This window comes from Budorcas taxicolor, chromosome X, assembly GCF_023091745.1.
Source record: "Budorcas taxicolor isolate Tak-1 chromosome X, Takin1.1, whole genome shotgun sequence".
NCBI lineage: Eukaryota > Metazoa > Chordata > Mammalia > Artiodactyla > Bovidae > Budorcas > Budorcas taxicolor.
Genome location: NC_068935.1, coordinates 90,868,362 through 90,940,450, shown reverse-complemented (window position 1 = coordinate 90,940,450; position 72,089 = coordinate 90,868,362). Strand labels below are relative to the sequence as shown.

At 43.0% G+C, this 72,089-nt stretch overlaps 2 protein-coding genes across 2 annotated transcripts; both read right to left on the bottom strand.

The window, feature by feature from the left end:
- Positions 1 to 32,225: 32,225 nt before the first annotated feature.
- On the bottom strand, positions 32,226 to 39,176 carry TSPYL2 (TSPY like 2). The gene is made up of 7 exons (XM_052663182.1): positions 38,258 to 39,176; positions 36,954 to 37,031; positions 36,715 to 36,826; positions 36,488 to 36,633; positions 36,268 to 36,365; positions 35,208 to 35,932; positions 32,226 to 32,899 (listed from the first exon to the last, which is right to left on the bottom strand). Exons 1-7 carry the CDS (start codon positions 39,068 to 39,070, stop codon positions 32,757 to 32,759), a joined length of 2,115 nt encoding a protein of 704 aa, XP_052519142.1. The 5' UTR covers positions 39,071 to 39,176; the 3' UTR covers positions 32,226 to 32,756.
- A 4,358-nt stretch (positions 39,177 to 43,534) lies between these two features.
- Positions 43,535 to 44,653, bottom strand: GPR173 (G protein-coupled receptor 173). The gene has a single exon (XM_052663820.1). The coding sequence runs from the start codon at positions 44,651 to 44,653 to the stop codon at positions 43,535 to 43,537; it is 1,119 nt and encodes a 372-aa protein (XP_052519780.1).
- Between the last annotated feature and the right edge of the window lie 27,436 nt (positions 44,654 to 72,089).

Sequence of the window (72,089 nt, the reverse complement as noted above, 5' to 3'; positions counted from 1 at the left end):
CTAAAACAGTAGACAAACATGTAAATTGGGAGACATTAGTATTTGATAAAATCCTTGTATTGTTTGGGGTGGGGGATTATGATACTGTTTAGACTTTACACTGAATATTTATGGTAAATTTTCTAGACTAACCACTAGAAAATCTCTGGAGGGACTAATCAAGAAAGAGGGAAAAGGCACAAATAAATAATATGAACAACATAAAAGATAAAGCAGAAATTACACAACAAGAGGATACAATTAATTTGAGAACTTAGATGAACTGGACCAACCAATTTATATACTGGACGAGCCCTCTAATAACTTTGACCAGACAAATATGGTAGATGACCAAAGGTGCAAAAATCCTAAAGAATTTATCAGCAAGACAAATCTAGGATGCGTAAAAAAAGATTTAACATAAGATGAAAATGTCGGGTTCATTCCAGAAATCCAAGAGCCAATTAACATTAGGAAGCTCCTATAACAAGGTAGCCCTGCGGCTCTGAGGGGCCAGCTCAGTCCTCTTTGTTAGCCTTAGAGAGGGGGGACGCTAAAGGTAGGTCCCCTGGGGAGGGGAGGAGTCTCTTGAGAGGGCAGGCTGGGGAGGGGTCCAAGGCTTGTGAAGGCTCCCACCTCGCATATATACCCTGTTACAAGAACATACTCTGAGGTAGGTGCAGTAACTTCATTTTACTAAGGCTTTTAAAAAGGTTAGGAAGCTTGACCAAGGTCCCAGTGTTTGTAAGTAGTTGAGCTATAATCCAAATCCAGGTTGGTCTGGATCTTCAGCTCATGTTCTTAACCACTAGGCCATTCTCCCTTTAATACTGGTGTTCAGTAAATGGTGGTCAGGTGCCAAGTACTTCACATATGCTTTAACACCCACAACTATTCAAGGTGGGTATTCAACTCATTTTACTGATGAGGAAACTGACACTTAAAGAGGACAGGTGACATGGCTAAGGTCACACAACCAAGATATGGGGGCTCCATACTTTGAAACTGGGTTTGCCAGACTCTACAACGAACTTGTCCTAGATTATTAGAGGTATGAATTAATCCTAGAGGAGGTTAACCCTAATGTCCGAGAATAAGACAGGCAGGCAGGCCCTGTCTATTTCCTGAAAGATGAATAGTCTTTATGCCATGGTTGGTATCAAGGAGTCAGAAAAACTCCTCTCCACGAGATCTCTATACAAGTTGTTGAGGGAGACTCCATAACCTCCAGGACAGTGGGAATGACCGCAACCCCAGGGGAGGTACAAAGGAAGCAGGTAATATAAACACTATCATCTATTTAAGGAATACAGGAACGTTGGAAGCTGGTATGGACAAGTTTGAGGACAGTCGTGTCCAACCAACTTTTCATTACTTTTCTGGAGTTAACAGATTAGCATGTCAGAGGAGGTCACAAACTCCTCAGGTCAGAATTTTGGTCTCCTAGAATGATCTCATAGAAAAAAAGGTGAACAGTGAATGCAATTAGGTTGGTGTACAGCACACTGCTTCCCATCTTTGGGCCTTTGCCCATGCTGTACCTTTTGCCTGGACTGCCTTCCTCTCCTCTTGCTAGTCATCTAGAAGATTCCTACTCATCTTTTTTAGAGTCAGTTTACATACCACCTCTTCCAAAAACCTTCCTTGGTACCCTGAGCTGGGTTGTGTGTTCGATAGGGGCTCTCACAGTCTCTTGTATCGTCACTATTACTGCATTGACCACTGCCCTAAGTTGATGGTTCTGTATCTGAGAACACATCTGTTCATCTCTGTGTCCTCAGTGAGGGACAGGAGGCCTGATACATACTAGGTGTCCTGTCAACTTTGCTGCAGTGAACTTATAACTAGTTGGCTGGTTAAAACCGGTGTGACAATGATTAGTGAACTGATGTTGGCCCAGAGAGGGTGTCTCTAGGGGCATGCCACAGGGACCTGTGTGTATTGACAGCATTCTGATGAAATCAGTGGGTTACAAAAAGCCAGGGGAGTAGGCCACACATTAAACAGAATTAGTATCTAAACAGTCATGGGTAGACAGAAACACTGGAGCCATGCTGGCCCACAAGGGGGTTAGGGGAAAAGCCAGGATTAAAACCTCACAACCTGTTGTAGCCTTTACAATGGAAAAAAATTTTCTGAACTGAAACTTACCTCCCTGAAGTGTCCACCATTATGACAGCACTTACTATGTTCCAGGCTTTATACCATCTGCTGTACCACCCCCCCAACCTAAGTACTACAGAAAAAGTCTAATGGGGGTGATCTGCTTGGCCTGGGGATCAATAAACAGCTTCTCACAGGCTGGAGAAAGGAGGATCCTAGCTGGGACCAAAAGGCCTAATGAGAGCAGCGGCTTTGGTTTTCACCAAGTAAACAGGTAGGCATGACAACACAGCAGTTTGAGGACTGTTTGAGAAAGAGGCTGGTTTACCTTCAAGAGCCCAGGGTATAGAGCCAGTCATAAAGATGGAGTCTTGTTACTACCCTATCAACTCTGAACCTGCTTCTCAAAAGAATCCAGAAGCTATCCTCACTGCTTTTTTACAGCCCCTATCCTTCTGAACAATGACACTCAAGCTCCTTTGCATGGCACAAAAGGCCTTCATGCCTAGTTGAGTTCTCAATGCGTTTCTCCCTCTATCCTCCACATTAATTCATTCATTAATTCACTCAGTTTATTCTAAAAATATTTATTGAGTGTCTATTAAATATGACTACACTGTTCTTAGCACTAGAGAGACAACTATGGACAAAACAAGAGTCCTTGCTTTGTGAAGTTTACAGTCTATTGTGGAGAGACAAACACTGATCACAGTAAGTAAATATATCAGGTGGTTATCAGTGATTTGTAGAAAAACGTAACACAGAGAAGGATAAGAGTATAGAAAGTGCTGGTGAATGGGGCTATTTTAGATATGTCAGTCAGGGAATGCTTCTCTAGGGAGGTGACATTTGAGCATACTGGAAGTGACTGGGTAAGTCATCAGATTATCTGGGAAGAAGCATATTCTAGATGTGAGACTAGCAAGTATAAAGGCTCTGAAGTTGGGAGGGGCGGGGTACCTGACATACTTAAGGAACACAATGTGGTTGGAGAACAGTGAGTAATCGGGAGAGTGGAAGATCAGAGAGGTGATGGGGACCAGGTTGTGTAAAGACTTTTGGGCCATGGTGAGGGCTTTGGCTTTTATTCTAAGGGAGCTGGGAGCTATGGGAGAATTTGAGCAAAGGAGGGACATGATCTGATATGAACTTTAAAAAGAATTTCAGAGAAGAACTAGTAATGGTATTAGAACAGTAGGCAAAAGAAAAAAAAGTTACTAAGAAAACAGGCATACAACAGAGAATATGTAATCCAACTGTACTATGTAGTTGGATGTGAACAATATTTATAATGCTATACTTAGACAAACAATGATTATTGGTTGAATAATAATTGTATAAAATGTTTAAAGAAATAATAAACACAATCACAAAGATGAGCAAGCAACAAGAGACTATTAGGGATGACTGGGAAGATTAGAAAGTGAAATACATGAAGTTTATATAAGTGAAAAACATAATTCTTGAAATAAATCAGTGGACAGATTAAACAGCAGATCAGACACAGCTGAAGAGAGACTCAATAAGCTGAAAGACATAGCTGAAGAAATTGCCTAGAATGAAGTTCAGGAAGACAAGACAATAGAAAACATCAATGAGACATTATGAGATATGGAAGATAGAATGAGGAGGTCCAAAATATGACCAACTGAATTCTGAGAAAGAAAATATAGAAAGAATAGAAAATAGGCAATATTTGAAGAGACAATGGCTGAGAATTTCCCAGAAATTATGAAAAACATAAACCCAGAGGCATGAAGAACATCTCCAAAGTATAATAATAAAAAAGAAATACATATGTAAACACTGATAGAATGAAACTGCAGAATCCCCTGAATATCCACCCCCCAAGAAAAGAGAAAAAATAGCAATTAGACAGATAGTAGACTTCTAATATTACCTATAACAAACTATGTTTTAAGAATGAATAAATAAATTCACATGTAATAAAGACTAGGAGAATTAAACACCAACAGACATGTACTGTAAGAGCAGTTAAACACTGTAATCATAATGAAGGAAAATGATCCCAGAATGATGTCTGAGATGCAAGGATGTATGCATGTAAATCTGAACACATACGATCTATGTAAAATATACTAATGATGTTATATTAGTGAGGTTAGGGGAGAAAAAGGAACAAACAAACATACTCAAAAAAATAACACGTAGTTAAGATAGGAATAACTAGAGTTGAAGGCTTCAAAGGTTCCTGAATTCTTCAAGAGGGAGGTTAAAATACTGTTAACTTTAAACCTTGTAAGTTAAACATGTATGGTAAAATTTCAAGGATAACCACAGAAAGAATGGGGAAAAAAACTGGCAAATTCCAAAGAGTAGGAAGGAAAAATTAGTCAAAAAAGCAAACAAACAAATTTCAAAACTAAAAAAGCAGGCAAAAAAAAAAAAAAAAAAAAGAGAGAGGAAAAATGAAGCATCAAAAAGGTGGTAGTAGGAAATAGAGGTTAAAAAGTATGGTGGTAGAAACAAGTCAAAATATATCACAATAAATGTAAACAGACTAAAGTCATCATTAAAAAAGAGATCATTAGATTAGACTTTTTAAAAGGTCCAGCTATATGTTATTCCCAAGAGATATAATTACAGTATAAAGGCATGAAAATGTTGAAGAGTAAAAGGATGGAAAATTATATAACACACAAATCCTAACAAGAAGAAAAATTTGTGTTGCTATATTAATGTGAGATAAAACAGACAGGAAGAATGCATCATCAGGAATAGAGAGGGTCATTACATGCTTACCAGGAATATATAACAATTCTTAATTTGAATATTCCTAATAAAATACTCTCAAAAATAAAGAAAAAAAGAACTACAAGGAGAAATAAACAAATCACCATCATAACTGCATATTAATATACCTTACAATTATTGGTATATTATGACCAAAAATTCAGTTTATATATAGAAAATGTGAACAATACAATGAACAAATTTGATAACAGACTTATATAGAACTCTGTATTCAACAATTAGAGAACATACATTCTTATCAAGCACATAGGAAACATTCAAAAATATTGATCACTACTAAACCATAAAACAAGTCTCAATAAATATCAGTTTTTAATCACACAGATCACATCCTCTGACTATAATGCAATTAAGACAGACTTCAATAACACAGAGATAAATTTTTAAATCTCCAAATATTTAGAAACACACTTCTATATAACTCGCAAGTCAAAGAAGTAACCATGATGGAAATGCTGAAGTACTTGGAACCAAACAGTAACAAAATATGACATGTCTGGACTTGTAGAAAAGCAGTAGTTAGAGGAAAAGTTATATCCTTAAATGTGCAAATAAGAAAACAAGAAAGGCTGAAAATTAATGAGCTCAGTGTCAAATTTAAGAAATTAGAAAAATAACAACAAAATAAATCCAAAAAATGTGGAAGGAAGGAGATCAAAAAAGATAAGAGCAGAAATTAAAGAAATAGAAAACAAAGACAAAATAGAGAGAAGCAACAAAGCCAAAAGCTGGTTCTTCGAAAAGACTAATAAAATAGACAAACCTCTGGTGAGATTGATCAAGAAAAAAAGTGAGAAGGCACAAATTACCAATATTAGCAATGAAAAAGGAGACATAACTACAGATTGTATACAGCAGAAAATTAAAAAAAAAATAAGGAAACTTTATGCCAATATACTTGAGAAGGCAGACAAAATGGACCAGTTCCCAGAAAACTGTAACTTAGCAGAATTGATTCAAGACGAAAAAGAAATCCTGACTAGTCCTCTAACTATTTAAGGAAGCAATAGATAAAACTCTTCCTACTAAAAAACAAACACAAGAACAAAAAATAACAGGAGACAAAATTTCCCAGTTGATAAGTGGATGACAGGTAGGTGAAAAAATACTAATCCCCTTAGACCTGGAGTGTCCACATAGGACCTAAGGCAGTGGAGACCCTAGGCAGGCCACTTCTCTCTATGGTTAGCCTCCTGTTGAGATCCTTAGAGGGTGGCCCTTAGTGAAATGGGGTCTGACAAATCCCTCTGCAGTCCCTAAAGGTGGTGAGCATGAATGACTAACATCCAGCACTCAGTTACAGCACTGTGCTAAGCAGGGCCAATGAGGAGCTCTAAGACTTGGACAGCCTCTTCAGTAGCCAGCTTCTGTAGTCTTCTGCTCACTGAGGACAAGGGGCCCGTGGAGCTGCTGGAGAAGTCTGTGTTCCAGTTGTCAAGAAATACCACACACGACCCAAGTTGTGACTGGATGGGGTGGGGCTGGGTGCAGGGAGGCCAAGCAGAGGCTTCTGGAGAATGTAGCTCCAAGGAGAAGCCCTGAAACTGTCTTCACGATATCAGATACTTCTATCCGTTTGCAGTTGATGAGCCCTTTTAATGGTGTCCAAGCTAGCTGCAGGGTGATGGTTCTAACAATGATGCATGTTCTGCAAATAAGAGCTTCATCATTATTTTGAAACAGTTAATACAAAAGAGTTCAACTGGATCTGAAATCTAATCACATTATCACAAGAAATTTTAAAAAATATATTTGTCTGAAACAAAAGCTGTTAGATATCATTTCACTTGTTAAACATTTTTAAACAACTTAAAAGTTTATTTTAAATACTTTATCACCTAATTGTACAAAAAAAGATTTTTATTGATTGTGACTGTTAAGAATTTGAACAATACTTCATTAAAAAGTCTTGATCAGGATTTGTGTGTAGACATTTCAAGCATAAAACTTGATATAAAATAAACATGTTAAGGAAGCAAATTTCAAGTTTTTAATTTAAAAATTTGAAAATATTTAAAGTTTAATATTCACTTAATATTAAAAATGAAAACACCAGACCAAGGTGGTTTCACAGGAGAATTCTACCAAACAGATCATTCCAATAGCATCTTCCAGAATACTGTAAACGAGGGAACACTAACTCATTCTATGATGCAAGCAGAACTTGATGCCAGAAGCAAATAAAAACAGCCTGAGAAAGGAAAATCAAAGACTGGTTTAACTCATGAACACAGATATAGAAATCCTAAACAAGATATTAACAAACTGAACCTAGTATCATATAAAAAGGAAAAGATCATGACCAAGTTGTATTTACACCAGAAATGCAAATGTAGTGTAACATGCGGAAAATCTATAAATGTCATTTATCACATCATCAGATTATTGGAGGGACAAAAATATAATCATCCTAAGAAACAGAAAATGTATTAGATAAAGAATACAATACCCTTTCATGATTTAAAAACAATAACAAAAACTTCTTATCATAGATGAACAGTATAGAACTTGTTCAATCTGATAAAACCTGTAGGAATCTACAGCAAATATCATTCTTACTATGGAAAAGTTAGTGGTGTTTCCTCTAAAATATCCAACAAGTCAAGGAAGCCCACGGCCATCTCTTCCATTTGCCATTGTACTGGCGGTCCTGGGCATCTCAGTAACACACAAAAAATAAAAGCATGAAGATTGGGAAGGAAAAAACAAAACTGTCATTATTAATAGCTGATATGGCAGTCAACATAGAGAACACAAAAGAATATATAGACATCTCAAAAGGAAGCAGGGCTCTTTGAGAAATGGTCAATTCTGGGGTTGGGGCAGGAAGATAAAAGATAAGTAGAGAGTATTTTGTAGAGGTGGCAAATATGGAAGTACTTAAAAAAAAAAGGATGGGGGCCATGTCAAAGGGACACAGAAGCCAAACTAAGAGCCTTCAGTGGTTAAAGCTGGAACAATTTGAGCCACAGGACAAATAACAATATTGGATTTATAACTCAAATTATTAAACAAATATATATCAGTTCATACTGATATAAGCAAGCAACTGAATAAATAAGTAAGCAAACAAATAAAGGAGAAGAAATAAATCTTTTTTATAGAAGAATTCCAGATACTATATGTAATTACACCCCCTTCCAGAGGTGGAACTTAGTTTATTCCCTTCTCCTTGATGGTGAGCTAAATTCTTTCAAAGAAAAGAGAGTGAAAAGGGAAAAAAATAGCAGCTTTACAGTGGAGAAATCTGGCAAACACTACCTTAACTAAGTGGTGAAAGTCAATATCATCAGGGATGTCATAGGGATATCACATCCTCCTGATACAATGTGATGGAAATGACACTTCAACTCTGTGGTATTCTTTCCAAGACCAACCCCAGTCTAATTATGAGGAAACTTCAGACAAATCCAAATTGAGGGACATTCTAGAGTACATTTCAAAACTGTTAAGGTTATAAAAAACAAGGAGACTAAGAAACTATCATAGACCAGAAGACACAAAAGAGACATGACAACTTAAATGCACTGCGGTATTTGGAATTGGATCCTAGAACAGAAAAAGGACAATAGTGAGAAGACTCAGATGTCTATATAAAGTCTGAAGTTTAGTTAATAGTCATATACCAACGTTGTTTTCTTAGTTTTCATGGTGAAGAGTATACAGGAACTCTCCATACTGTCTCTTTATTTACTTTTCTATAAATAAAATTCTTCTAAAATTAAAACTTTGCTAAAGGTAATGAAGCAAGATGAATGGCTATAATAACAGTATAAAAATCAACTTCATTTCTATACACCTGCAAAAGAGATAAAACATATTAAATAACATGATCTCATTTATAGCAGCAGATTAGAAATGAAATTTAAAAACAGATCTCATCTATAAAAGTCATAAATAACAAGGAAAAAACTAATACAAAATATGCAAAACCCTATATAGAAAAGTATAAAGCTCTACAAAAAGACATTCAACAATTTATTTAAAATGAAAGGATATATCATGTGTAGAGCTAGGAAGAGTCACCATGATAAACACAGCAATTTTCTTCAAACTGATCTATAGATTTACTCCAATTCCAATGTTTTTGTAGAACATGACAAGCTTATTCTGAAATGTGTTTGAAATAACAAAGGGCCAAGAATATATACTACTACTAAAGAAAAATAGGATGGGAAAATTTTGCTCCATTAAATACCAAGACTCTTTATGAAGCTAAATAATTAAAGGTAGTGTAGTACTGATTCAGGGGCAAAAAGTCGGCCAATATCAGAGATCCAGAAACAGACCTACACAAATGTGAAACTTTGATGCATGACAGAAGTGGCACTTCAGATCATGACACTATCCATGGGGACAATAACACAACTGGCTTTCTGCCCTATGACTCATACCACACAAAAATCGATTCCAGTTAGATTGAGGACTTAAAAGTGAAAGGTAAACCTTTAACTTTTATTAGAAGAAAATAAAGAATATCTTTATGACCACAGGTTAGGGAAGACAATACACAAAAAGAACTGGCTACAGAGAAAAAATTGAATTATTTAACTCACTTAAAATTAGGAATTTCTGCTCATGCAAAGACACCATAAAGAAAAATAAAAGGCCACAAACTGAGAGAAGATATTCAAAACATGTAACTGACAAATGATGAGTAGTATCCATGGAATTCTCCAGGCCAGAATACTGCAGTGGGTAGCCTTTCCCTTCTCCAGGGGATCTTCCCAACCTAGGGATTGAACCCAGGTCTCCTGCATTGCAGGCAGATTCTTTACCACCTGAGCCACAAGGGAAGCCCAAGAATACTGGAGTGGATTGCCTATCCCTTCTCCAGCGGATCTTCCCAACCCATGAATCGAACCGAGATCTCCTGCATTGCAGGCGGATTCTTTACCAGCTGAGCTATGAGGGAAGCCAAATAACTAAAACTTTTCTGTAATTCAATAAAAATGATAAAAATATCCATTTTCAAAATGGGCAAAAGATATTAACAGTCGTTGCACAGAAAAAGAAACATGTATGACCAATAAACATGAAAAGGTGCTCTACCACATTGGTAATGTAAAAAATGCTAATTATGTCCACAAAGACTCACTATAATGACAAAAATTTAAAAGTGGGACAATATCAAGTATTGATAGAGTGTGTGTGAATCAATGGGACCTCTTATAAATTGCTGAAAGGTGTGTAAATTGGTAATAACAGTTTAAAATACATTTGGGCATAATCTTGTCAAGATGAATGTTTATATGTCTTATTAACCAGAAATTCCATACATAGGTATATAACTTGGAAAAGTGAGTGTGCAAGAGTACCAGGAGACATGTACAAGAATGTTCACACTAGCACTTTCTATAACAGAAAAAGCTAGAAATGATCCAAATGTCCCTCAACATGTAAATGGATGAATAGTTTGTTTTGGGGTCACCCAATGAAATATTATACAGCATTGAGAATGAACAAGTTACAGCTACATGCAAAACAGGTGAATCTTAGAAACGCAATAGTGAGGGAAAAAAGTAAGTCACAGAAGACCACATATAGTATGATACTAGCTTTTTATGGATCTCACAACCAAGCCAAATAAACAACATATTGGTTACACATCTCCAAAAATATGGATAAAAAATAAAAAAGAGGGAGATGGCAGGGAGGTTCAAAAGGAAGGGGATATATGTATACCTATGGCTGATTCATGCTGAGGTTTGACAGAAAACAACAAAATTCTGTAAAACAATTATCCTTCAATAAAAAAGTAAATAAGAAAAAGAGCAAGGAAATGTTAAATACAAGACTTAGGAGAATGGTAATTTCTGGCAGAGGGTGGGAAATGGGACAGAAAATGACACAGAGATAAATGCTATCATTAATGTTGTTCTTGGGTGGAGTTGGAGTTCCTGGGTTTTCATTATTATTATCTTTATAATTCATATATATAATGTATATATTCTTTTATTATATGTCTAAGATATTTTATAAGAACAAACATAGAATGGGAAAAGAGTAGGAAGAAATGAGTAGGAAGAATGATTTCTCTTTTGAAGAGTTTTGTTGTTAGAGAAATAGAAAAATAAATTCATATTTACAAGGGGATATGGGACAAAGAAAGTTTTAAATTTTTTAAAGATGGGAGCAATAGGAGATCGATGGACTGGCAGTGAGGACACTGATAAGCCAGCTATCCCTCTTAAACAATGAAAATATGGGCAAACCAATTTAAATCAATCAGTTCAAAACTCCGGCAATTAACAAGGGCATAAAATGGAGTGAAAATAATTGATCCAAGAGAAACAACTAAATCATGGCAAGATACCAGGTTCTGTGTAACATTTTTGTGTGTGTGACACTTTAACTTGTGACTATTCCTATACCCCCTCCCTCTCCAGCTAAGTGGTTCAGTACTCAAAGGTGAATAAATTTCAGAAAACATAGATGCCTTGGGCGGGAATTTAAAAGGAAATCATGGAGAATGAGACAACTATAGAGAACTTTGAAAAGCTCTGACATATTCCAGGGAATCTAAAGAACTGTCCACAAGAAAGAGCCAGGAAATAAGAGGGCCGAAGTCATGACTTCTGGCTGACAGTGAGGCTCTGTGTAAACAGAAAGTGAGAACTCAGGCTACCTTGCAATCTGGCTGAAATTTGAAGGCATGCCTTCTCACACAGATCTCCTTGGCAGAGGGTGGAAGATATATAGACAAGACATTTAAGGAAATCTGACCAATCACTGGTTGACCACCAAATTCTACTTACCAGGTATGACCCCTAGGAATCCAAGTTTAAAAATAAAAACAATAATAATAATAATAATAAAGCTAGCAGAGAACTCAGAGGCCACATAATAAGGGAATATACAATCCATAGAATTAGTCAAGAAAAGTTGCCAAATGAATGACAACAAGAAAAATAACAACCACACAACACATGTGCACACATACATACACACACACACAAACCAGAAAAATAAACCTTGAGGGTGGAAGAGTTTGATACTAGAATTTTTAGAGTAGAATATCTAAAATGTCCAATTTTTGACAAGAAATTAGGAGTCATACAAAGAAACAGTAAAGAATGTTACATATACAGGGAAAAATGCAGCCAAAAGAACATGTCCCTGAGGGGGCCAATGTTTGGGACTAAATAGACTTTAAATAAACTATTATAAATATTTTTTGAAGAACTAAAGGAAACCAAATCTAAAGAAGGAAAGTGTGAGAAGACTGTCTCACCAAATAGAGGATAGCAATAAAGAGATAGAAATCATTTAAAAAATCAAATAGAAAATCTGGAGTTGAGGAGCTTCCCTGGTGACTTCAGTGTAAAGAATCTTCCTGCCAATTCATGAGACACAGTTTGATCCCTGGTCCGGGAAGATGCCACATGCCACGTGGCAACTAGGCCCATTTGCCACAACTGCTGAGCCTGTGCTCTTGAGCCAGTACTCTGAAACAAGAAAAACCACTGCAATGAGAAGCCCGTGTACCGCAACTAGAGAAAGCAAAGAGTAGCCCCCCCTTGCTGCGAGAGAACACCCACACACAGCAATGAAGATCCAGCACAGCCAAAAAAAAAACAAACCATAAATAAACTTTTTTTTAAAGAAAAAAGAAAGTCTGGAGTTGAAAGGTATAGTAACTGAAATAAAAATTTCACTTAGAGGGGCTCAACAATACATTGAGCTGGCAGAAGAGGGAAAGGATAAATGACAGGTCAAATAGAGATTATCCATTTTTGAAAAGCAGAAAGAAAAAAGAATGGAAAAAAAGAAACAACCTCACACACCTGTGGGATACCATCAAGTGTACCAACATACACAAAATGGGAGTCTTGGAAGGAAAAGAGGATGAGAAAGGGGCTAAAACATCACAAATTTGAAAGATATCAATCTATATGTTCAAGAAGCTCAAGTAGAATAAACTTGAAGAGATCCACACTTAGACACATACAGAAACTGATGAAAGTCAAAGACAAGAGAATCTTGAATGTAGCAAGAGAAAAATGTATATAAGGGATCCTCAATAAGATTAATAGCTGATTTATCATTAGCAACCATGGAGGCCAGAAGACGTTGTAATGACATCTTCAAAATGTTGAAAGAAACAGATGGAGAATTCTTTATCTAGCTAAACTGTCCATCAAACATGAAAAAAGTTAAACAAAAACTGAAAGAATTTGTTATTAGTAGACTTATCCTACAAGAAATACTAATTTGAAGCTGAAATGAAAGGACACTAAATGTTAACTTGAAGGTAACTACACAGGTATTATGACAGAAAGTATTTTTGTTCATAACACTTTTATTTTCCTATCTGTTTTAAAAGACAACTAGAAAAGACAAAGACAACTACACAGACCAATAATAATAAAACTGTGTTGCAGGCTTATAGTGTATAAAGAGGTAATTTGTACGATAATGATACTATGAAGGAGGGAAGAGGAAACAGAGGTATACTGGAGCAAAGTTTCTACATACTATTGAAATTAAGTTAGAATTAACCCAAAGTAGACTGTTTCAAGTTAAGATGTAATCCTCAGGGCAACAACTAAGAACTTAACTCAAAAATAAATAGTTGACAAGGAAATTAAAAAATTTATAATAGAAAATATCTACTAGATACATAAGAAGAGAGGAACTGAAGAACAAGGGAATAGAAAAGCCATAAGACATACACACAGCAAGTATCGATCCTTCCCAAACTCTTCTAAATAACAGGAGGAAACACTTCCCAATTCATTCTATACAACCTGTATTATCCTGATACCAAAATCAAACAAAAACAAGAAAATTACAGACCAATATCCCTTATGAATACAGATGTAAAAATCCTCAACCAAACACTAGCAAACCAAGCTCAGTTACATATAAAAAGTGTTACATAAAATGACCAATTAGGATTTATTTCAGGAATGCAAAGTTTACTACCTTAAAATTAATCAATGTAATGTACCAATTAGTAGAACAAACATAAACTCCACAGGAACATCTCAGTAGATGCAGAAAAAGCATTTGACAAAATCCAACATCCATTTGGATCATTTACAGAATGATCTCTGTTCATTTCCAAGGCAAACCATTCAATATCACGGTAATCCAAGTCTATGCCCTGACCAGTAACACTGAAGAAGCTGAAGTTGAACGGTTGTATGAAGACCTACACACCTTTTAGAACTAACACCCAAAAAAGATGTCCTTTTCATTATAGGGGAATGGAATGCAAAAGTAGGAAGTCAGGAAACACCTGGAGTAACAGATAAATTTGGCCTTGGAATACGGAATGAAGCAGGGCAAAGGCTAATAGAGTTCTGCCAAGAGAACGCACTGGTCATAGCAAACACCCTCTTCCAACAACACAAGAGAAGACTCTACACATGGACATCACCAGATGGTCACACTGAAATCAGACTGATTATATTCTTTGCAGCCAAAGATGGAGAAAATCTATATAGTCAGCAAAAACAAGATCAGAAGCCGACTGTGGCTCAGATCATGAACTCCTCATTGCCAAATTCAGACTTAAATTGAAGAAAGTAGGGAAAACCACCAGACCATTCAGGTATGACCTAAATCAAATCCCTTATAATTATACAGTAGAAGTGACAAATAGGTTCAAGGGATTAGATCTGATAGACAGAGTACCTGAAGAACTATGGACAGAGGATCGTGACATTGTACAGGAGAGAATGATCAAGACCATCCCCAGGAAAAAGGAATTCAAAAAGGCAAAATGGCTATCTGAGGAGGCCTTACAAATAGCTGTGAAAACAGAAGCAAAAAGCAAAGGAGAAAAGGAAAGATATAAGCATCTGAATGCAGAGTTCCAAAGAATAGCAAGAAGAGATAAGAAAGCCTTCCTCAGTGATCAATGCAAAGAAATAGAGGAAAACAACAGAATGGGAAAGACTAGAGATCTCTTCAAGAAAATTAGAGATACCAAGGGAACATTTTATGCAAAGATGGGCTCAATAAACAACAGAAATGGTATGGACCTAACAGTAGCAGAAGATATTAAGAAGAGGTGGCAAGAATACACAGAACTGTACAAAAAAGATCTTCACGACCCAGATAATCACGATGGTGTGATCGCTCACCTAGAGCCAGACATCCTGGAATGTGAAGCCAAGTGGGCCTTAGGAAGCATCACTACGAACAAAGCTAGTGGAGGTGATGGAATTCCAGTTGAGCTATTTCAAATCCTGAAAGATGATGCTATGAAAGTGCTGCACTCAGTATGCCAGCAAATTTGGAAGACTCAGCAGTGGCCACAGGACTGGAAAAAGTCAGTTTTCATTCCAATCCCAAAGAAAGGCAATGCCAAAGAATGCTCAAACTACCACACAATTGCACTCATCTCACACGCTAGTGAAGTAATGCTCAAAATTCTCCAAGCCAGGCTTCAGCAATACATGAACCGTGAACTTCCAGATGTTCAAGCTGGTTTTAGAAAAGGCAGAGGAACCAGAGATCAACTTGGCAACATCCGATGGATCCTCGAAAAAGCAAGAGAGTTCCAGAAAAACATCTATTTCTGCTTTATTGACTATGCCAAAGCCTTTCACTGTGTGGATCACAATAAACTGTGGAAAATTCTGAAAGAGACGGGAATACCAGACCATCTTCTTGAGAAACCTATATGCAGGTCAGGAAGCAACAGTTAGAACTGGACATGGAACAACAGACTGGTTCCAAATAGGAAAAGGAGTACATCAAGGCTGTATATTGTCATCCTGCTTATTTAACTTAGATGCAGAGTACATCATGAGAAATGCTGGACTGGAGGAAGCACAAGCTGGAATCAAGACTGCCGGGAGAAATATCAATAACCTCAGATATGCAGATGATACCACCCTTATGGCAGCAAGTGAAGAATTAAAGAGCCTCTTGATGAAAGTGAAAAAGCTGGCTTAAAGCTCAACATTCAGAAAACTAAGATCATGGCATCTGGTCCTATCACTTCATGGCAAATAGATGGGGAAACAGTGGAAACAGTGTCAGACTTTATTTTGGGGGGCTCCAAAATCACTGAAGATGGTGATTTCAGCCATGAAATTAAAAGATGCTTACTGCTTGGAAGGAAAGTTATGACCAACCTAGACAGCATATTAAAAAGCAAAGACATTACTTTGTCAACAAAGGTCTGTCTAGTCAAGGCTATGGTTTTTCCAGTGGTCATGTATGGATGTGAGAGTTCGACTATAAAGAAAGCTGAGCGCCAAAGAATTGATGCTTTTGAACTGTGGTGTTGGAGAAGACTCTTGAGAGTCCCTTGGACTGCAAGGAGATCCAACCAGTCCATCCTAAAGGAGATCAGTCCTGGGTGTTCATTGGAATAACTGATGTTGAAGCTGAAACGCTAATACTTTGGTCACCTGATGCGAAGAGCTGACTCATTGGAAAAGACCCTGATGCTGGGAAAGATTGAGGGCAGGAGAAGAAGGGGATGACAGAGGATAAGATGGTTGGATGGCATCACCGACTCAATGGACATGAGTTCAGTTAGGCTCCAGGAGTTGGTGATGGACAGGGAGGCCTGGCGTGCTGCAGTTCACGGGGTCACAGTTGGACACGACTAAGCGACTGAACTGAACTGAGTATCCATTTGTGGCAAAAACACTCAGGGAACTAGGAGTAGAAGAGAATTTCCTCAACTGCTAACAACATGCTTATTGGAGAAATACTCAATACTTTCCCCCTAAGATCAGGAAGAAGATAAGGATGTCTGCTCTTGTTGTTTCTAGTCAATACTATAACTCTAGCCAGGGTAATTGGTCAAGAAAAAATAAATACAAGGCAACCAGATGGGAAAATAAAAGTAAAACAACCTGTATTTGTAGATGACATGATCTTATACACAGAAACTCCTAAGGAATCCAGTAAAAATAAAAAAAAAAACTATTTGAACTAATAAACAAGTTCAGAAATGTGACCAGATAGAAATCAATAAACAAATCAATTGTATTTTACACACTAGCACTAAACAATCAGCAAGTGAAAGTAAGAAAACAACCCCATTTATAATAGTAGCAAAAAGAATAAAACATCTAGGATAAGTAACAAAATAAGTGTAAGACTTGTACACTGAAAATACAAAACACTTTTGAAAGAAAGAAGGCATGGATTGGATGACTTAATATTGTTAAATGGCAATACTTCCCCAATTAATATACAGATTCAACACAATCTCTATAAAAATTTTAGCCGATTCTCTGCAGGAACTGACAAGATGATTCTTAAATTCATATGGAAATGCAAAGGACTTAGCCAAAACAATCTTGAAAAAGAAGACCAAAATTGGAGGACTCCCATTTCTTGATTTAAAAATTGACTACATAGCTAATTTAATTAAAACAGTGTGGTCTGGCATAGTAACAAACATGTAATTCAATGGAATAGAATTGAGAGTTCAAAAATTAACCTTTACATTTATGATTTATGGTCAACTGATTTTTCCCAAAGTCAAGACAATTCAATGAGGGAAATAATACTCTTTTCAACAACAGGTGCTGGGACAACTAGATATCCACAAGTAGAAGAATGAAATTTGGACTCCTACCTCACAGCAAGCACAAACATTAATTCAAAATGGATCACTGGCTTAAATTTAAGAGCTAAAACCATGCAATTCCTAGAAGAAAACAGAGGAATAAATCTTTGTGACCTTGGTTTATGGAATGATTTCTTGTATATGACACAAAAAACTCAAGTAAGTAAAGAAAAAACCAGATAAACTGAACTTCATCAAAACTAAAAGCTTTTGTGAATCAAAGGACACCCCCAAGAAAGTGAAAAAATAGCCCACAGAATGGGAGGAAAGATTTGCAATTCATATATCTGACAAGAGACATATTTAAAATATATAAAGAATTCTTACAATCCAACAATAAAAAGATAAATAATCTAATTTTAAAAGGGCTAATGATTTAAGTAGACATTTCTCCAAAAATGATGTACAAATAGCCAATAAACACACGAAAAGATGTTCAACAGCATTATTAGGGAAATGTAAATAAAAACCACAATGAGACACCACTTCACACTCATTAGGATGGCTATAATAAAAAAGACAGGCAATAAAATAAAAAGTGTTGAGGATATGAAGAAACTGAAACCTTAAACATTGATGACTGAATGTAAAATGTGCAGTCTCCTCCTTTTCCTATTTTTTTGCCATGCCTCAAGGCATGTGGGATCTTCGTTTCCTGACCAGGGACAGAACTCATGCCCCTTTCAGTGGAATAACAGTGTTTTGACCGAAGTCTAGTGCAGCCACTTTTGTGAACAGTTTTGACTGTTCTTCAAAAAGTTAAACACAGAATGCCATATGACCAAGCAGTCCCACTGCTAGGTATCTACCCAAGAGAAAAGAAAACATATTCTAAGTGAAAGAAGCCACTCACAAGGGCCAATATACTGTATGATCCCATTTATACGAGATGTCTAGATGAGACAAATCAATAGAAACAGAAAGTAGATTAGTGGCTGCCTAGGGTTGGGGGGAGGGGGAGTCGTGGGGAGTAACTGCTAATGAGTATGAAGCTTCTTTTTGGAGGGAATAAAAATGTTCTAAAATTGACTGTGGTGATGGCTGCACAATGCTGTGAATATACTAAAGACCACTGAATAGTACCCTTTAAAAGGGTGAGTTTTATGGTATGTGAAATATATCTCAACAAAGCTGTAACAAAGAGATGGAAGTAATAACAGGATGTCTGTGTGCTAGTGGGAATAATCTTGTAGAGAGGGGGAAATTGAGGCAGGAGAGAGGGAGAAAATTGCTGAAGCAATATCCTCATGTAGGGAAGAGGACAGGATCTAGTGCCAAACTGGAAGAACAGGATTTTGATGACAGTATGGACAATTTTTCCATAATAACAAAAAACAAGGCAGAGTATGTGAGTACAGATGCTGTTTGGTATTTGGCTGTAATAATGGGAATCTGTGGAGGTTTTCTTCTGATGGTTTAAAATTTTCAATCAAGTGGGCAGCCTGAGCCTAGGATGGAAGAGGTGTTGGAGATTTGAGGAGAGAGAAGGCATGAAATAGTCATCTAGAAGGGCAGGCCAGTGAATGGTCTAGGGAAGTACAGTGGAGCTGGCAGAGTTGGATTTAAGCAGGGCTGGTGTTTTGCCTGATAAGTATGCTATAGTGACAGAGGGCAAGGGAAGTGAGGATGTATGCAAGGGGATGATTATTTTGATGGACCACAGAATCTAAGCTGATTAAAGGAAGGACATGGGAACCTGGAGAAAGTAAAGGGTAGTGAAAACGTTCAATCCCAGTGGCATTGAAGGGCTGTTGGAATTGGGGTGCTGGAAGGAGTGAGCTAGAACAATAGATACTGGTTGGAGAGCAGGATGCCTGAAACAGATTATGGAGGTGATGCAGTCACAGGCAACTGATACAATGGGGAAGACTATCAGGGTGCACGCCTGAGGTGTGGCTGAAGGCAAGAATACCATAGAAAAACAGACGACAGAACTGACAAGAACATTGGAAGGGTCATCTATGAGGATATTAAAATCACCAAGAAGTAGGACTGGAGTAGTGTTACACAGAGTAACAGTGAGCTGGTAGCTAAATTTTTCTAGGAATGGGGCATGAGGCATGAGGCAGGTACGTGTGTATGTCTGTACCTGACTATAACAGACAGATAGGTGATGGTATAGTCTGATGACTTGAGATTTAAAACAAAGTGGTTGATACTCATATAATCTTAATGTAAATCTCCATAAATTACTCATTAATTACAAAGGAAAAAAAGAGTACAATGGAGAAACCTGCAGACATCAACTTAAACAAAGTCAATGTGAACAAAACCTGTATTGCTAAACTGACATCATGTGCCTCCTGATATAAAGCACTGAAGGCACATCTCTTCTGTGGCATCCTTGCTTAACTATAATCACAAGGAAATATCAGACAAACCCAACTTTTATAAAATCACTGCCTAGGACTCTTCAAAAGTATCAAAGGCATGAAAGACCAAGAAAGACTAAAGAACAGTACCAGATTAAAAATGTCTAAGGAGAGAGTACCATTCAAGATGGCGAAGTAGAAGGATGTGCACTCATTTTCTCCTGAGAGCACCAAAATCACAACTAGTTGTTGAACAAACATCAATAGGAGGATGCTTGCTGTTGTTTAGTCAGTCACTAAGTCATATCCTACTCTTTGTGACTCCATAGACTGTAGCCTGCCAGGCTCCTCTATCCATGGGATTTCCCACGCAAGAATACTAGAGTTGGTTGCTATTTACCTCTCCAGGGGATCTTCTTGACCCAGGGACTGAACTTGGGTCTCCGGCATTGCAGGTAGATTCTTTACCACTGAGCTACCAGGGAAACCCAAGAAGGATTCTGGAACACACCAAAAAAGTTACCCCATTTCCAAAGACAAAGGAGAAGGTGCAAAAAGACAGTAGGAGGTTTGCAACCATGATAAAATCAAAGCCCACATCTATTTCTCCCACAAACTAGAGAAAAATAATACCAAAGATGTTCTCCCACTGTTGTGAAGGTTTTGAGCCCCAGGTCAGACTTCCCAGCCTGGGGAGCCAGCATAGGAACTAGGAATCTCCAGGGAATCTGACTTTGAAGGCCAGCAGGATTTGATTATAGGACTTCCACAGGACTGGGAGAAACAGAGACTCCACTCTTGGAGGGCACAAACAAAATCTTGCATGTACCAGGATCCACAGGAAAAAAAGCAGTGACCCCACAGGAAACTGAACCAGACCTACCTGCTCATATGGGAGGGGCTCCTGCAGAAGCATGGGTCAGCAGTGGCTCATCACAGAGATGCGGGCACTGGCAGTAGTCCTGTGCCTTGGCCTAGGCCCATGGAGCCTGTAGACTCCAGGGCTGGGTTACCTCAAGCCAAACAACTAACAGGGAGGAAGCGCAGCCCCACCCATCAGTAGACCACTGGATTAAAGTTTTACTGAGCATGGCCCTGCCCACTAGAGCAAGATTCAGGTTTTCCCACTGCCAGTCCCTCCCATCAGGAAGCTGATACAAGCCTCTTAGCCTTATCCACCAGAAAGCAGACAGAAGAAGCAAGAACTATAATCCCACAGCTGCTGGAACAAAAACCAACCACATCACAGAAAGTTAATCAGGATGAAAAAGCAGAAATTTATGTCCAAGGGATGAGATAAAACCCCAGAAAAACTAAATGAATTGGAGATAGGCACCTTCCAGATAAAGAATTCAGAATAATGATGGAAAAGATGCAAGAAATGTTTACCAAAGATCTACAGGAACTAAAGAACAAACAGAGATGAATAATACACTAGAAGGAATCAATAGCAGAATAACTGAGGCAGAAGAATGGATAAATGACCTGGACGACAAGATACTGGAAGTCATGGCCACAGAGCACAATCGAGAAAAAAGAATGAAAAGAAATGAAGACAGCCTGAAAGACCTCCGGGACAGCATTAAATCCACCAACATTCTCATCACAGGGGTCCAGAAGGAGAAGAAAGAATCTGGGAAAATATTTGAAGAGATAATAGCTGAAAATGTCCCTAACATGGGAAAGGAAATAGTCAACCAAGTCCAGGAAGCACAGAGTCCCAAGCAGGATAAACCCAAGGAGGAAAACACCGAGACACATAATAATCAAACTGACTAAAATTAAAGACAAAGATAAAATTTTAAAAGCAACAAGGGAAAAAGAATAAATAATATAAAAGGGAACTCCCATAAGGTTATCAGCTGATTTCTCAACAGAAACTCTACCAGCCAGAATGGAATGGCATGATATATTTAAAGTGATAAAAGGGAAGAAACTACAACCAAGAACACTCTACCTGCAAGACTGTTTGTTCAGATTTAATGGAGAAATTAAACCCTTTCCAGATAAGTAAAAGTTAAGAGAATCCAGCACCACCGAACCAGCTTTATAACACATGCTAAAGGAACTTCGCTAGGCAGGAAACACAAGAGAAGGAAAAGACCTACAAAACACAAACTCAAAACAATTATGAAAATGGTAATAGGATCATACATATCAACAATTTCCTTAAATGTAAATGGATTCAATGCACCAAAAAAAAAAAAAAAAGAATAAATGCACCAAACAAAAAACATAGGCTGGCTGGGTGGATGAAAACACATGTGCACATATGCACTTCCACTTACTACATCCTTCTACGTAATCCCCCAAATTGCATGTGATTACTTTATATTGTTAGGTTAATCATGCTCCCATTATGGCTAGCAATTGTAATTATCTTTTATTTTTTGTCCATTGATTGTGAAAACTGATTAATATCTTTTACTATTGTGATTATATAACCATTATTCATTCAAAACCATTGTATCATGATTGGCCAACAGAAATAATAAAATTCTATATCATAAAACTACCATTTAATAGAAAAACCTGCAATCAATTTTTAAAATCCAAATACATATCAGAATTATCTTGTAATTGGATGAAAAACACAAATGCCGAGGTTTTGCTTTTTTCTCCAAAGCTTAACTCCAGATGTGTTTCTAATAAGCAAACATGTTTAAAAACAATTGGAAGATATGATGATCTTTTACTTTTATCTAGCTTGTTTCACTTTTTCTATTTCATATCCAGTGCTCAGTGCTCGCATTTCATTTAGTTTATGTTTTTCCAGTTTCCAGTCTCGTTTTTTGTTGTTCTTTCTCAAGCTTTTATCAAGTGTAGAAAAGCTTTTGTATACATATATAGTATGTATAATACAATATAGTATGTGTAATATATATATTTTAGAAAATTCACAACTTTTTGCATAGCCAAAGAAATCATGACATTTTGATTCCACTTGTTTGACTAAGTATGAATAGAATGCTAGATTTCTAATTTATATTCACTCAAAACTTTGATATCGTTCTATTTATTCTGGCATCTAGTATTATTGCTAAAAGTCTAGAAAGCTTATTACCTTAGTGATTTAAAAAAAAAATGTTGAATGAGGCTTGAAATTTCTACTCCAATTCTGAGAATATAAAGAAATACTATGTTGTAAAAAAAAATCCAGTAAATTAACATGTGATACAGTATTATAAACTAAAGTGTAGATTTTATTCAAATTTCATAAAATTTTGTTAGTGTCCATTATCTGTTTTCATACCTTAGTCAAGATTCTATATAGCATTTAGTTGCATTGAGCAGCTTCAGCTGCATGCAACAAATTCTGATAAATTCTCTTTTCATTTTTATTGTTATATTTTCTAACTTTTCTTGTTATGGCTTATTAGATACACTCATAATTTAAAAGTAGACATTTAATTTCCAAATATATGTTTTTTTAAAGAATCTTTGATATTAATTTCTCATTTAAATGCTGCAATCACCCTCTGTTTTTTCAATGGCTAAGTCAAAGTAAATGTCTCTTGGTAAATGTCACATTGCGCTTGAAAATATGTGGGTTATTTTTGAATATCTTTTGATATTGATTTCTAACATAATTCCACAGTGATAAGAGAACAGACTCTGTATGATTTCAATACTTTCAGACCATGAAGTTTTTGCACCTTGTTTTCTGTCCCTGGATATGTTCCAGTGTCACTCAGCTGGTAAAGAATCTGCCTGCAATGCAGGAGACCCAGGTTCAATCCCCAGGTTGATATGTTCCAGTGTCTCCTGGTTTATAGTCTATGGGAACTTGAATAGTATTTGTATCCTGCTGTTGTGTGAAAATTGTATAAATCTTAATTATGTTGAATTAGTTCATAGTACTTTTCAGGTCTACTATATCCTTATACTTTTCTGTTTATTCATTCCATTAATTTTTGAGAGTTTGATATTGAAACTCCAACTAAAAATCTTAAATTTTTCTACTTAAAAAAGTAACCGTGCTTACTACATAGTGGAACTATATGTAAATTTGCTCTGCATTTTTCAAGTCTCCTGTAAATGTGTTATCATACTTTCATAATTTAAAAAAGAAAAAAAGTACATAGTGATGTATTATTGGAGATAACCTAAATAAGTACATGTTTGATTGAAGAAATAATTGCATTGACACATGCTAATTTCTCATTGTTGAATATAATAAAAATTTTCATGTATTCTCATGGACAAACTATATTCATAGAAATGTGTAATATATATGTTGGGCTTTTCTTCTCTACAGGCTTGTAAACTGAAATTTAAAAAAAAATGTGTAGTTGATTTATAATATTGTGTTAGTTTAAGGTGTATAACATAAGGATTAGGTTTTCTGTTTTTGTTTTATGTATTTTTCTTTTTGCAAATTATATTCCGCTATAGGTTATGACAAGATATTGGGTATAATCCCATGTTATACAATAAATTTTTGTTGCTTATCTAAAAAAAAAAGTGCCTAAGGCGATATGACAGCTAAACACAATGTGGAATCTTGAATCTAATGGCAAAACCAATACAATATTGTAAAGTAATTAACCTTCAATTAAAATAAATAAATTTATATTAAAAAATGCAGCAAAGATTCCATGTGCCACAACTAAGACCCAATGAAGCCAAATAAATAAAGAAATATTAAAAAAAATTATAGTAGTGGAAAAAATGATGAAATTCAAATAGGTTCTATACTTTCATTAAGAGTATTGTACCATTGTTCATTTCCTAATTTTGATAATTGAAATGTAGTTGTATAATTTCTTAACATTTGGGGAATCTAAGTGAAGGATATATGGGGATTCTTTGTATTGTTTTTATAACTTTTAAAAAGTCTGAAATTATTTAAAAATAAGAAGGTTTTAATTCTAAAAAAAACAATGTTTAAGGAGGAGGGAGACAAAATGTCTAGAAAGGACATAAAGAGTGAGGACACCTACTCTCATGTCCTAATCTCCTGGCAGGAGGGGTATGAGGGGGCTGCTAGGGGAGCAGAGTGCTCAGGGAAAAGCCAGATTTCTATTCAAGTAGTTGTTCTCAGTGAGGGATTGAACAGACAGGCAAGGGGTGTTTTGGGAGCGTTTTTGACTGTCAAAATAATTGGAGATTACTTGTGACATTCAGTGGGCACTGACCAGGGATGCTCAGCATTCTGCAGTGCACAAAACAGCTCCACACGGCTAACAATCATAATGCATCCCATGCAACTTTAGAATGTTCCATCAGACAATCACGTAGGTGAAAAACCTGTTCATTCATTCATTCATTCAATAAACATTTATTGAGAGACTACTATGTCCAAGCATTGTTTCAGGTAATAGGGATACATCAGGACACAAACAAACCATGTCTTCCCTTCTGGAGTTTACAATTGAGTGCGAGAGTCAGACAATAAACAACAAACATAATAAAGATGTAAATTACGTTACATAAGAGGGTGAGAAGCACTATGGAAAAAACAGAGCAGGGTATGTGCTAGGGGAGTGCTACAATTTTAAATATGAAGGTCAGGGTAGGCCTCATTGAGAAAATGACATCTGAGTAGAGGCCTGAAGGAGGTGAGGGCATGAGCTTTGTGGATATTGGAGGGGGGAGCATTCTAGGTACAACGGATGGCCCAGTTCAACCTCCTGAGGTGGATGTGTGCCTAATATGTTCAAGTAGCCTAGAGGAGGTCAGGATGGGTGAAAGAGAGGGAGTAAGTGGGGAGAGTCATAGGAGATAAGATCAGAGAGCTTATGGGAGCCAGATTATGGATTTTAATATATAATGACTTTTCCAGTAATTCAACCATCATATAAATTGAGGGAAGATTGCACTTTATTTTGTTTAGAACCTTATGAAGAACTGCTCATCATCTAGGAAAATCACATCACCCTATCCATGGTTTCTGAGTCACAGTGTAGCTGTCACACTCCCAGGTACAAGCATTATATGTACACTCCCAGGTACAAGCATTTTATGTATATATATATATATATATATATATTCAGGACCACTCCATTATGTTCAAGACCACTCCATATGTCTTCCAGTGGAATTATATCCCAGTCTTTACATATTGAAATATATATTTTAAAAGAAAAAAAAGATAATGAAATATATTGCTTTATTATAAATTATTTTTCCTTTACTTCTCCCTTATATCCAATTAGAACACTATATTGGTTTTGAGGGGAATTATGTGTGTAGACAGATTCTATTATCTATGCACTTCAGTTCAGAACAGTGAAGGAGATATTTCAAAATGTACATTATAAAAATGGAGTGCTGTGTCCAAAAGGTATGCGAACCACTAAGGCAAGGCAAAAAAACCCAACAGGACTATTCAGAAACCAGGGTGAGAATGAAGGGGATTTTGCTGATGACTGAAGGTGAGTTCCAGATGCCTGGTCAACTCTGGGGCTGTAATGAGAAGACCCCTGGTCTCTGGTTTTCTTGTAGTAACTAACATGATACAGGATAGGAGCCTGATTCACTTTTTCATCTAAGCTGCTCCCCACCCTACGGGGGTAGGTCTCACATATTTAACACAGTAGCTGGGGAACATTGTCTCCTCAGTGAGGCCAGAAGCAGCCTAAGACCAGGCTCCGTTTTTTTACCCACAGAACAGACAAGAGCCCCAGACTAAGCTGATAGGCACTCTTAGGTTAAGCTCATTGCTATAAACAATGTACCTCTAACCAGTTTCGGGATGGGAAAGAGGCAGAAAGAGGAAAAGCAATAACAGAGAAAGAAAACATTCACAAAGAAGAACCAATTGGGGTGGGGGGAGGGTCAGAGACAGGAAAAAATAAAGGCAAAGGCCAAGAGAGACTATATTCTTTTCAATCATAACAGTTATTATTTATTGACACTTTTCTAGGGGCCAGGCAGCAGGGCAAAGTGAGGCACATGTATTGTCTCAGGAGATTATTAGACTCCCATTTGACAGATGAGGAAACTGAGGCCCAGCTGGGTGAGGCTCGAGGTTTTACAGCTAGTTTTTATTGGTTGGATCAGGATTCAGCCTTGTAGGTCTGGGTGGTCTCCTATGTTTCAGAGAGGGAGCCAGACAGAAAGGTAAAGGCAGACAGAAAGGTGGGGATAGACACGGAGTGGAGTGGGCAGAGAGAGACGGAGACTTTTGAGACAAGCAAGCAGACAATCACGTGAGCTGCAGACCTGAAAAGTACACCGTTTACCAAGAGACAGAAATGAGGGGAGCGCGGAGGGCAGGCATGGGGGTGGGCTCCGCAGGGTACTTACCTGGTCGCTGTCTGGGGCCGCAGTAGCACTCGCCCTCCTTTTGCTACCCGCACGATCCTCCGCAACCTGCTGACCTAGGGTTGAGAGGCCGCCGGGATAAAAACTCGCCCAGGTCCAACCTCTCACGCGCTCCGGCTAGGCATCTTCCCCCCCGCGTCCCTTACCCCCACTCTTTACAGAGTCTCACCGGGAACCTCGGGCCGTCGGTGCCGCCACTGCCTCGCGCAAGAAGATTCCAGGTACCGGCAACTGGATCTCGCGAATGCACCGGATGCGTCCCTCCCGCCTGCCAGAGTGCTAGGGGTGGTCGCAGGCCGCCGCTGCTACAGACGGCTCCAGGATCCTATTGGAGGAGTGCCCTCCTGTCTTCCCTGGGATTGGCTGGAGGTGGAAACACTTTATTTTTACACCTCCCCCCCACTAGGATCCAAGCCCAAGAAAACCCGCCCCTCGGGGGGTCTTTGATTGGTTTATGAGCCAAGCCCATCCTTTAATAGGATTGGCCAGGAGGAGGATTGTCATCGCTCTTTGCCAGTCGGTTCGACACGTCTTCGGGCGGTTGGTTGGGAGCACGCAGGAGCGAAGCCCAAAGTGAGGCCTGGCGCGAGTCACTGGACAATCTGAGATGCGCCGCTTCTTGACGTTTTATTCTCCGTAAACCACCGCTCCGCTAAGAGACACGACTCTGCCCCCAGTTTCCCATAGGTTACCGCCCCCCCGCCCCCACCTGCAGGCATTTCTGAGCCAGGTTTCTCTCGCTTAAAGTGAACGTAGTTCCCAGTTTTATCCCTGGAGGATGAGGTGGTTATAGGCGTCTGGCCAGTCACCCACCAGCCCCTGCTACTTGCTGATTAAGACATTGGTCAAGTGACAACCTCATTCAGAGCCTCAGCTTAACCATCTGTGAAATGGGAAGATAATTTTTAAAATCTTACCTGGAAATGCCATCCATTCAATAGGGGATTCAATGAGAGAACATAAATTAGTTGCCTGGAGCATAAATAATTAAGGTCTCCCCTCCCAATTCTTGCCTTTGCCGTTGTTTCAGATTTAGGGAACTATGGCTCAGAGAAGCAAACTGATTGACTTAAGGTCACACAGCAGTACGACCCAGAATAAAACCCCGGCTTCTGTCCTCCAGACGAAAAGGGTTTAAGAAGGGAGGAGATACAGGAAGGCCTTTCCTATTATCAGGGTTTCTTAATTTGGGTTCACAAACCTCACTCCAGTCCAGCTGGGACAGGGTTTAGAGGGGTTCCTAAATTTGGATGGGGAAAAATGTTTTTTTTTTTTTCTCCACTCTCCTGTAATTGAAATTTAGCATCTTTTCAGCAAAGAATATAACTCACCATAGTAGTAATAGTACCTGTGACTCCATCACTAATAGAAATCACAGAGATTTTCATGTCATATTATAGATGTTGCACATTTCTTGAAATATATAATCTCATCTCTATCTCAAAAGCATATTTGTCATTAGACTGTCCATTAGATCTTGTGATTGAATGGGTTAACAAGGAGCAAATATATTACTATAACACGTTTTTCTATATTTTAATAACAATATTTAAATATACTCAATATTTTATGGCTTTAATTATTTTATTTTATGCATTCAAAAGATACTGTTTTCTGAGAAAAGATGCATAGGCCTCACCAGATCACCAAGCAGGTCCATAGCACCCAGAAAATGTTATGAACACGTGTTTCAACTCTGTGCTCCAGGGGGACAAAAACTTGGTCTGTTCATGTTCCCTTGCTGTGTTCTTATCACTGAGTTTCTATCAGGCACACAGCATGTGCTCAATAAATATTTATGGAATGAAAAATAGGATGCTTCCCTAACCATCCTCCACATCCCCAACCACGGGAGCCACTGATGGCCTTTTTGGTCACCAAAGAAGGAGGGATCTAGTTTCCTGAATTTAGTTTTGTCCCTGCCAATCTACTTTTAGTCACAGAAGTGGGTGGCACTTTAAAGGTCTGGTCCTAGGAAGTCCTGGGAACCTTACCCTCAGGAGGTTGCTCCAGGCTTCAGGGGAGTGGGGTGGAGTTGTGATGGATATAAAGACAGGTAGCTTCAGCATGGGAACAGGCCCTGGGGCACATTGGATCTACAATTCCTCACTCTCCTCCTGGTTTCTGTTTGGGGTCCCAGCAGATGGGCCTGTCTTCATTAATCTTCAGCAAAGAATATATTCTGGAGTTGGATGTGACCTTAAGGACTTCTAGAATAGTCCTCCCTTTTGGAGAACCAGATTGGGCAGAACTGAAGCCACACCACGCACTGAGGAGTGAGGGCACAGGGAAAAGATGTCACTCTAGACAAATAACATTTTCTTCTCCCATGCCTCAGTCCAGGACATGAGCATCCTGGCCAAGTATATTAGAATCCCATAGTTGGGTCCTAACAGTGTCCCTGAAGTCAGAGGCCCTCTCTGACAGGGTGGATAAAGAGGAGCCAGGGTGAGAGGCTAGGGATTTAATTAGAGAGATAGAGAGGAATCAGAGAAGAGCATGATGAAGGCCAGATTTCAGAGGTTTGCTTTAAGACTAGACTCCATTTGGGATCTTAGGCTGGTTGCTTTTCCTGGGCTGATCCCCCAGCATGATTAGTCTGTCTGTAGATGGGAAAACTGAGACCCTCTAGAGAGGGTGAGAGAGTCACTTTGTGTTCCAGAGTAGACTCAGGCAAGGATACCCAGGCTATCTTTCTCCAGGTCCTTTGCCCCTGCTGCTTTCCCCTCCCCTCCACTGCATCACGTGCTCATTAGGACTGACTCCAGATACTGCTCATAGGTGTTTCTTTCCTTTGTCCAAGATGCCTTGACTCAGCATCCTGTACTCTCAGCTTCGGCCCTGGGGCAAGATGTTCCCCCTTCTGGGCCAGAGTCTCCTCTACCCACTTCTGATAGTGTGGTCCCAGGTTAGAACCAGAGGCATCTAAGCTTCCATGCTTTCCCCAAAACATTTATCAGGATCTGGAGTATATCCAAGATCTGGTATTCTAACCATTTCACAGGAGGTCCCACAGCAACCTGACAGTCATCTCTGACTTCTTTCAATCCCTCTTTTTCTATACTTAGAGCCTGTTGATTCTAGCATCTTAAAAGCACTCATAGAATACACACATTTCTTGTGCAGGAGAATTCTAATTAGTTTATGTAAATACTTTCCCATCAAGGAGTTGGAGGATAACTCCCCACTCCCTAAGCACGGGCTATGCTTAGTGGCTTCCTTCCAGAGAGTACAGTATGGAAGGTGGGGGAACGGAGTGACTTTACAGTGGAGAAACCTGACATACACTACCTCAGCCAGGTGATCAAGTTAACATCAACAGTGATAGCACATATTGATAGCATGTACCTTTGATATGATACAAAGAGAATGGTACTTTATTTCTGCGGTCCTCCTTTCCCAAACCCATAACTCCTGTCTAATCATGAGGGAAATACTAGACAAATCCCAACTGAAGGACATCCTGCAAAATACCTGACTAGTATTCCTCAAATGTTGATGACTCCAGGTCATCAAAAATGAGAAAAATCTGAGAAACTGTTACAGCCAAGAGGAGTCTATGGAGACATGATGACTAAATGTAATGTGTCCTAGATGGCATCCTGGAACAGAAAAAGAAAATTGAGTGTAAACTAAGGAAATATGGACTTTCATGGGGGCAGGAGGAGAAGGGGACGACAGAGGATGAGATGGTTGGATGGCATCACTGACTCGATGGATGTGAGTCTGAGTGAACTCCGGGAGATGGTGATGGACAGGGAGGCCTGGCGTGCTGCGATTCATGGGGTCGCAAAGAGTCGGACACGACTGAGCGACTGAACTGAACTGAACTGAACTGATTAATAATGTTTTGATATTTGTTCATTAATTGTGAAAGACATATAGTACAAATGTAAGATGTTAACAATAGGGGAAACTGATGAGGTATACTGGTAGGATATAGGGACACTCTCTGTATTATCTTTGCAATGATTTTGTAAATCTAAAACTTCCAAAAGATAATATACCTCCCATATCCTTCCCCATCACGCCATTCTCACCTTAGGTATAGCATCCACTTTCTCACTGCTCTCCCTCCCTCAAATCAATGCTCCTGGCAGCCAGCAGAGGGCATGATGTAAAACACAAATCAAACCTTCTGAAGCCTTCCCCAAAATAAGAGCATCGGGTGGAAAGTTCGGGAGGTATATTGCAGAAGACATACCCGGATGTCTGGGATCTCTGTGTAAGTTATGATTAATAAAGAAACTGGGAGGTTTGTGTGGTGTTCGTGGAAATAAAGTTCCTGTATCCAAAACGTAAAGCCACTGGGCCTTTCCTCAGATATCTCCCAGATAAAGCCTGTCTTTCAGACGTCCAACTCCTGACCGTTCCCACCCTGCCCCCACAGCTACATCGTAATTTCCCTTTTCTCTTCCTTTGAAAAGTAGTGAAAGTGTTAGTTGCTCAGTCCTGTCCGACCCTTTCCGACCCCATGGACTGTAGCCCGCCAGGCTCCTCTGTCCATGGAATTCTCCAAGTAAGAATATTGGAGTGGGTAGCCATTCCCTTCTCCAGGGGATCTTCCCCACCCAGGGATCCAACCTGGTCTCCCGCATAGCAGGCAGATTTTTTACCAACTGAGCCACCAGAAACCCCTGCTTTTATCTCTATGCAAACTCCCCAGCCAGGACTCTCTTTTTTTCTTGTCTTCTCTCCCAGGTCCAGCCCCAGAGATCATGCACCTTCTTCCTGAGAGAGCACTTATGCATTACTGGTTTAAGTCCTAACTGATATCATTTTTATTTCACTACATGCGAATGAAAAAAAATGGATTCCTCTAGCTCCCCCCTCTCCCAGCTCATACTAGGCCCAAGGAAATGTTTGACGCACGATAAATAAAAAGATCACTGAATAAAATGTTCCAGGGCGCAGGGCGTTTCTGTGCGCATGCGCGGAGGGGAAGGCGTGGGAAGCTGTTAGCTACCTGCCTGGGTCTACTGCGGCCTCCGGGAGAGGGAGGGGCTTCCTCAGCCTCGCCCTGCCATTGGTCAGAATGGTCCGCATTGACCGGACGCAACATCTCTGCGGTAGGGAGGAGCTCGCCCCTAGCCAGGCACCCCCACCCCCAGCAACTACCATCTTCCTGGCCCCTGCATAGACGAGGCACCTACTTGCGGGCCTGTGGGAACGGAGACTGGCTGCTGGGGACCGTGCACCGAGTGGGACAAAAGACTCGAAACAGCACTTTGAATTTGCTCACACTTTTATTAGGATTACCAGGGTCCAGAGGGAACGAGGCGGGACTTCTGGGGGAGGGGGACAGGAATACCGCAATGGCGAAGCGGCCTTGCATAGACACCGAGGCGGGCTAGCGGGCACAGCTGGGAAAGGTGAGGAATGGAGGAAAAGAGACCTGGGAGAACAGGGTGGCAGCAGAGCCCCCCAAGGCCACAGCAGCCCTCCCCGCTTCGGGATCAAGGGTGTCCACTCCACACAGCACGAGGAGGGGGATAGAGGGGCCCTGACCAAAGCATCACGATAATACGTTTAGCAGCACACAGAAGCCTGCGGGGGAGGAGGGCTAAAAGGAAGGGGGAAGCCCCCATTCCCTCCCCCCAAAATAAGAATTTCTCAATTACTAAACCATAAAAATAAACTTTAAACCCGTGTACGAAGTCAGTCACCCCCCAGAAGTGCAATGCGGGGCCGCTCGGCCCTAGCTGATAGGGAGGGCAAATGGGGCAGGGGGAGAAGGATATAGAGAAGCAGCCCCTGAAAGGGTAAGACGTTTATCCCATTTTGCCCCTCTTTCCCGGGATGGCCCAAGGGTTTTGGACCTGAAGCACCTTCTCCATGTCGGAGTCTTCTGAGTCTTCCTCTCCTGAGTCTTCTTCGATTCCTTCATCATTGCTGTTCTCACCTTGCTCACTGCCTGCACAGGAAAGAGAATCAAGGAGAGGAAAATGGAAGAGGGTGGTTAAATGGACAGGTAGATGTCACTCTTCATAGGGAACAGAGCCCACAGTCAGGTTTTGGGGGGCCTGGGACCACTCATCAAGCACCTCTGCTTGGAACAAGCAGCCAAGTATGTGTGTGAACTCAAGCTAAGAGAGTAAGGGGCAGTGGGAGGAAAGCAGGAAGGCAGGGTGGGCTGCCCCTGTCCTAATTGATACATCTCTGAAAGTAGCTTTTTCTCCCAGTGTATGCAATGTGTGTGTCTCTTCCTGAGCTCTGACTTCAGCTGAATAAACCTTCTATTCATCCAGAGGCTGCTCCCTCTTTTTCCCTGGTGTGATTCAAATAGGCCTAAGTCTGTCTTTTTTGGCCCAATTCCCCACCCCTGCTCCCACACTAGGGTTGTGCAGATAACTCTGCCTCCCCTTTTCTGAAAGGAGATGCCACTGAGTGGGAGGGGATGAGGCCAGCAATTCCCTCAGTTTCCCTACCTAAAAATATGTCTAGATTAAACCTACTCGCTCATTCAACTCCTTTCTTGGTGCCCTCAGTGGAAGTTTGCCAGGGATACCATGGCCAAAACTCCCAGGAGTGGCTGGTCCTCCTGCTCCTTCCACCTCCCCCCACAGGGCTGCCTCTCCTCTATTTTGCCTGAGCTTCAAACATCCCCCCTTGTCTGCCTTCTGCCATCTCCTTCTTAGCCAAGGTTTGACTCTATTACCTTAACCCTTGCTCATCCCTCCCCCTTCCTACTGTGGTCTGGCTCTACCCTCACCAAGCCACTGAAACTACTCTTCCCAAGGTCATAGATCATCTATTCAGCTGCTAATACAATGAACACATCCTGGCCCTCATTTTACTTGCCCTTTCAGGACCACTGGACACTGCTGACAATTCCTTCCTTCTCAGAATGTTCCATGACCTAGTTCTCCTAACTCTACCCTCTCAGAGTCTGTTTCCCCATCTATAAAAGGAGGATAATAGTACCTACTTCTTAAGAGTTGCTGTGAGAATTAAATTACTTAAAGCAAGAAAACCATTAGTACAGTGTCTGGCACATAGTAAACACTTCATTAATGTTAATTGGACCCAATTAACATTAACTGGCCCCAGAATCCAGATATAGGATTCTGCCCTGGCTTGTTACCTCCTTTCTTTACAATTTCTGACTTCCTAGACATACCACTAACCACCTGCCTCTCAGACACCTGTACCTGTGTCCAACAAGCCCTTCCAACTCCATGTTCCTCTCTGCATCCCACCAATCCCACTGCCATGCCCTTCCCCATCTCATGAAATGGTGCTTCCTTTGGCCAGTCATCCAGGCCAGAGCCAAACATGGCAGTTACCTTAAATAATGCTTTCTCCCTCAACCCTCCATATGCAACCCTTCCTCAGCATTTCCCAAAGTGCTTTTTTTGGTGGGCAGTGAACAATGGCTTCTGTGATCAATGTTTGGGAAATGCTGACTTCCACAATGTTTAAATAGGTTTCTTAGAGCAGGATTTATCAGAGCCTTTCAGGTGCCAATGTACATGTGACTCTACCTAAGGACATTATTGTATGCAATATTTCCTCAACATATTTGACCACTGAACCTTTTTGTGAGAACCTTTTGGTGAAGGGTCTTTAGAAGACAACTTGGTAAACCCTGACAAACAGACTATGCATTTTCACCCTTCTAGGTTCTTTTTCATGTGATCCCTTCCACCAAGAATGCCCCATAATGCTCCTTAATGTGAAGGCAGCCTCCAATTCAAATGTTACTTTTTTTCTTTAGTTCTCCCCTTCCTGATTCTGGAGATACAATTAGCTCCTCCCTCCTCTGGGATCACTGAGTACACTGTTCACTTCACCCCCAGCTCCCCAAGCAAGCCTGGGAGTTCTCAGAAGGCCAGGGCTGGGTACAGAGTGTGCTGAATTGCAATGTGTTTGCCACTTTTTCCCCTCTGTGTGTGAACCTGTCTTAATTTACCACTCACTGCCTCCTATCTCTTCTCTCTGCTTCATTTGTCTTGTGCTCTGTTACAACCTATCTGCCTATCACCAAGAACTGAAATTTGTTTCTTTGGTTTTGTTATGTTTGTAAATTAAATGTTCCTTGGCCTTGCTTAATTTAAAAACTTACTGAGAATGCTTTTTTCTTTTCTCCACAAGAGCAGATTGTGCTCATGCCTTGATACTCTGATCCTGGCCAGATTTTCTCTGACAGGAGAAAGGAGGTAAGACAAAAGGTGAGGGTCCAAAGAAAAAAACAAAACAAAAAACGTGAGGGTCCAGCTCACCTTCCTCACTGCCCTCCTCCTCTTCCTCCACTGACGATTCTTCTTCAGAGATGTTCTCTACTTCGTCCTCATAGTCATCCTGGTTGGTATTGTTATGGTGATCCTTGTCAGAGTCTTCAAGGTAATTCTCATAGTCTTCAATGTCTCTGTCATCATCATCGCTGCCTTCATTGTCACCTTCGTTGCCATCATCATCACTACCTTCATTGTCACCTTCATTGCCATCATTATCTTCAATATCACTGCCATCATTGTCTCCTTCATTGTCACTGTCACTGCTGTCCTGGTTGTTGACACTGCTCCTTTGGTTGCCATCTTTGGGGTTCTCATCATCACCATTGGGGTTCTCATCAGCATTCTCATTGTTGTCATCAGGGTTCTCTTCGTTCTCATCAGTGTTGTCATCTTCAGGGTTCTCACTGTTGTCATCAGCACTCTCATTGTTATCAGTGGTTTCATTGTCATTGGGGCTTTCATTGTTGTCGGTGGTCTCATTGTGGCCAGGGCACTCGCTGTCACAGAGGCTCTCACTGATGTCAGTTATCTCGTTGTCAGTGGTCTCGAAGCAGTCAGTAGTCTCCATGAAGTCAGAGATCTTGACGTCATGAATGGTCTCATTGTCGGTGATACCATCACTGTCTGAGGTCTCTCCAATAATGTCTTCCATGATGTGATAGTCATCAGAGTCTTCCACGATCACCACTTCATATTCATCCTTGTTTTTACTGTGGGGAAGTCTGGGGTTGAGTATAGGGTTGGTGGGAGGTGGTGTACCCAGAGCAGACAAACACTGAAAGGTGGTAAGTAACAGGGGAGGCAATAGGCTACAAGGGTTCCCTGGGATGAGGCTAGGTGGGGAGAGTCCCATTTCTAACCCCTGAGCATAACCTCAGCCAATCACACCCCATTTCTGGGCAATATGTTTTACCCACTTGTAAAACATATTGGATTAGATCATCTCAAAGGTCCCTTTTGGCTCTATGAATACTGTGTGACACTAGCCTAGTCTTTGCCCCACCCCTAACAAACCACCTCTCAGCCATCAACCCTCTGCCATCACCTTTCTTCTTTTTCTTGCTTCTTTCTGCTTGTTCTGTAGCCCCCTTCTCCCATCATGTAGTAACGCACAGGGTTAACCCACAGGTCATTCTTGATAATCTGTTGAAAGAGACAGGGGAAAGGAGCTATGAGCACAAGTCCCAGAGCCTACTCCCAATCCCCCAGGCACCTAAGGGTAAGCCTAGCAAGGTCTTCCCTGACAATGCCAGGAGGGGCCCCACCTCAGCAATCCTGTCAGCCTCTGGGAGGCTATGGTTTGAGAACCAGCTGAAGAAGCTGTGGCTGGCATCCTGGTTCCCATGCCTGTGGGCCTGAGGTTCCTGGCCCCGGTGCCAGCGAATTGGGGTGGAGTGAGACACCAGCCGGCCTGGGGAAAAAGGAGGCTATAGAGAGGGCACTGGACAAGGTTAGATGGGGGGGATGAATTTGCTCTGGGGCTACCTCTTACCTGAGCGGTTGCGCTGGAACTCCTTGACAATCACCATATTTGTGAAGTAGGGGTTTGTCTGGAAGTACAGCTTCATTTTGTAGCCCATGGAGATATGTCTGAGATCCTGTACCTGCTCAGGGTGGGGGTAATGGTGGAATTCCCACCACACTGTGGCTCCTCCCACCCAATCCCCCCTCACCTCCAAGGACCAGATTCCTTGCCCAGTCCTAGTAGAAAAGATCTCTCTTTGGCCTGACCTGCAGGTTGGTCAAGTAGCGGAAAATGTCTTCATCACGTTGGTTGATCAAGATTGAAATTTTGGGGTGGTTGAGGAACTGATGGAGGGAGCAGTTTAGGTCAAGGAGTGACTGTTCAATGAGAAGGAGGGAAGGCAGGCCACGTGGGGCTAGGCAGGGCAGAACAAAAGAGAGGCTGGAGCAGAATTCCTTCTGTGCTCATGTGATGTACGTGGAACAAGTAGGTCATGCAACAAGACCCATACTTTTATTCCCATGATACCATGTGGTGAGAGCCTGTGTTTAAAAATATCAAACCTCTATATTAGGTGGCCCTGCCATGGTTCATATCTGCTGTGTGTTTGGGTGCTGGGAGTCTATACCCAAGTGATGTTGTCTCTGAGTGTTCACAAGACATTGTGTGTCTGGGGGCTAAAGGCCCATGTCCAAATGATGTTATATCTGGTTGCTGATGGCCTGTTGTCACATGATGTTATATATTTGGGTGTTACGGGTATGTGTCCACATAATGTTGTGTGTCTGTGTCTGAGAACCTGTGTCCAGGTGATGGTGTGGTCTGGGTACTGAGGACCTGTGGCCACATAATACTGTGCCTGGGTACTGGGGGCCTGTGATCATGTGATATGTATGTATGACAGTATCAAGTGTCTGTGTCCATGTAATTCTATTAGGATGTTAAACCCATGTGTTCCTAACATGTTACATGGTCCCCCAGAGATAAGCTTATCACCAACAGTGAATTATTGTTATTTCCTTCATTTAACTTCTTAATCTCTATTCCTAGATACCCCTTTTCCTGATTCTTCAGGGCACTGCCCCCCTCCTCTCCAGCCAGGATTGGGGTCTCCCTAGAATCTAAGTAGAGACCTAGGCATGCACAGCCATGTGTGACTTGGGTACCCTTTCTGGGCCAATTCTCTGCTGTATGCCCTTCCCCTCCTTCTTCACTGTCGTCCCCCTCTCCCCACTCCTCGTTTTACCATCTCTGGTCCAATTTTTCTGGTGTGTCTCTGTCCTCCCGCTTTCACTGTCTGTGATCCATTTTCTTTTAATGCTATGCTCCTTCTCTTTCCCTTTCCCATGTGGTCCAGTTTTAATGGGCTCTCCCTCCCCCTTCACCATCCCCAGTCCAGCTTCTCTGATGTTTTGCCACACTCCTTCCATCCCTTCTCCACCAGACTTCCTCATTCTTCCAACAGGGGCCCGCCCCCACACCCTTTCACCCAGTCTGTCCCTCCTCCCACCGCCCCCCACCCAATTCTGGTCATGGGCTCCTGGCCCATGAGTATAGATGACAAGGATACTGCTTTGACCCAGAAGCCTGGGATATGCTGGATGATAAGATCTCTGCGCTCCAGGAAGGGTCTCCGCATCTGGATGAACTTGCGCTTGAGACGGAGGAAGGCCTTTCCTGCCTTGATATTCACCGCCTCCAGGTCTAGTTGAATGTTTTCCAGAGCCTGCAGGATGCACTCTATCTTCTCAGCATTCTTCTCTGGGCTTTGCCTCTTCACCTTCCTGGGCTTTCTCTTCCTCCTCCTCCTCCTCTTCCTCACGCTCTCCTTTTCATCCTCGTCGTCGTCTTCCACGATGATGACGGTCTCTTCTCTCCCCCTTGGACCGGCTAACCTCTGGTACCCCCGCCCCCCTGCGCTACAGGTTTCTAGGGCCTTCTCTCCTGCAAAGCTGCTGGGCTCCGTCACCTGGAAGTCAATCTCCAGGCTTCCCCCAGAAACCTCTGAGGGAGAGAGCGTTTCTAGGCTCTCCGCGAGAGGGGGCGACCCCCCGTACCCTGACTCGACTGCGGGCTCCCAGTCGGGACCCCCAGCCCCCAGGGTGAAGTACGCGCGGATACCCCCCTCCTCGAGAATGACATAGGGCGGAGGCGGGGGCAGAGCGGGGCCCAGTCCCACCCCCATCATGTCAGCCAGCACCTGTGCCGCCTCGGTTTCCTCCTGGAGCCTCGGGCGCTGCTGAGGTGGAGGCAGGGGCAGGCGCAGGAGAGGAGGAGGAGGAGGAGGAGGCGGCGGCGGTGGCGGCGGCAGCTCGCTCTGAGGGGGCTCAGAGCCACTAAGGCGGCGGGCCTTGGCCGGAGGCCCTTCATCTGCGCGGTCCATGGTGACCGCGTTCGCACAGCTCGGCCCTTCGCGCTCGGCCGGGCCGCCGCTGCTCGTCACACCGCAAGCGAAAATGCCGAGCCTCACGCGACCAGCTCCGCTCTCAGCCTCGCTGTGGCGCTCCCTCCCACAGCTCCTGCCGTACTCCCTCCGCGCCAATCGTCAGGCCCCGCCCCCTCGTGACGCCAGGGGCCGTCCCGCCTCGCCATTGGCTTCCAGCCGTCGCGGCGGCCCTTGCGCCCCCTAGGCCTCCGCTTGTTCGCACGCAATCTGCTTGCCAACACCGCACCTCATCACTTTCCCATTGGCTTCCCTCAGGCCCGCCAATCACCCGGCTGACTCCCTCAGCGACCGTCTGGACTGTGCAGGGCGATTGGCCGCGGGGAGATCTGAGGGGAAGAAGCCCCTCTCCCTCACCCGCCAACGTTTTATCCAATGGGAAAAGTACCAGTGGTTCTGAAGACCCAAACGCAAAACAAAAAACAAGCGCAAGCAGTGAGCAGGATGTGCTCAGATAGACTCGAGAGCCTCGCTGTCATTCTCTCCCTCCTCCCCCCTCCCTGTCGGCAACTACGCACTTCTTAAATCTGCCCCTTCCCCTCGGCCCTGCTTTCGCCCCTGCAGCGGCGAACTCGGAGGCGGCGAACTCAGGGCTCGATTGGCCCTGAAGGAGCCTGGGGTTTAGAAATCGAAGGTCTTTCGTTTGGAGCCCGGTTTTGACGTGGCGTTTCCCATTTCTGCAAAATGGCTCTAGCAATAATAATCACACCAAAAAACTAACTTCCTCTGCGTCATGAAAATTATTGTGATTCAGTTCATCCGCTAGATCTTTCTAGGACTATTTCTTCAACTCCATACTTCTTTCCACCCTTTCCTCTCAATTTCCTCAGTGTATGCTGCTTTTAATTGTATTTTAGATTTTTTGGGGAGGAGGGCAAATGGATGGTCTCTCATGAGGCACAGTGGTGGGGTTCTGGTTTCCGTCTGGGACTCGTGTCACAGGTCTGTTTCTCACTTTTAAACCCTGACAAAATCACTGCCTTTTTCTGAGCTTGTTTCCTCTCCTCTAAATAAGGTGTCACTAAAAAGACATTTAGAAAACTGCCCATTGCAGTCTTGTCGTGGTAGCAGAGAATTGGAGACACCTACGCGCCGAAGAATTGATGCGTTTGAACTGTGGTGTTGGAGAAGACTCTTGAGGGTCCCTTGGATTGCAAGGAGATCCAACCAGTCCATTCTGAAGGAGATCAACCCTGGGATTTCTTTGGAAGGAATGATGCTAAAGCTGAAGCTCCAGTACTTTGGCCACCTCATGCGAAGAGTTGACTCATTGGAAAAGACTCTGATGCTGGGAGAGATTGGGGGCAGGAGGAGAAGGGGACGACAGAGGATGAGATGGCTGGATGGCATCACGGACTCGATGGACGTGAGTCTGAGTGAACTCCAGGAGATGGTGATGGACAGGGAGGCCTGGCGTGCTGCGATTCATGGGGTCGCAAAGAGTCGGACATGACTGAGCGACTGAACTGAACTGAACTGAACAGACACATCATCCAGGAGAATGAATAAGAAAAATGTGACATATGTATAAGATGGACTACTAGAATGAATTAGGTGTAAACACGGCAACATGGTTGGATATCTCAAAAAACAGAATGTTGAGTGAAGAAAGAAACGGAACAAGATTTATAGTACAATACTGTTTATGTAAATTAAAACACATAACAATACCATACATTTTCCACATATACACATATATGTAAATAAAACATGAATGGTGGATTGGAAAAACACACGTTAAATACACAAGAGTGGGGTGCCTATGTGGGAGGGGGGATGGTATTAGGGATGGGTGAAGTGGACCAAGCAAAACAAAAAAGAATATAAGGGCTTCATATGGACCAATGATGTACAGTGTGCCAAGAACTGAGGAGTATGGTCAACTCAATTCTGTGCATCTCATAGAGTAAAGTAATTGAGAGTCCAGGGAACAGGCTGGCTGGAGAGACTCCCAGGCTTGTTTGTTTTTTTCCCCCTGTGACATCCATCCCTCTGAATTTAATCAAAGCTTACCAAAATCCCAGCTGTATACAGTGGATCCTTCTGAAGGGCTCCTATCCCAGAATGAGCAGTCCCTCCATAAGCCATTACTTTGTGTATGTGTGTGGGGCATTACCTAACCCAACAGTTCCCCCAAGTTTGATCCCCAATTACCAGTCCCCATTCTCCATGGTGGTCCAGTTTCAGAAACACCTTATCTGGGTTTTTGAGAGGAGACTCATACAGGAGTTGGGAGTGGTACCTGGGAGCTCCAGACTTTTGGAAGAGATGGGATTCTCAAGTATCCTGTCCATGTTCAGAGCCTGGGCCAGGGGAGGAAGATCTTTTGAGATGGGAGGGAGTCTACCCTCTTGCTACATCCATACATATCATTTTCAAATTCCATCTCTCTGACCACTCTACTTCCTGCTGCAGGCACATACTGTTTTTTCTTCTCTCAATTAGGTGCATATGTGCACATGTGTGCTCACATGCACTGTATATGTCTCCACATACAGGCATTTGCTCACATGTGTGCCCCAGGCCAGAGTGTGCCCCAACAAAGTCACACAGACACACTGTCTCACTTGACCATACCTCCCTACATGTGGTCATTGCAGATAGGGCACACACCCACCCACCCACACACACAGAAAGAGAAAACATCCAATATAGCATTGTTCATTTCAGTTTTCCATTTACAAAATCCAATGGTGAATCCAGGCAATTAGAAAAAAGAAATAGAGGAAAATCCTCCTGAATGTACCCTATCTACCCCCACCCCACTCCCTGGGAAAGGCACCCCCATCACTATCACTGAGAGAACAGGTACCCCCCTGTATACCAGTCTTTCAGCCACTCTGGCCTGCCTTTCCAGGGCCACTGCATAACCAGGCTCATTAATGTCTCTCCTGCCTAGAGTGCCTTCTCCATTCCTCTTGCTTAAGTCAAGGCTTGCCCAGTTCTGGAGCTGTGTTAGGGTAGGGAGGGAGTGTAGGATAAGGGCTTCTATAGGGGAGAGAAAGGGGGTGGAAAAATACAGATCTCCCCCTCTCCCAGGAGATGAGAGGGGGACAGAGAACTTGGGAAAGACCAGGCAAAGAATGCCAGTTTGGCTCACCAGTCCATTAGACTTGATATGCACCCAGAGTGGGCTCTGCCCTGGGAAGGAGGCTTTGGATCTCCCACCTGGGGAATCTGGCTGCATTCTGCTCCACTTGGGGTGGAAGTAATGGTGGAGGAAAGAAGAGGGGAAGGGCTGTTCAGAGCAAGGAAGTCGGGGGCTAAGGGCCCAGAAGGCCAAGGGTTACCACAGAGGGGCTTGAGGCCCCTGAGGCTTTAAGGGACAAAAAGAGGTCAGAGAGGAATGGACTCAAGTCCACAGTGCCTTGGAACTTATACCACTATGACTTACCAAGGCCCTCAAAGAATTTTCATCTTCAGGAGAGTAGCATGAACTCAGGAGACAATTCTGGGGTTCAACACTGCTCTGACCCCAGACTTTGGGATTCAGCCATTCTGGGGAGTTTGACTTTCTCCCTACACTTCCCTGGAGGGGTGCTGCTCCTGCCTGTATGACACCCACATCGACTTCAGCGGGGTTGGAGTGGATTTCCATCCTCAGGAAGAGCTGTAGGATGGGGATCCTGGAGGCAGCTTGAGAGAATGCAGCCAAGCTGTCTCTTCAGCTCGAGGCATATTGCTAGCATCCTGCTCTTCACCTAACCTGGGCCCATCCCAGAGGCCCTTCTCCCTCCCCTCCTTGCTTCTCAAACAGATGCTCAAGAAACACTTGGGAGGTCTGGACATGGTAGGGATGGATAAAAGATTGGCCTTGGGACCAGGTTTAGCCTAAAACAACATTGCACACAACATAGCAATTAAACCTTGCTCCCTGGGGACCGAGCACCCACTTTGGTCCCTCTCGTCAGCAGATCAATTTCATCCAGGCCTTGCTAAAGGACTTGGAAGGAGAGGGTGTGTAGGAGCAGAGGGGACAATAAGAGCTCTAGAAGTCTATTTTACAGGACAAATTTCCCCCTTCTGGACAATGTCAGAGGAGAGACATTAGAGCAAGAAAAGCCTGTCTCCTCAGCTACGAGTAGGAAAACCTGCATTTTCAGTTTTTTCTTTTTCTGAATTGTCACTTCTGAGAGAGAGAGAGAGGAGAGAGAGACTGTAGAAGTGGAGAAGGAGGAGGTGGAGACAGGCCCCACAGGACTAGAAATGCATCTTTCCCAGTCCCCACCCAGTCCCTAACCCTGGGGAGGTGTTGGCAAAGGTGCCTAGATTCCAGGTTGTTCCAGGGTCTGGGGCTGGAGCTCAGAAAGAAAGGCTCATGTATGGAGCCCTACCTCTTCCCTTCTGTTGGCTCCATCGTGGTGGCCACAACCTTCTCCCTGCCTGTCTGCCTACCAGCCTGCTTCACATCACACAGTAGGGTTCTCTAGGAGCTGGGGCACCTGTGCCCCAGCAGGGGGCGTGAGTCCTCAGGCACTTCTTGAGGTCCTTGTTGAGCAGGAAGCAGACGATTGGGTTGACGGCAGCCTGGGCGAAGCTCATCCAAACAGCAGTGGCCAGGTAACGGTGGGGCACGGTGCAGGCTTTCACAAACACACGCCAGTAGCAGGCCACGATGTAGGGTGACCAGAGAAGCAGGAAGAGCAGTGTGATTGCGTAGAACATACGGCCCAGCTGCTTTTCACCCTTGACCTCGTCCATGCCCAGCAGCCGCCGGCTGGCTGCATGCCCATTCTGCCGGATACCCAGTAGGGTTGGTGGCATGGGCCCTCGGCCAAAGCCAGCGATCCAATTGGCAGCAGCCTGGCCAGTGGCCCCAGGGCCATGGAATGTCCAGTTCTGACTGATGGCTGGCACCATCTGCACAGGCTTCATCTTGCGGTGACGATACTCGAAGAGGAGCAGCTTGCCATAGACAGCATGTGTGGCTGCCATGAGCACAGCCAACATAAGCATGAAGCCCAGCGTGTCATTGGCCTTGAAATAGCGATGCTCAAAGATACACTGGTCCTCCTCACGGATGAACTTGTAGGTGCCCACGTCGAAGACAGGTGGGAAGGCCATGGCCACAGACAGGGTCCAGGCCATGCAGATGACAGCTGCGCATGTCCAGAGTGTCATGCGCTTGGCATAGAAGCGGTGGTGGGCGATGGCCATGTAGCGTGTGACGCTGATGCAGAACAGCATGAAGGCCGCATGGAAGCAAAAGAGCACAGCCATAAAGGCAACAATCTTGCAGCTGAGCGCACTGAAGGTCCATGAGGAGCCGTGGCGCACAGAAGCCAGCACAAAGGGGAAGCAGACGGCAGAGCGTATGCCGTCAGCCAGGCACAGGTCCAGCAGAAAGTAGTAAGGAGCCTTGTGCAGGGCACGGTCCTTGAGCACCAGCAGGGACAAGATGGCGTTGCCCGCCAGGCTCACGCACATGATCAGTCCCAGCAGCACCAGCTTCACGTAAGCCACTGCTGATGGTGGAGACAGTGCACCGCTCACCTCCTCGGGCTCTCCAGTGGTGTTGGCCATACTGAGGGGCAGGGGCTGCTCCCAACCCTATGGGGTCAGCCAGTCCAGTACGCGATGGGCCCCAGGGGACTCCATCAGTTGTTCTGCTGGGCTGCACCTGCAAATGAGGATAATGGGGGAGACACAGACACAGACAGAGGTATGAGGGCAGGAGAGGGTGTGAAAACACACACACAGGGGCAGAGAGAGTGAGAAAGAACAGAGAAAATGGACACCAATTGAGACAGAAATGGAGGGGATGAGAAAGAGAAAAGATAGGGAGACAGACAGAACCAGAGAGACAAGAAGAGGGGGAAAGAAGGAGAGAGTAGGGAGGGACAGAGAGAAACACAAGAAAAACAGTGAGAAACAGATGAAAAGGAAAGGTGAGGAAGAAAGAGAAAGGGCAGTGTTAGTGTGTCTATGCGGCCTCCCCTCTTACTCCCAGCTGGTGTCAGGCCCTGCCCCTGGCCCACTGCTGCTCCCCCTCCCTCCTTGCTGGGTGAGGGGTACTTCATCTCTCTGGATGTCCTTGGTTACCTCTTTCCTCCATTGGTGGGTCTGTGGGATGGGGATGTGGGTGCGGCTCTTCTCTCCCTTTGTAAAGCCCAAAGGTTGTGTTCTTCAAACTTTTAAAACTGCCACCCATAATAAGAAATACATTTTACATCACAATCTGATACACATACGCACATGTGCACGTAGGGCTGAACCCAAAGTTTCACAAAACAGTACAGATCCTATATGTAATGTACCTCATTAGCTTTTATTCTATTTCACAGTGGTTTTTTTTTTCTTTCTCTTTTTGGTTAACATTAGTGGCCACTCATTAAATAGGTTTCTTTATTCATAATGAATGTGTTTAGCACACTCATGGAACAGTGGGAAGATCAGTGTGGTTGGAACAGGGCGGGCAAGAAAGACAGTGGAAAGTGAATTCACAGAGGGGTCTGGGGCCAGATCATGCAGGGCTGTGGGCCATGACAAAGACTTGGGTTTTTACTTTAAATGAAGTGGGAAGTATGTGTGAACATAAAGATATAGGTATGCTTGTATGTACTCATTTCTTGAAAAACTATTTATTGAGCATCTACTGTGTGCCAGGCACTGGTGACACAGATGTGAAATAAACAGACAAAGGTCTCTGCTCTTGTGAAGTTGACATTCTAGATAATAAAGAAGATACATAGGTGAAATACAGTAGGTCAGATGATGATAAATTCCTAAATTTAGGAGGGAAGGGGGATAGGAAGCGCCAGGGGTGGAGGAAGTACAGTTTTGTTTTATTTTTGGAAGTACAGTTTTAAATGAGGTGGACAGGGAAAGCTTCATGGAAGAGGTGTCATCTGAGCAAAAAAATGGAGGAGGTGACTGAGCCATGTGGATATCTGGGAGAAGAGAAGTCTAGGCAGAGGGAATAGCCAGAACAAAGGCTCTGAGGTGAGACTGCATGTGGTACAGTTGAGGAAGAATAAGGAGGTAGGTGGAATGGAATGAGCAAGGGGAAAGTGGTAGGAGGAGAGCTCAGCAAGGTGGTGAGGTCAGATCACATAGGTCACATTGAGGACTCTGACTTTTAATCTGAATGAGATGGGCGCCATGGGAGAGTTTTGCACAGAGATAAGATGTGATATGACTCAGGATTGAATGGGATTCTGCTTGCTGTTGTGAGGAGCATAGACCATGTGAGGCGAAGGTAGCAGTAGGGATACTACTTAGGAGGCTCCTGTAGTAATCTAGGTAAGAAAACAGCACCTCTGTGCCCCCCTGCCCTGCTTTATTTCTCTTCCTGGAATTTCTCTCTTCTGATGCACTACATAATTTACCTTTTTTATAGTTGTTTTATTTATTTATATTATCATATAGTTGATGTAAGTATTATATAATTACAGACAGTGATTCACAGTTTTAAAGATTACACTTCATTTACGGTTATTATAAAATATTCACTTTAAAATTTTGATTTATTGCCTGCCCCTCCCTATTAGAAGGAAAGCTCCATGAGGGTAGGGATTTTCGACTCACACATTCTAGAAGAGCAGTGCAGAACCCACCGTAGGCTCTCAGTCAAAAGCTGTCAAATCAACTGGTTGAGGGACTATTGGGGGGGCTAGTGGCTCAGGGAGGGCCACCTGGAGGCATCCAGGTAGGATTTGCTGAGAAAGCAGTCTGGGCAGTGTGTGAATGGGAGGGCACAGGAAAGCTTGAGGGTAAATAGGAGAGCTCCTAGTGTATGAGGGCTGGGTGGGGGATGTAGGGTGTGATAGGATAACAGGGCAGGTTTCCCAGGAAAGGCAGTAAAGCAGAAGCCAGAGAAGCTCAGAACTCCTGCTGGGGCTGGGATGGGATTGAGGTTGGAAGAGGTGGGGCTTGAATGGATGTCTTTCTACCCCCTCCCTCCCTGGAAAAGGGCTCCCCTCTGCACTGTTTCTCAGTTCAATCCAACTGAGCCTGCCACAGCCACCTGGGGACAAACTTTTCTCATGGTACCCCAAAGTCTCAGAGCCAGTGCCAGTGGACCAAGAGAAGGTGCCAGGGCAGGGGCTTGAGAGAAGTGGAGTTGGTGGGCCCCTTCAGCCCCTCAAGGCCTCACAGCTCCCACAGATCTGTGGACCAGCTGATAGCTGGGTGTGTAGAAACATACACACACACACACACTCCTTAGCCTTGAGGAGTGGCAGGGGGAAGTGATAGAGACAGAGATTGAATGTAAGACAGAGTCAGAAAGACACACAAGTGACAAAGAAAGAGAGTGGAGCAGAAAGAGAGAGATGGAGACATAGGAACGTGGCGGGGAGGGGTGGGAGAAATAAACAGAGAAAGGATAGAGGTTTACATAGAGAAGAGGAGACAGAAAGAGGAAGAAGAGAGGAAGTCAAAAAAAGACAGAGACACACACACAGAGAAACAGAGACAGTGCAAGAGACCAACAAAGGAGAAATATAGAGACAGAAAGGGGAAAAGAGAGAGATGAAAGTGGGAGAGAGAGACAGAGAGAAAAAATAGAGAGAGAGAGAGAGAGGGAAGGAGGGAGGGAGACAAAGACAAAGAGATAGAAGGGCAGGGATAATGCCAGGAAAGGGAGAAAGATGTAGAGCAATAAAGAGACAGGGATGGGGGGTGAGAGACAGATATAGAGAGGTGATGGAGACAGAGAGAGGCAGAAATAAAGATGGATGCAGAGAGAGGGAGACACAGAGAGACAAACTAAGACCAAGGAAGTGGATAATGTGTAGCTCAGAGTCTCAGTGAAAACAAAAACAAACACTAAAACAGAACAAACAAAACAAAAAACCATAAAACAATACCAGCAAACAAACAAAACCCTGGTGTTGCCTGGAAAGCTGCGGTGATAATTAAAAAATGAGGAGAGGGTTCTGAGCACGGGCAGCCACAGCCTGGGACCATCCGACACTAAGGATGCATGTGCATATGCGTAACACGTACACACCCGCTTGTGCCCAGATGCCCTTAGACAGAGATACACAGACACCAACACACACCCAGAATCACATAGGCTACTTCTATAGAGACCAATGAACAGCAACCAGCTGACATATAGGGGCACTAGTGTGCATGCGAGGTGTGCATACACACACACACACACACACACACACACACACACACACACGGTATATTGTGTATGCTGCCTCATTCACATGGCACAGTGTACCCCTGCTTAAACACCCGTGCTTTGTTCTCAATAAAGGTATTACTGCCCCCTAGGGGAAATTTTGGAAGTTTATAGGCACATTTTTTGGTTGCCACAGCGCTGGGTGTGTCCTCCCAACATTTTTGGAGTCCTTCGTGAGGATGTTGGCTGTCCAGAGACCTGTAGGGCAATTCCACAGTCAACATACGTCTCATATCCCACAGAATTTTGGACTTGGAATGAACTGAACCTAGACTCTAAGTCTCTTTCACTGATAAACACAGTTGTTTCTTTGATTTAATATATCCTGAATTATCCAGGAGTGTGGCTGTAACGATAAGTCTAGAGACTATGCTTTGTTTTGTGGAGCACTTTCCTTGAGTAGTTCACTATTTCGGAAACTCTCATTCCTAGGTCTTTGCCTGTCATTTTCCTGCACTTTGTACAAAGGGCAGCTTCTGATTTTTCCCCTTCTCTAAATCCATGTTTACCTATTATGTTACAAGCCTTTAATTCACTGAATCTCTTAGGGAGTGTCATGTCCAAGCATTTCTGTATTGAAACACAAATTATTTTCTTATAAATCACTTTTATTTCTTATTTATATATATTAGAGTTAATACAATGTGGATATGGTATAAAATACTATATGTCTTCTTTTGAAATTATATAGCAGAGAGGTTATATTATCTAAGAACTTAATGTCCAGATGGTACAGGGGTGTTACAAAATATGTTACATAAAAGAGGGTGCTGTGTACGGGAGGGCTAAGAATTGCTCATATGCACAGACACACTCAGACATACACGCACATACACATACATGTGCAGTGGCCCACAAACCCATTAATTACAACTCCCCTAACACACACACAAACTCTTAAATCCTGAGAGATACACACACGTAAACCTACTCATTGTCACTCATACTTGGGCTCATATATCCCCTTTGTCCCAGTGTACCTGATTATTCAAATCCTCTCATGTATTCAAACTCTTGCAACACAGGTATGAAAACAGTGGCATATCTATATTATCACATATACAATCATGGTTACACACGTTAACACTCAGTTACATACACCAGCATGCTCACATGCACTTGAACCCTGACACACACACATATATATACACACAAACACATATATGTATGTGTATACAGACAGACTGCCCCTCAGATACCAACAGAAAAAAAAGACTGGTTAAAAACTACTCACATATACACACATGTGCATACTCTAACACACAGACCAACTGATCCAAGATGTCTCACACAGATTAGTTACACTCACCAACACAGATGTGTATACCCTAGCACAGGTACACACAGTTGCCCATTCATGTACATTATGCAAGAAGTAGACCAGCTCCAGTGAAAACACACACACACACACACCCCTTAGCATGCAAGCACAAGCAAACACAAAGAGAAAAGCCAGATACAGTATATACAGATACACTCTCACATACAGATGTCTACACACACACAATCTTGCTCACAACTCAGATACACTTACTTGACATATAAATCCTGCAACAGGTATATATCAAGAGACAAACCCGTGCAAGTGCACAGAGCAGCCAACTCTGGAACGTACAGGTGGAAACATTAGCAGAGCTGCCCCAGGCTGGAGCAAGATGGGGCTTAAGGGGACTCTGTGAGAAGGGAGGTTGTAAATGTCTGGACTGCTTCCTGTAGGAACATCCCAGATAGTTGGATTATTACTTTGATTGCCACTTTTTGTTCATAATCAGTAAGGCTTTTTGCTTTTGCCCATACGTGTACAATGTTTGTTTTTCTTTTAATTTTATCTCATTCTTATTTTGGGGCAATGTTTTTTTCTACATAAACAGGAGGGCTATATGATTGTAGCTGTTATCACTATTATATAGTATCGTGTGCTCAGGTGCTCAGTTGTGTCCGACTCTCTGCGACCCCATGGACTGTAGCCTGCCAGGCTCCTCTGTCCATGGGATTTTCCAGGCCAGAATCCTGGAAAAGGTTGCCATTTCCGCTTTCAGGGAATCTTCCTGACCCAGGGATTGAACCTGCATCTCTTGCGTCTCCTGCATTGGCAGGTGGATTCTTTACCACTGTGCCACCTGGGATGCCCTATATAGTATTAGTGAAGTGAAGTCACTCAGTTGCTCAGTCGTGTCGGACTCTTTGTGACCCCATGGGCCTGCACCAGGCTCCTCTGTCCATGGGATTTTCTAGGCAAGCGTACTGGAGTGGGTTGCCATTTCCTTCTCCATATATAGTATTAGGTGTTCCTAAAGAGAATATACCTATTTTGTTAATTTCCTTGATTATTGTTTCTTTATTTTAAAAAAATGTTCTCTTCTAGAACATTTCAAACAGAAATGTAGAAGAATCCTGTAATGAACCTCTGTCCACCCACTGCCCAGCTTCACCAACAGTCAACTCATAGGGTCTTGTTTCACCTATAACCTCACCCATATTACCATATGTGAAACAGATGATCAGTACAAGTTTGATGCATGAAGCAGAGCACTCAAAGCTGGTGCTCTGGGACAACCCAGAGGGATGGGGTGGGAGGAAGGTGGGAGGGGGGTTCAGGATGGGGGGACACATGTACACCTGTGGCTGATTTATGTCAATGTGTGGCAAAAACCACCACGATACTATAAAGTAATTAGCCTCCAATTAAAATAAATTAATTGAAATAAAAAAAACCTCACCCAGTTCTCCCACTTTCAGAGTATTCTGAAGCTTGTATATTATGCCATTTCATCCATAAGAATTTCAGTCATTATTTCTAAAAGATAAGAACTCTTTAAAAAGTATTAGAACATTTTTATTATTTCTTTGCTTATTTATTATTATTATTGCTTATTTATTTATTTGCTACTGGCTTTTAATATTTAAAATTTGGCAAATCTGATTCTTGGCAGGATTTCATAGTTGATTTCACAGTTAATTTTTATCTTTTATTAGGTAAAAAATTTGTCAATAAACAAGTGCAGCCTGACTACAGTTGAATTGATTCATTAAAGAGAACTCTAAGCCTTTCTGAGTGCTGCTTAAAAATATAGAAGACCTAGAACTTGATTTTGGGGAAAAAAAAAACAATTTTCAGAAGTCACAAAGGTCTGCTGACCCTTTCAATACTTCATATTCAAGTAGATTTAATTTTTAAGATATTTCTTTCCTCATCAAATTGGACTTTTTGGTCAAAGCTGGAAAATCAGGAGACTCAAGACAAACGCAGTAGTCTCCCCTCCAAAATAATCCAGGATATTCCTAATTTAAACAATTTAATGAGGATTGTCTCAGACTTGAGTTCAGCTGCCCAATTAGCCCTCTTTTCCTCAGCCTAAACATTCAACTTGCATGGAAAAGTTATCAAAAGAAATTTTCCCAGTAGGCTATGTTGGTCAACAGACCACAAAACAATCTATCGCACAGAGAAAGATATGGACCTTCTGAAGCATCTAGAAGAGCAAATTAAGAAACTGGGCTCTTTTCTGAGATTTAGAACATTCTTAGATGGAGCTCAACCAGCTAGTAACAAGGTTATGCAATTAACCAGTAAAGCTAAGATGCCTGCCCAGTAGAATCTTATATGTTAGTAGTCTGCTGGGAAATTGTCCACACATTTGAGACCAAATAGAAAAGGAGACACTTTCAATGATTTCTGTTAGGAGACACACTGATGACAGGTCAAAGGATATCAAGATAACACTGACTCAGAAGATGACTGAATCAAAGGAGTTTTCATTTTATATTGATGTATCTCAGGATGTTGATTAACTGTGCTTGGTTTATAGTACTGGTCAGAAAGCCTTAAGAGAAATGCCAGAAGAACCAAAAAAACTAAGGCTGAAGTATTCAAAGTGATAGATAAATATTTTTAAATTTTGTGGAAACTCTGTACAAATCTGTGGACTGATGCTGCTGTTGTGATGGCAGGAAGTTTACAGCTGAAATTTGTTCTGAAAATGCTGAGAGTCATCCATGGAGGAGCTTTAACCTATAAAAGTTTGCTCAAAGGTCTAACTTCTACTGTAAATGATGCCAGGTGAATTTAATTAGATCCAAGGTATTACCCACCCACTTACCAGCTTTCTCTGAAACACTGGAATCAGTATACCTTTCTCTATTGTTTTAAACCTAAGTGTGTAGGATATTATAAAGGAGTTATTAGTTAAAAGAAAAATTTCAGCATTCATTTGTGAATGATTCTCCCTTTGCAGATTTGATGCTTACTGGCTTCAACACATGGCTCTTTGAGCATGTGAATAAAATATATAAAAAATTTTCGACATTCAAAGATACATGAAAGTATACTGACAAGGTTTATGGATTTGAAGCCAAACTTCACCTTGGAAGAAGTCAAATGAAGTACGGTTACTTGGGTGATGCTTAGTTACCGTTATAGGGTAATACTAAAGAAAAGTGAAGTCGCTCAGTTGTGTCCGACTCTTTGCGACCCCATGGACTGTAGCCTACCAGGCTCCTTTGTCCATGGGATTTCCCAAGCAATAGTACTGGAGTGAATTGCCATTTCCTTCTCCAGGGGATCTTCCCGACCCTGGGATCGAACCCAGGTCTCCTGCATTGTAGACAGATGCTTTACCGTCTAAGCCACCAGGGAAGTATACAAAAGAGAACTTATTATGAATAGAACAAGGTCTACTTGGGGGAAAACTTCATTATTTTTAAATACTCAAAATGAAAATTTTCTGTTGGATTCAAAATTCATGACTATTTGTTACAAGAAATTTCAACATCTTTGATTGAAAGAAAACAGAGAGGTTAGATTTCAAGAAGGATCTCACCTTTGAAGCACAAAATTCAAAGGCTAAGAATTATTGATTATTGATGAGAAAAGTTTTAATCAATTAAAAAATACCCTCTGACTATTTGCTACCACTTAGTTATGCAAATGGTTTCCTCTTGACAGTGATTACTGAGACAGAAGAGGTTATGTAGCTATTCCCAACAAAAACCCTGGGTCTACCTGGCCATGGCAAGAATGAGTGAGTTATAAAAGGGAGGTGAAAAAGGGAAGCGTGCCCAAGCAGTTGTTCCATTTCTTAAGAAAGGTTGGTATGGTGTGAAAGCACCAGACATATTCAACATAAGAAACTGCACCTGATGCTTCAGAGAAACCTAAATGATACCTGATGACCCCAAAACTCATGCTTTTAAGTGAGTTTTCCGAACCATGCTGCTACATTTCATACATTCAAGCTGATTACAAGGGCATTAGGGCAAACTATGCCTAAACAACCTCCATGGAATGGGTCTTACCTTTTGACATCAAGAAGAGGCAGGCCACAATGGAAATTTATATCCGTGTCAAAAGTACCAATGGTTAGTTGCTTCATTTGTTTTGTTTGGGTTTTTATCAAGAAATACAATAATGATATAAATTATCTATGCTCAGCACTAAGTGATTTACCAAATCATGATGAAAATGACCATCAAATAAATCAAGACAGTCATGACTGAAGATGCAGAAGTGGGCATGAATGTTGACCATTACAGATTTGCATGAGTGAATTAAAAAGTTATGTTTACAGAAGTGAGCTCAAGTGTGCCATGAAAAAAATTGGAAAAGATTTCATTGAAAAGTTGCATACAGGGACTTCCTCGGAGGTACAGTGGTTGAGAATTTGACTGCCAATGCAGAGGACACGGATTTGATCTCTTGTCTGGGAAGATTCCATGTGCCATGGGGCAACTAAGCCTGTGTGCCAAAACTACTGAACCCACGCTCCACAACTGCTGAAGCCCACATGCCCTAGAGCCTGCACTCCACAACAAGAGAAGACACCACAATGAGAAACCCACACATCACAATGAAGAGTAGCCCCACTTGATGCAACTAGAGAAAGCCCACGCACAGCAACAAAGACCCAGTGCAGACAAAATGAATAAATAAATAATTTTAAAAACTGCATACAAATCCAATACTAAATAACTTCTAAAACTTGGCATTTTTATTTCCTTATCACAATTTTTATAAAGTAAATAAAATGTAAGGAATTTCTTTTCCCCAAATCCCAGTACCCTGAAATCCTCTTAAAGTTTACTATAGTGTGCCATACAAATATTTCACCCTCTCTGTGTGCTTGACACATTCACAGCTAGTCATATTGCATAGACACCAGCATACTCAAACAGATACACAGCACACAGGCACAGGTGTACATGGAGATTCAAATATGCACTCACATCCAGACTTACTGCATCTGATAAGTGCAATCAGATGCTCACACACGTACCTCTTTTCCTACACAGAAAGAGTTAGGCATGTGTGTAGGTGCCCACCTACCAGCAAATCATGTGAAGATTTATATAACACACATATAATCACCCTTCTATAGAAATACAGCCCTAGGCACTGATACATTTGCCATTCACATGGGCACGTGCAGACACACACACCTACAGACCAAATCGTATGGACTTACATGCTTTCATACCCAGTCATACATGCACAGATGTAAGATCTGACATTCAGACACAGGGTACATCCTGCTCACATCCTACAGATCCCAGCCCTTCCCCACCCCAGGCTCTTACACTAAGAGATTTAAACCTACTATCTTATATAAATCCTACCCTGGTAACCATACGTATATACACAGTACAGACTTGCTCACACATACAGACACATGGCTCAGGCTCACTGCTACATACACAGAGGCAGGTAGGCATGTGGATCAGTGCAGACTCATGTATACACACACACATAGCCACTGCTACTTATAAACATAAACAGACACACTGATTCACACCTACACGTGCATTCACATGGCACAGAACACATATCTTAGTTCATGACCATAAGGCATAAATCCTCTTCACACATTCACACTGACCCACATCATCACATATAAACCTGAATACCAACCTTCTTACATTTACAGACACTCACAACATGCATACACTTACACTCTGACCATTAAAAAACCTATTTACAGATAAAAACACACTGTTTACTACCATAGATACAAGTATATGCACTCATACACTCAGATGTGTGTATGCTAGGAAACATAAACACAGGGCCAACCCCCCACCATCAACCTCCCAGAACCATGCTTCCATTCTCATACACCCATGGTTTTATACACACACTGGGACACATATAAGTACAAACCCACTTTTATGTACAAACACACTCTCACATACAGCAAGGATGAGCAAATACATGTGGATACTGATAATGGGCAAATATGCACATAGAAACTACCCCATTCACACTTGCAGATAGGCACATGTGACAATTTTAGTGCTGGGTAACACCGTATGGATCATGGAAAAAGCAAGAGAGTTCCAGAAAAACATCTATTTCTGCTTTATTGACTATGCCAAAGCCTTTGACTGTGTGGATCACAATAAACTGTGGAAAATTCTGAAAGAGATGGGAATACCAGACCACCTCACCTGCCTCTTGAGAAACCTGTATGCAGGTCAGGAAGCAACGGTTAGAACTGGACATGGAACAACAGACTGGTTCCAAATAGGAAAAGGAGTACGTCAGGGCTGTATATTGTTACCCTGCATATTTAACTTATATGCAGAGTACATCATGAGAAACGCTGGACTGGAAGAAGCACAAGCTGGAATCCAGATTGCTGGGAGAAATATCAATAACCTCAGATATGCAGATGACACCATCCTTATGGCAGAAAGTGAAGAGGAGCTAAAAAGCCTCTTGATGAAAGTGAAAGAGGAGAGTGAAACAGTTGGCTTAAAGCTCAACATTCAGAAAACAAAGATCATGGCATCCGGTCCCATCACTTCATGGCAAATAGATGGAAAAACAGTGGAAACAGTGTCAGACTTTATTTTTCTGGGCTCCAAAATCACTGCAGATGGTGACTGCAGCCATGAAATTAAAAGACGCTTACTCCTTGGAAGAAAAGTTATGACCAGCCTAGATAGTATATTGAAAAGGAGAGACATTACTTTGCCAACAAAGGTCCGTCTAGTCAAGGCTATGACTTTACCAGTGGTCATGTATGGATGTGAGAGTTGGACTGTGAAGAAAGCTGAGTGCTGAAGAATTGATGCTTTTGAACTGTGGTGTTAGAGAAGACTCTTGAGAGTCCCTGGGACTGCAAGGAGATCCAACCAGTCCATTCTGAGGGAGATCAGTCCTGGGTGTTCTTTGGAAGGAATGATGCTAAAGCTGAAACTCCAGTACTTTGGCCACCTCATGCGAAGAGTTGACTCATTGGAAAAGACTTTGATGCTGGGAGGGATTGGAGGCAGGAGGAGAAGGGGACGACAGAGGATGAGATGGTTGGATGGCATCACTGACTTGATGGACGTGAGTCTGAGTGAACTCTGGGAGTTGGTGATGGACAGGGAGGCCTGGCGTGCTGCAATTCATGGGGTTGCAAAGAGTCAGACACGACTGAGCGACTGAACTGAACTGAACTGAACACCATATAAGGTGCAAACAGACCAAAGCACTTTTTGAATATTAACTCATCCAATTTTCATCCTATGAAATAGGTAGTATTATTACCCTACTTTACAGATAAGAAATAAGGGCATAGTTGAGGTTAGGTGACTTTCCCAAAGCCACACAGCTAATAAAGGCAGAACTAGGATGCAAACTCAGAGCCTGGCTTGAAATCTTACAGATTCAACTTACTCACATGTAGAAACACACTCACCTCATACACATATACAGATACACACTACTCTATCACAAGCACATATACACACAAGCCATGTACTCAGGCTCAGGAACAGTCATATACATACACATACATAAACACTCCATACATATACACATACATATATATGTCTGTATACACATATACAGACAACCCAGCAGAGGTGTATTTTGCCCCAGGAAAGATATACACATTCATACACATTCCCCAAATCATGCACCCCACCAAGACATGCCCACACTATCAAACACACACATATACCACCAACATACTATCTAGATAAATCCACATCACATACAGATAATAAACTGTGGAAAATTCTGAAAGAGATGGGAATACCAGACCACCTGACCTGCCTCTTGAGAAATCTGTATGCAGGTCAGGAAGCAACAGTTAGAACTGGACATGGAACAACAGGCTGGTTCCAAATAGGAAAAGGAGTACGTCAAGGCTGTATATTGTCACCATGCTTATTTAACTTATATGCAGAGTACATCATGAGAAATGCTGGGCTGGATGAAGCATAAGCTGGAATCAAGATTGCCAGGAGAAATATCAATAACCTCAGATATGCAGATGACACAACCCTTATGGCAGAAAGTGAAGAAGAACTAAAGAGCCTCTTGATGAAAGAAGAGAGTGAAAAAGTTGGCTTAAAACTCAATATTCAGAAAACAAAGATCATGGCATCCAATCCCATCACTTCATGGCAAATAGATGGAAAAACAGTGGAAACACTGGCAGACTTTATTTTTTGGGGGGCTCCAAAATCACTGCAGATGGTGATTGCAGCCATGAAATTAAAAGATGCTTACTGCTTGGAAGGAAAGTTATGACCAACCTAGACAGCAAATTAAAAAGCAGAGACATTACTTTGCCAATAAAGATCCGTCTAGTCAAGGCTGCAGTTTTTCCAGTAGTCATGTATAGATGTGAGAGTTGGAGTATAAAGAAAGCTGAGTGCTGAAGAATTAATGCTTTCAAACTGTGGTGCTGGAGAAGACTCTTCAGAGTCCCTTGGACTGCAAGGAGATCCAACCAGTCCATCCTAAAGGAAATCAGTCCTGAATATTCATTGGAAGGACTGATGTTGAAGCTGAAACTCCAATACTTTGGCCACCTGATGGGAAGAGCTGACTTATTTGAAAAGACCCTGATGCTGGGAAAGATTGAAGGTGGGAGAAAAGGGGATGACAGAGGATGAGATGGTTGGATGGCATCACCAACTCAATGGACATGAGTTTGAGTAAACTGGGAGTTGGTGATGGACAGGGAGGCCTGGCGTGCTGCAGTCTGTGGGGTTGCAAAGAGTTGGACACAACTGAGCGACTGAACTGAACTGAACCCAGATATACCCAAACACTCTCACACGTTATCCACATATATTCACATGCACACACATCACTCAGATATACTTTATCTCTCTCCCATACACCATCCAGAGAAAACCGCATACATCTTACTTAGATATACCCACTCCCATATGCCCCACCCCAAGTGGGCACACTGTTCTTTTTCTCACATACTATTTAGATGCACCCACTCTCTCACACACACCATCTAGATACACCTCATACATATATATACCTCAAATACACCTACATTCAGAGGCACTCCACCCAGATACAGCCACACTTACACAAATTCCCAACTCAGTATACCCACACTCTCACATACAACATTCAGATACACCCAAACTCACATTCCCAATCTAGAGCCCTCATACCCAACCCAGGCACACTACAGTCTCTTTCACATGTGGTATTAAGACACACCGACAATGATACACACACCATTCAAAAATACTATACTTACACATACCTCACCTAGATACACTCACCTAACTCAAATACATCCAAATGCACATAATCCAGAGACACCCTACACACGATCCAGAGACACCTACACATAATCCAGAGACACCCACTCACACACAAATCCTATCAATATACACCCACACTTCTCTGTCTCTCTATCTCTCTCACACATAAACACACAGAGCCCCACTCATACAGCCCCAGCTAGATACATCCTCTCATACATATACACAATATCCAGATTCATCCCCTGTGGACCACTAAGACACATTCACACCCACACGCATCATCTAGATATGCTCCAGTACCATCTAGAAACATCTGCAAATGCACACACACACATCCACCCAAGTATATTCAACTTTCACACATACTGTCCAAGTGCACTTCCCTAGACACTCCACTGACCAGATACACCCAATGTTCTTATCCTCTCCACACCACCCAGATGCACCGACATTCCAAACTCATACTTCCTACCCAGCAGTGTCCCCCAAACACTCTCTTCCACACACCTCATCTGATTATACACATACTAACATACATACTCAAGTATATATACACCCAGATACACAATCAAATCTTTAACAACACACCATCCAGATATACCTTAATGCACCATCCAAATACACCCGTGCTCTCACCCACCCACCATCCAGATACATTCACATTCAAACACACTCCATCCATACAGTTTCACAAACAGCCCATATGTACCACACTCTCTCACACATCATCCAGATATACCCACTGACAACCCAACACACATTCACTCCCTAACACACTCACATTCACTCTCTGATCCAATCACACCCAAACACTTCTACCCCATCCAGATACACCTACCCACTCCTTCTACTGGATACATTCATGCATACATACATCATACATACATACATTCATGGATACACACATCCCATCACACTCAGAAACACCTACACACTCTCTTACACATACGTACACACATAATCTAGCTCCCCCTCTCTTAATCACCATCATCCAGAATACCTACCCGCCACACACACCATGAGAATAAACCCATGTTCTCTCACATACACCACACACACCTCACTCACATATACCCCTCACAGAATCCATGCTGCTACTGCTGCTGCTAAGTCGCTTCAGTCGTGTCCGACTCTGTGCGACCCCATAGACGGCAGCCCACCAGGCTCCCCTGTCCCTGGGATTCTCCAGGCAAGAACACTAGAGTGGGTTGCCATTTCCTTCTCCAATGCATGAAAGTGAAAAGTGAAAGGGAAGTCGCTCAGTCATGTCTGACTCTTCACGACCCCATGGACTACAGCCTACCAGGCTCCTCTGTCCATGGGCTTTTCCAGGCAAGAGTACTGGAGTGGGGTGCCGTTGCCTTCTCCGCACAGCATCCATAGATACTCCCAATTATATACACACTCATACTTCACCCTCACCCAGATGTGCCCAAGTTCTCTCTTACACACACACACACACACACACACACACACACACACACCATATTGATATACTCCATACACACTTCCAGTACCTAGATACACTTGTGCTCTCACCCACCTACACACCATCCAAATGTACCCACACTTGAATGCCCCAGTCCGATACACCCATACTCCCTCATACACTTACTCTACTCAGAAACACTCACACTCCCTCTTATACACATAACATAGATAGGTCCACAATGTAAAACATACATCTAGATAGCCCCTCACTCTCTCTTGCACCACCCAGATACACTCATACCCACATATCCCTAAAATATATACATTCTCACATATCTTCCCACATAGCTACACCCAGAGTGTCACTCATATCATCCTCCACCCAATAGGGCAATGGTCTCATAGTGCCTCACAAATGCATCATTCACATACACCCACATCCACACTCATCACTCTCAAATACACCCAAATGTCTCACATACAAACCCTACCCAGAAACACCCAGGGTTTCTCTTACATACACACAAACTAGATCCTTCTCTCTCTCTCACTAAATATAGAACCTCTTCCACACACACCCCACTCTACCTGAATGTACCTTCCTTTTTCACTTATACATACACATTTAGATCTAGAATTCTGCCTGGATAGCACAATTTGGGTGCTGTGTGTAAAAACCATTTGCCAACCTTTGATACCACACAATGCCATTTTGTTCTGTGCCTTTGGTGGTGGCAGGAAGAATGGGCAAAGAGGTCTTTGTGTTTCAAGAAATCCTTTTCTAAAGGGGTCACAGGCCCCGTTCCCTAGTAGGACATCAGTCATCATTGGTTTCACTTACTGAGTGTGAATGATAACAGGAATTATCCTGAGATCCATACAAAAGCCCAGCACATGGTCAAGGCCAGAGAAACCCCAGAAGGTGGTCATGGATTGCTGAAGTGTTATGGCTTATATTCTCTAGGATTTCTACACAATTAAAGCCAGACATGATCTAGCAGGGTACCACTGACCTTCAGACATGCACATAAATACATGTTGGGGGTACACAGAGCATAATGCAGACTCACAAGTATCCTCCCTTATCTTTCCCTTCAATGATCAGACCTATCTGCACAAGCCCAAGGCCAAATCTCTTTCCCTGAGACATGCACGTGAACAAATACCTACACTCATCCCTACACATAGGTACGCCCATGACAGTGAACACTCATACCGCACTTGGTCCTGCATATGCACATCCACTTATCCTCAAACACAGACATATAGCCATAGCATATATTCACATGACATAATGCCCATGAAGGACATACATTCACTCACAAACACAGGTGTATACACAGGCAAATTTATGCATATGTCCACAGACAGGCAGACTCTGTATCATACCCAATTAGACAATGAACAAACATGATACACAGAAGTGAGCTCCCAAATACATACATGTACAGTCCCAGACATTACCACATAAGCATAGTTACATATACTCACACAAAGATGTACTCATACACACAAACACCCAGGTGTGCACATGCTTATAATTTAGATGGTATACTCATACATGGCATTCTAACACACACAGACATACACACAAGTGGGCATGTACACCTATATGCATATTCACATGAACTTAGGCCTGTACATCATTCCTCCATGCATGAAATCAGACATGAAGACACAAATTACTTACAAAACACGCTCACTCACAATTATGCACACCATGTATGTACGTTGACACATGTTCATACACCCACATGAGAAACTATGCAAACAAAAAAGATTCATGCACATGTGGAAGAATAGTCACATATTCTCACAAACTTGTACACCTGCACAAGAAGAATTGCTAACACTCAGATACACTCATGCAAAGACATCCTCACACACACACACTCAAATGCACTTACAGGTCAAGAGGGGCATGTATATATACTCACTTATACTGTTCTACAACATACACTTCAAAACAAACAATGGTAAACACAAATACACATCTACAAATAATTAGAACTGTACAAACTGGTACAGTTTGAACACCTGTACATTCAGACAGACACACACCTGGGCATATTTACACACACACACAGGCAAATATATAGACATGTTCACTCAAGTGCACACACAGCTAATACTCACACATACTAGAATACACACATACATTCAGTCACTCACAGGCATTTCCACACTCACATATTCAAACTCACTCAGAAATTCAAACAAAATACATAATGAGACATGTGCATCCAATAATTATTAGTTGCTCATGCAAACCACACTCATAAATGCACTTACACACAAGAGTGTACCCACAAACACAAGTAGACATATACATGAATGTAGCCATTTACCTATGCACACAGCCTTTTGTGCATATATTTAAAGGTGTACAGCCCTCAGCCATACCCATATATTCAAATGTGCACACATAGGCAAACCCAAAAGATATACTTTCATGCACAAAACATGTGCACTCACATACTCTCCCCTTCCCACACAATTAATTCTTTTTATACTAGTGTGACCATCTACACTAACATTTTCCTAATCAGATGTGGACCCAATGGTCTGTCTACAGACAATATGCTTTCAAACATGTATACACAGACATAGACATAATTCAAAATGTTGGAGAATCCACAAAGACATTCACATATAGGCCTACTCATACAAATACATGGCAGGCACACCTATGCAGAAGCGTCTTCACACACACATACCCTCCCATACATGCATGGACACACACACACACACAAGCCCACTCACTTAGAAATACACAATTTAGATGCACCTATACTCATATGCACACATGGGTACACACAAATATACACAATCAGATATACCCAGGCAATCACCTAATAGGACATGCACACCTAGGCATTCTGAAACCCTCATACTCATACACATACAATCAGACATGTACATTCAAAGACAAATGGATACCACACACATAAAACACAGGCAGACATTCAATAGGCCTATTGGCTCAGAGAAACAACACCCTCACTCAGGCTTAGGATCAAATATGCCCATTTGCTCACCCAGACAGATATGCAAAGTCATACCCACTCCCTTGTACAAATATGATCCTACTCAGACACCTACACACTTGCACACCATCATGTGACCTGCTCATACACACAGACTCATACACATTCATAGTGCCCATGAACAGATGCACACACAGAGCCATATGTTTTCAGTTGCACATATATACCCATGCTCAGGCCTAGATGCCTCTGGACCACGTGTGGGAGTCTCTCCCTTCTGTATCAAATGCTTCTTTAGAAAAGTATACTCTGTACCCCAGAATGCCACCCCTCCCTGCCCCCACAGAGGAGGTCTTCTGGGCCTCAGTGTTTCCCCTCCCTCTACTCCTCCCCTGGCTTTGACAGCTGTCTTCCAGCCGTTGACCCCTCAAGCAGTGGTCCACCACATCTCCACATTCAGAAATCAGCCAGTGGACCCAACTGTCCCTCCAGCCCAAGCTCTATGTTAGGAACTCCCTGGGACCTGTCCCCCACAGCTCTGGCTGCTACATGGGCCACACCCGAAGCCCTGTGATTTCAGAAGCTTCAGCCTTGTCACCAAGCCCTGCCAGCCACCAAGCCAAACTCTTGCCAAGTTTCCCCTCAACAGGGAGATGCATACATCACCAGGGTCAGCAATGCTGCAGGCTACAAGCCAGACCTCTGCTAGCTCATGGGGGCTCAAGCCTCTATATGTGTGTGCACAAACAGGGGCAAGTGTAGGGAAGGATCCTGGAGGAGGGTGGGGGCAGGAGGCTCTGCCTACAGCCACCACGTATTCCTCCTTAGACCAACAGTCACAACACAGAATTGCTCCTGCCTCCCTCCTTTCCACACCCCTCCCCCATTTACCTACCTGCTGCCCACCCCCTAGATCTCAGCAAAGACCCCGGAGAAGAGGGGCCAGTCCTTCCTCCAAATAAGTAATGACAATATTAACCATGAACAATATTGACCATGAGCTTTGCTGACATTGCTTCAGGGTCACTTCTACAAACATTTTTTACTTACATGCACCAACTCATTTTGTCACTACACACACCCATAAAGGAAGGGTTACCAGTCTCTTTGACAGATGAGAAAACTGAGGTTCAGTAAGTTTCACTTTCACTATAAGTTGCAGAGCCAGTAGTTGAGGGAGGTCTCCCTGGAGAATCCATGTTCTCCGTGTACCAGGCTTTCTTGCCTCTTCAGGCAGAGGGACGACTGGCCAACAGCATGCAAGGCCACAATATCTGGGGAGTCCCAGACACAATGTGGACGTCTGAAACAGACTGAGAGCCTTGGATTAAGGCTAGGGCTCACACTGTGGAGGCAACCATGTTGTGTCTGGCCCCTGCAGGGTGTTGCGTGGCATGGTCCTTGCCCCCCCCGCCTCCCCACGGCATCAGGCAGTCTAGGGCCTGGAAGTGCTTCTCCCCCCCACCTCACCTTCCTTTTAGCCCTACAGTGGCTTCCAACCCCTAGCTGGAAATCACAGCAGTATCCTCCATAGTGAGTGGGCAAAAGTCTTTGCTACCTGTGGGGAGAGACAGGGGAAGGAAGGAAAGAAGGAAGCAAGGAGTGGGGGGTGGTCTGGGTTGGGAGCAGCTTCTCTACCCACCTGCCATCTCACACATGGGCAGACACACATACACAGACACACGCTGCATGCCGGCCAAGGAACCTGGCTGAGAGTGGAGAAGGGAGAGGAGGAAGCTGCAGGAGGCTGAGCCTGCCCAGGGTGCAGGCATTGTGAGGGGAGCAAGTCAGGCTCCAGACATGCCTTCCATGGATAGCACACAAGGAAATATTAACACAGCCTCGTGCTCAAACGCAACCATAATTATAAAAATAGACCCTGTACAGGGAAACAGGTGGTGGTTCCCTTCCTCATGGGACATTTGGGATCGAGGAAGATAGGGAGGGCTAGAGGACTCTCCAGGCTTGGGTGCCCAAGTAGTCCTTGTGATGGAGCAGAGAGAGAGACAGACAAACAGAGTCAGAGAAAGAGAGCATGGCAGTGATAGAGACTCTGGAATATGTGTGGGGGGACATAAGTCCCAGCCCCCCATCCTCGATGGAGGGATGCTGACTACTTACCTAGGCTGTCTCAGCAGGACTGTCTTGAAATCCAGGGAGGGGGCTCAAGCTGTCTCACTCAGGATAAATCACAGCCCAGGCCACATTGTGGGACCCTCAGTGATCTGGCAGCCAGTGACACTCCTGCTTCTGTTGCCGTGGATACAGCCGGGCTGGTCTAAATCGAAGACATCAGGGGAAGCAGGCACTGGAGGAGTGCACTGGGCAGGGCTGGGGGTGATGGGGAACACCAGGTGGGCAGCACAGAGCTTTGAGGTGCCCAGCTAGCGGGCAGGTGGGGGTCCGAGCAGGTGCTTCCCCAACTACACACTCCCTCCCCCATCTTCATGCCTCCGCCAAGCTGCGAGGGGGGCCAACACTGGCCCCCGCTACCCGTCTGCCTGTCTGCCTGTCTGGCTGCTGGTCTCCCCCTTCCCCCTTCCTGTCTGCTTGCTGGCCGCGCCTTTTGTCCTCAGAAGACACGGTCCCTGCGGGGCCTCTGCCAAGCCTCTAGCAGATGCTCAGGGTCCCAGGCTCCTCCCTGGAAGCACCCAGGCCATGGCCTGGGAGAGCCCCAGGTTGGGGGAGCTCTCATCCAGGCTCAGCCCGCTCCCCAGGCCTTCGGGGATGGGGAAGAGGTGCAGGTCCACAGCCAGAGGCAGCAGCAGAGGTGGAGTTGAGAAGGGGATGGACGCCAGAAAGAGGGGGTGGGGTGGAGAGAGAGGCTGGCCTGATAGCTGCGTCCTGGGTTTTAGATCCGGGTTGAGGAGGGTGGCTCAGAGCATCCGAGGGGGGTCCTGATGCAAAACAGGGGCACTATGAGCCTGCCGGAGGGACCCTCCAGGCTTGGGAACCACCCCAGCTCACACAAATGTAGGTCCCAAGATGCTGGGGACTCCCAACCTGGATAGGGCATTGGCGGGGAGCCCAAGGCACTAAGCTGGACCCCATCCGGCCTGTCCGTCCCCCCCTCTCCTCGATTTGCACGGTCCCTGCCTCAGGGGCGGGCGGAGGAGGGAGGGAGGCAGGGAGGGAGAGGGAGGGAAGGAGGGAGGCAGAACAGGCAGGGAGACTCCCAGCCGCCAGCCTGGTCCTCCCTGGGGTGGGGCAGGGAGGGAGGGCTGGCGAGTCCGGGGAGCAGCCGGCTGGCTGGCTGGCCGACTGGGTGGGGATGGCTGGCGAGGTGGCTGTGCTGCCAGGACAATAGCTGGCTGGGGAATTCAGACTCTAGTCTTTCTGAGATGCTGAAGAGAGGCACGCATGGAGGTGTGGAGAGGTACCTAAGAGGCCGCTCAGAGAGCAACTCACACGGGCTACAAAGTTCAGGGGAAGCAGGGGTAGGAGGGGTCTGTGGTTGGGGTCAGGGCAGAAAGGTCTGTGGAAGTTTCTCAAAAGCTTTCATATGGGAGGGATGCTTAAAGCTCTGAGAGGTAGGACAGACAGTCTTATTTAGAATGGGTATTTTATGAATGGGTTCTATGGGCATTTTCCCAGGAAGGCCTGCAGGTGGGCAGGTGTGTGGCGGGCGGGGGCGGGGCTGGGACCGCTGCCCATCTCTGAACAACCCTTCTCAGGATGTCATCTCCTGTGCCACCCCTACTTTCTCTGGGTCAGTAGACAGACACGCATCCATGACAGCAGAATGGGATGGGTGAGGAGGAAGCTTTGTAGGCAGAGGTTCGAAGGCAAGGAAAAAAATATTTCTGTCCTGAATAGATTAAATTGAGACCAAATGATGCTATAGTGGTTCCCCTAATTTATAGCATTTAAGAATCCCAGTTCTCTTCATATATGCATTTTTCTTCTATTTCTCTTCTTCCGTCATTCACTGGTTCACTCGGTTATTAAACATGGCTGTATGCTAGGTTCAGGGTGCTTGTGTGTGCTCAGTTGTGTCCAACTCTTTGCAACCCCATGGACTGTAATCTGCCAATCTCCTCTGTCCATGGCACTCTCCAGGCAAGAATCTCAGAGTGGGTTCAGGTGAATCAGATTTACTCTCTGCCATTAGGAAATCCTTGCTCCATTACCAAGTTGTGGTCCTGCAATCCACCTGCATCTAAAACCTCATAGAGTTTGTGAAATGTGGATCCCCAGGTATACCTCCCCAAAATACTAATTTAGGAGGTTTGAAATGAAGCTCCAAGATCTGTATTTTGACACGGCCCTCAGGTGGTTATTGTTATGTTTGGGCACCATGTTTTGGGGAGGGAAGAAAACCCATGAGTCAAATATAAAGTTACAATGGAAATTAGAAAATATTTTGAACTGACTGATAATGAAAATATTATATCTGAAATTCTGTGGGATGCTGCTAAGGCTATGCTTAGAGAGAAATTTATAGCCTTAAACATATATATATTTTAAAAGGCTGAAAATCCATCTCATAGTATGTTTACCCAAAAGCATATACAATAATGTGCATTTCATAAAGGCACTATTTTTAGTAGTTCAAAGTCAAAACAACCTAAACACCATTAAGGATGATAAATTGTCTTATATTCACACGATTCAATATTACACATTGATGGGAAGAAATGCCCCACAACCACATACAACAATATGGATGGTGTGTGTATGTGTGAGTGCTCACGCTCAGTCGTGTCCAACTCTTGGACTGTAATCTGCCAGGCTCCTCTGTTCATGGAATTTTGCCAGGCTCCTCTGTTCATGGAATTTTCCAGGCCAGAATACTGGAGTGAGTTGCCATTTCCTACTCCAGGGGATCTTCCTAACCCAGGGATTGAACCTGCATCTCTTGTGTCTCCTGCATTGGCAGGCAGATTCTTTACCACTGAACCACCTGGGAAGCCCACAACGATATGGATAGATTCTGCAAATATTATGCTGAGGAGAATAAACCAGACACAAAGAGCACACGCTCTTTTGGTTCTATTTATATAAAGTTCTCAGAGAAGGCGATGGCACCCCACTCCAGTACTCTTGCCTGGAAAATCCCATGGATGGAGGAGCCTGGTGGGCTGCAGTCCACGGGGTCGCAAAGAGTCAGACACGACTGAGCGATTTCTCTTTCACTTTTCACTTTCATGCATTGGAGAAGGAAATGGCAACCCACTCCAGTGTTCTTGCCTGGAGAATCCCAGGGACGGGGGTACCTGGTGGGCTGCTGTCATGGGGTCACACAGAGTCGGACACGACTGAAGTGACTTAGCAGCAGCAGCATATAAAGTTCTAAAACAGGTGAAACTCATCTATGGTGATAGAAGTCAGAATCTTGATTGCCTTTGGGCTCTGAGTAGGAGGCCCAAGGAGACTTTTGTAGGTACTGAGAAGGTTCTATTTCTTGATTTCCCTGTTGATTGCATGGATGGTTACTCAGTAACAATTCATTGAGAGCTGCATATTTATGCCTCTAGTACTTTTCTTTATGTGTGTTATATATTTCAAGTTTTAAAAGTTTTTAAAAATGAAAAACTAAAACTAGCAGTCAGAATGTTTCATCATAATGGGAGGCAAAGGTGGGCATTGGAAGCTGTGGGAGAGAGGCAGTATGGGGAGGAGTGGTTGATACCCAGAATAAGTGTGGAAGAAGTAGAAGTGAATTGGAAGAAGTTTGAGAGCCAACACAGTGTGGTGGCTAAGAGCACTGACTCTTGTTCCAGGCTGCTGGGGTTTGAATCTGTGCCTCTTACCTTCCTTGCACCTCAAGTTCCTTATCTGTTAAATGAGGTAGTAATAGTGCTTACAAAATAGGGTTGTGAAGATAAATGAGATACTATTTGTAGAGTGTTCATAATAAAGTCAAGACATAAAATCATTAATAGTACCATGCGCATCTTGATTAAATTAAAATGGTGCCTAGGTGAGTGAAAAAGCCTGTACAAAGGCTTGAGGGTTCCAGAAGGCAATATGCATTTGAAGCATGGCAGAAGCAATTTGTTGTGGCCTAGGTGAAGGATGGTCCTCCGGCACAGGCCAGATCCTGAATGCCAGACTAAGGCTCTTTGACTTTCTCTTGAACACAGAGATACTGACCTGGGCTCCTGCTATGTTGATTTGCCATCGTTGATCTCCAAGTCATACCTTCTAAGGCTCTCAGGAGAAAGGATTGTTCCATTGAGGTCATGGGAGATGGCAAGGAACCATGAGTAAAGAAGGGTTTGCAAAGGAGGGTGGGAGAAGTCAGCTGGACTTAAGCCCGATACCCTACACTCCACCCTGAAGTAACTTTCCTCCCTTAGCAAGGGGGAGAAAAAGTTCTCCAAAAAAGGCATGTCCCCTATGAGATAAGCACACAGCATCCAACAGGCAGAGCTGCAGTGGGAGAAGGCAGGGGAAACTGTGTCATATATTTCTAGCCACAGTCCTCCATTTTTAATCAACTCCCACATTCGAGGAATGGGAGAGCCCTGGCTGCCTTCTGCCTGTGCCCTTCTGTTTACACTGCCTGAGCAGGTGAGGAGATAAGCACATTTTTGAGGATTTTACAAGTTCCTCATTTCCTCCCATTCCTTTCTCTGGAATAACAGTACCCCACTTCCTGATGGGCAAAAGTACCTTAGTGGATTGCTGTGGCCTGCTTAACAAGTCCAGGTTACCTTGAATTGGGAGAAAGAGTGCTATGTTTTACCATTCAATCGTGATTTTAAAAATTTAACATTTTAAAGTGTGAAATGTAATATACAGATAGAAATGTGCATTAGATGTATTAACAGTTATAAAGTGAACACTCATGTAACTTATCAATGCTCAGCTGAATGGAACATTAACAATATCTAGAAGCTCCTGTTGTTGTTGTTCAGGCACTAAGTTGTATATGACTCTTTGTGACCCCATGGAGTGTAGCATGCCAGGCATTTTGTCCTTCATTATCTCTCAGAGTTTGTTCAAACTCATGTCCAATGAGTAGGTGATGCCATCCTCTGTTGGCCTCATCCAACCATTTCATCCTCTGTTGGCCCCTTCTCCTCCTGCCCTCAATCTTTCCCAGCACCAGGGTCTTTTGCAATGAGTCAGCTCTTCGCATCAGGTGGCCCAAGTATTGGAGCTTCAGCTTCAGCATCAGTCCTTCCAATGAATATTCAGGGTTGATTTTTCTTAGGATTGACTCGATGGACATGAGTTTGAGCAAGCTCTGGGAGTTGGTCAAGGACAGGGAAGCCTGGCGTGCTGCAGTCCATGGGGTCGCAAAGAGTCGGACATGACTGAGTGACTGAACTGAACTGATCCCAGGGTTAATGGTGACCTCCAAGAGGGCTTATGCCAGCAGGGACCTTCCAGGACTGCTGCTGCCAGTGCCCCCTCCCTGTGGTAAGCCTCTGCCAACACACGCCTCAACAGGAGACCCTCCAACACTAGCATGGAGTTTTGGTTCAGTCTCCTGTGTGGTCACTACTCCTTTTCTCTGGGTTTTGATACATGCAAGATTTTGTTTGTGCCCTGCAACAGTGGAGTCTCTGGTTCCCCCAGTCCTGTGGAAGTCCTATAATCAAATCCTGCTGGCCTTCAAGGTCAGATTCCCTGAAGAGTCCCAGTCCCTTTGTCGAATCCCCAGGCTGGGAAGCCTGACGTGGCATTCAGAATCTTCACAGCAGTGGGAGAACTTCTTTGGTATTACTGTTCTCTAGTTTGTGGGTCACCTACCCGGTGGGTATGAGATTTGGTTTTATCACGATTGTGTCCCTCCTACTGTCTCACTGCAGCTTCTTCTTAGTCTTTGGATTCGTGGTATCTTTTTTGGTGGATTCCACCATTCTCCTGATGGTTGTTCAGCAGCTAATTGTGATTTTGGTGCTCTCGTAGGATGAGATGAGCACACGCCCTTCTACTCCGCCATCTTTAATCAGCAGTCTACTCCTTTCCCAGTTTTGAACCAGTCCATTGTTCCATGTCTGGTTCTAACTGTTGCTTCTATTTTTTTTAACCTTTTATTTCTTTTTATTTTTTTTAAAAAATATAAATTTATTTATTTTAATTGGAGGTTAATTACTTTACAATATTGTACTGGTTTTGCCATATGTCAACATGAATCTGCCACAGGTATACACATGTTCCCCATTCTGAACCCCCCTCCCACCTCCCTCCCTGTACCATCCCTCTGGGTCATCCCAGTGCACCAGCCCCAAGCATCCAGTATCATGCATCGAACCTAGACTGTCGATTCATTTCATATATGATATTATACATGTTTCAATGCCATTCTCCCAAATCATCCCACCCTCTCCCTCTCCCACAGAGTCCAAAAGACTGTTCTATACTTCTGTGTCTCTTTTGCTGTCTCGCATACAGGGTTATCGTAACCATCTTTCTAAATTCCATATATATGCGTTAGTATACTGTATTGGTGTTTTTCTTTTTGGCTTACTTCACTCTGTATAATAGGCTCGTTTCATCCACCTCATTAGAACTGATTCAAAAGTATTCTTTTTAATGGCTGAGTAATACTCCATTGTGTATATATACCACAGCTTTCTTATCCATTCATCTGCTGATGGACATCTAGGTTGCTTCCATGTCCTGGCTATTATAAACAGTGCTGCGATGAACATTGGGGTACACATGTTTCTTTCAATTCTGGTTTCCTCAGTGTGTATGCCCAGGAGTGGGATTGCTGGGTCATAAGGGAGTTCTATTTCCAGTTTTTTAAGGAATCTCCACACTGTTCTCCATAGTGGCTGTACTAGTTTGCATTCCAACCAAGAGTGTAAGAGGGTTCTCTTTTCTCCACACCCTCTCCAGCATTTATTTGTTGTAGACTTTTGGATAGCAGCCATTCTGACTGGCGTGAGATGGTATCTCATTGTGGTTTGATTTGCATTTCTCTGATAATGAGTGA

Coding starts and splice junctions, on each gene's coding strand:
- GPR173 (XM_052663820.1), bottom strand. CDS start 44,653: ATGGCCAACACCACTGGAGAGCCCGAGGAGGTGAGCGGTGCACTGTCT.
- TSPYL2 (XM_052663182.1), bottom strand. CDS start 39,070: ATGGACCGCGCAGATGAAGGGCCTCCGGCCAAGGCCCGCCGCCTTAGT. Junction 36,827..36,953: donor GCTACTTGACCAACCTGCAG/GTCAGGCCAAAG, acceptor CACCCTGAGCAG/GTACAGGATCTCAGACATAT. Junction 35,933..36,267: donor AAGCAAGAAAAAGAAGAAAG/GTGATGGCAGAG, acceptor ACTTCCCCACAG/TAAAAACAAGGATGAATATG.